This window comes from Oculina patagonica, chromosome 6 (assembly GCF_052425735.1).
Source record: "Oculina patagonica isolate OP01 chromosome 6, crgOcupat, whole genome shotgun sequence".
NCBI lineage: Eukaryota > Metazoa > Cnidaria > Anthozoa > Scleractinia > Oculinidae > Oculina > Oculina patagonica.
In genome coordinates, this window is record NC_135763.1 from 33,894,570 (window position 1) to 33,963,352 (window position 68,783).

At 38.5% G+C, this 68,783-nt stretch overlaps 7 protein-coding genes across 14 annotated transcripts in view; 6 read left to right on the plus strand and 1 right to left on the minus strand.

Moving 5' to 3' along the window:
* LOC144657024 (enolase-like) overlaps positions 1-14,548 on the plus strand; it is a 30,840-nt gene extending 16,292 nt beyond the window's left edge. For 2 of the 7 annotated variants that reach the window (XM_078517309.1, XM_078517311.1), the window contains 14 exons: positions 954-1,023; positions 1,690-1,757; positions 2,682-2,823; positions 3,591-3,680; positions 4,047-4,103; positions 4,842-4,922; positions 9,005-9,069; positions 9,580-9,634; positions 10,883-10,967; positions 11,443-11,472; positions 11,860-11,946; positions 13,124-13,232; positions 13,863-13,921; positions 14,340-14,548. In XM_078517309.1, coding sequence (XP_078373435.1) covers positions 954-1,023; positions 1,690-1,757; positions 2,682-2,823; positions 3,591-3,680; positions 4,047-4,103; positions 4,842-4,922; positions 9,005-9,069; positions 9,580-9,634; positions 10,883-10,967; positions 11,443-11,472; positions 11,860-11,946; positions 13,124-13,232; positions 13,863-13,921; positions 14,340-14,406 — 1,065 coding nt within the window. In that variant the 3' untranslated portion in view covers positions 14,407-14,548. Of the gene's footprint in view, positions 1-953; positions 1,024-1,689; positions 1,758-2,681; positions 2,824-3,590; positions 3,681-4,046; positions 4,104-4,841; positions 4,923-9,004; positions 9,070-9,579; positions 9,635-10,882; positions 10,968-11,442; positions 11,473-11,858; positions 11,947-13,123; positions 13,233-13,862; positions 13,922-14,339 lie in introns of all 7 variants that reach the window. The other 5 variants (XM_078517310.1, XM_078517305.1, XM_078517308.1 and 2 more) reach the window with 4 other exon arrangements.
* Positions 14,549-17,642: 3,094 nt separating this feature from the next.
* LOC144657025 (myeloid leukemia factor 1-like) lies at positions 17,643-37,642 on the plus strand. The gene is made up of 7 exons (XM_078517313.1): positions 17,643-17,844; positions 32,474-32,696; positions 33,402-33,530; positions 34,343-34,415; positions 34,694-34,780; positions 35,768-35,866; positions 36,777-37,642. Exons 1-7 carry the CDS (start codon positions 17,798-17,800, stop codon positions 37,082-37,084), a joined length of 966 nt encoding a protein of 321 aa, XP_078373439.1. The 5' UTR covers positions 17,643-17,797; the 3' UTR covers positions 37,085-37,642.
* Positions 37,643-39,145: 1,503 nt separating this feature from the next.
* LOC144656773 (uncharacterized) lies at positions 39,146-40,632 on the minus strand. The gene is made up of 2 exons (XM_078517015.1): positions 40,075-40,632; positions 39,146-39,798 (listed from the first exon to the last, which is right to left on the minus strand). The coding sequence occupies exon 2, from the start codon at positions 39,776-39,778 to the stop codon at positions 39,236-39,238; it is 543 nt and encodes a 180-aa protein (XP_078373141.1). The 5' UTR covers positions 39,779-39,798; positions 40,075-40,632; the 3' UTR covers positions 39,146-39,235.
* A 298-nt stretch (positions 40,633-40,930) lies between these two features.
* On the plus strand, positions 40,931-43,087 carry LOC144656210 (uncharacterized). Of its 2 annotated transcripts, none has more exons than XM_078516451.1 (2): positions 40,931-41,060; positions 42,196-43,087. In XM_078516451.1, the coding sequence occupies exon 2, from the start codon at positions 42,201-42,203 to the stop codon at positions 42,702-42,704; it is 504 nt and encodes a 167-aa protein (XP_078372577.1). In that variant the 5' UTR covers positions 40,931-41,060; positions 42,196-42,200; the 3' UTR covers positions 42,705-43,087. The 2 variants fall into 2 exon arrangements, with proteins under 2 accessions (XP_078372577.1, XP_078372578.1); XM_078516452.1 differs by lacking the exon at positions 40,931-41,060 and adding an exon at positions 42,061-42,086.
* Positions 43,088-44,469: 1,382 nt separating this feature from the next.
* LOC144657040 (uncharacterized) lies at positions 44,470-46,362 on the plus strand. Its single transcript, XM_078517327.1, has 2 exons — positions 44,470-44,598; positions 45,681-46,362. Exon 2 carries the CDS (start codon positions 45,685-45,687, stop codon positions 46,177-46,179), a length of 495 nt encoding a protein of 164 aa, XP_078373453.1. The 5' UTR covers positions 44,470-44,598; positions 45,681-45,684; the 3' UTR covers positions 46,180-46,362.
* An 843-nt stretch (positions 46,363-47,205) lies between these two features.
* LOC144657037 (ras-related protein Rab-10-like) lies at positions 47,206-55,165 on the plus strand. The gene is made up of 3 exons (XM_078517324.1): positions 47,206-47,406; positions 47,986-48,034; positions 52,279-55,165. Exons 1-3 carry the CDS (start codon positions 47,259-47,261, stop codon positions 52,700-52,702), a joined length of 621 nt encoding a protein of 206 aa, XP_078373450.1. The 5' UTR covers positions 47,206-47,258; the 3' UTR covers positions 52,703-55,165.
* Positions 55,166-55,652: 487 nt separating this feature from the next.
* Positions 55,653-57,364, plus strand: LOC144657048 (ras-related protein Rab-8A-like). Its single transcript, XM_078517339.1, has 3 exons — positions 55,653-55,830; positions 56,688-56,736; positions 56,808-57,364. The coding sequence occupies exons 1-3, from the start codon at positions 55,674-55,676 to the stop codon at positions 57,193-57,195; spliced, it is 594 nt and encodes a 197-aa protein (XP_078373465.1). The 5' UTR covers positions 55,653-55,673; the 3' UTR covers positions 57,196-57,364.
* The last annotated feature ends 11,419 nt before the right edge of the window (positions 57,365-68,783 follow it).

The window sequence follows — 68,783 nt, forward strand, 5'->3', positions numbered from 1 at the left end:
CAACTGTGTCAAAAGCAGCGCTAAGATCTAACAGCACGAGTAGAGTTACATGCTGCTTATTCATGTTTAGGAGGATGTCGTTTTTGACTTTCAGGAGTGCAGTTTCAGTGCTGTGGTTCTCTCTGTAAGCCGATTGCGCGATCGGGTATAAGCCCACATCAACCATATGATCATGTATCTGATGAAAGACTGCCTTCTCCGTAAGCTTCGATAGGAAAGCCAAATTGCTAACTGGTCTGAAGTTCTTAAATGTAATATCGAGACCAGGCTTCTTGAGTAATGGGCAAACTAGCGCTTCCTTCCAACTCTCAGGAAAGTGACCAGCTTTTAATGATTTATTTACGATTGAAGTGATGACCGGAAGTAGAGCGTCACATTTGCTGACCAAGCGGGAGGGCATGGGATCAAGTGGACAGGTCTTCAACGCCGAGTTCTGGATTAGTGATTTAACATCTTTTCTTTCCAACACGGTTTCATTGTTTTTGTTTTTTTCTAAAATTCCTCACTAAAGAAATTTTATTTTATTTTTCTTTTAATTCAAATATATCATTTATCTACCTTTAATCTATTTTATTAAGATTTGCCGAATACTCCCTATGAAACTTAATCTTTAGGAAGAAATTACTTCAGTCTACTCTATGGATCTAAATGACAAACCCATAGCTTCATTTCAAACAAATATGTCTCCCAAGCATTATAACTTAAAGTTACAAACAAAAGAGATCAACTTTGAAAAAACATGTCGCAATCTGTTTTAATCTTTTTGAATTTTTGTCCATGTGTACCAGCTTTCTTTTGTATTTGTTGTGTTATTGAAATGTTTAGACCTTCACTGTTTTAAGTCGTGGTTATTTTTATATTTCACTCAAACTGATGGCTATTTTTCTGACGTCTTATTAATTTGGCTTAAATCTGTGACACAGTTCCTTTGAGTTAAATTTGATTTATTTCAGAATGTGGATGTGACAAAACAAGAAGATGTAGACAAAATTATGCTTGATCTTGATGGAACTGAGAACAAAAGTATGTTTTCTGTGTTGTTACTGTAGGAGTACCCTTGCGTATTTTCCCTTGTTATGCAGATATTTCTTTGGGCATATCAGGGACTCCTTTCACTAAAAGGTTTTGATCAAACAGACTGGTGGAGTCCCAAGGGAGGGGAAACTCCCATATGAAAGGAGCGAGGCTGCTCGTCATCTCTTTAAGGGCGTAAATTTCAGATTTTTGATCTCACTTAGGGTGTTCCGGACACAACGCCAATATTTTTAACCATCAAGGTCTTGTTTAGGGTTGCACACAAACAAATATATTATCAATATTAAGTCTATTTTTAGTGTTTTGGTATCTTTAATGGGTCAAAGAAAGCTTGAGCCACACCCAGATTGGTCTCTTTTAGTGATCTTTTAGAAATTTTCGATGAGCATCCCCACCCCTTTTATTTGAAAGAAGGCCCCCAACTGGCAGGGGGGGGGGGGAAGTAGAGTTGGAAATCTGGTCAAAACTCTCAGCTGATTGGTAATCCACTGTATTTTTCAAATCTGTAAATGAACTCAATTTATTGCAAAAATCCACAATCTATGCACTGGCCAAATCCACTGTTCTACAATTTTTTCCCATGCCCTTCTTGGTCCATAAGATTTATTGGACATGTATGTATTAATATTTTTTTTACTAAATTAATGTTTCCAGCTAAACTGGGCGCAAATGCAATTCTTGGAGTTTCACTGGCAGTTTGTAAAGCTGGAGCAGCTCACAAGGTAAGGAATATAGCTTCTTACTGTTTATCCCTGCATTTTGTAAACTTTTCAGTTGAAATTGGTTCTAAACACAAGGTGCTTTAAATTAAGTTTTGTTAAAAGCTTATTAGAAGTCAGTTATTGATTAGTCAATGTTGTGAACAAAAGATCATTAGCGACCTTTAGAGTTGTTTATGAGTATGAGATCGAGTATGAGTACGACTTTGTAATTACAATCTTGACAATTGTATCCCCTGAACTATAACTCTTTACTGTTGCTGACTAATACTTAAATAAACGTTAGGGATAAGATTGGCGTGATAAGTGATTCTAGGAGGCACACAAATTTGGTTTAAAAACTCGCACTACCTGGTAGTACTCAATCTTGTACTTGTAGTCCAATCTAAAGGTTCCTATTAACTCTTTCAATCCCAAGTTGAAAATCTTATTTCTCCTTCCTGAGTGCCATACATTTCTTTTTATGGAATTACTGAGAATTTAGTTTTAAATCAAGACAATAATACAGCCAGAGGTAAATATTTATTCTTTTCAAAGAAGTCCTTCTTATTTATTTTTCTGTTAGTTCATAGTTTGTTGTGATAACCTTGTTTTATTCAATAAAATTATGTAGGTTGTATAGTGCGATCGCCGGGTGATAGTAGTTCTGTGAAGAACTGTTGTTGGTGACTGAGGTTTTGACAACCTGAGCAGAAGTCATCTTTAGAGTCAAGTGAAAAGTTCATCGACTGACAGCAACTTTTCACTTGACTCTAAAGATGACTTCCGCTCAGGTTGTCAAAACCTCAGTCACCAACAACAGTTCTTCTCAGAACTACTATCACTCGGACAATTACACTATATGATTGACCTACTGATACTCCTGCCTGGGTTCAAACCATTTTCTATAAAATTATGTAGGTTAACCAGCTGTTGTTGTTATTTTAGGGAGTACCTCTGTACCGGCATATTGCAGACCTGGCTGGCAACAAAGAAGTGATTCTTCCTGTGCCAGCTTTCAATGTCATCAATGGCGGCAGTCATGCTGGGAATAAACTTGCCATGCAGGAGTTTATGCTGTTACCGACTGGTATTAATATGAGCCAATTCAGATATATTAATATTCTAACTTGGCTCTGAGGCTTGCGGGAAAAAACAAAAGAAATGATTTATTCTTCCCTAAACCTCAAAGTGGTATCCTTTGTTTTATTCCCCCAAGCCTCGGAGCCAAGTTAGAATTTTAATATATCGGAAATGGCTTGTTGTGTTGTTCCGGAAGACCCAGTTAGGCTCCGTACTTTCCTTTACAAATTTAATTGGCTTTTTAGACCCCACCCCCTCGGAATTTCCAATGACCTTTCATGGGGTTGGTATGGATAATTTTATGCAAGTTGTATAAAACTACAAAGTAAATGGGAGAGTTCAGGGAGAAGTGATAAAGGCAGTGCAGTATAATCTGATATCTTTAACCTCTTCAGAAATCCGGGAGTTGAGAATTCAGGGGTGAAATTTTAGTGTTTGACTGAGGGAAGGGGAATGACATTTTGTTCCAGTTATTTGGAGGTTTGACAAACTGGTGGGTGGGGACAGGGGGGTCTGAACCTCCCGCCTCCCGTACCTTTTTCGCCCGCTTCCTGCCCCTTTCCATAGTGGTGCCCTCCTCTTTGTCCCATATCTATTGTGAAATATAATGAAACATTGCGAAATTTTTCTCGTATTCTCCCGGTTCCTGTCACCTCTTAGGAATCCCGCGTAGAAATCAGGATTCTAAGTTGTAATTCTGCATTAACTTTTTGATACATTTTCTTGCCTTAACAAGATGAAAAAAAAAATTAAAAAACATAATGCTTTTCTTAGGTGCTAGCACTTTCTCTGAGGCAATGAGGATGGGTGCTGAAGTCTATCAGCACCTCAAAAATGTCGTGAAGAAACAATACGGAATTGATGGTAAGTTAAATATATTTAAAATTGTGTGACATGAAGTGACTCTAGACTGAGCAATCACCGTGGCTGGGAAAATTGTGTCTTGTTTTTGAGCAAGACAGTTTACTCTGATAATACCTCTCTTTAATACACTCAGGTTGATAAATGGGTGCCTGTGAATTAAATGCTAGGAGAAACCTTGCAATGGACTAGAATCACACACAGGGAGAAGAAGAAATACTCGTGCAATGCTACTGAAACTGGAATCAGCTCTGGTCATATGTGACATTTTAGCCTGATGCAGACTTTACCTTTTTAAACATTCAAATGATGAGTTGCAGGAGCTAGGAACACAGTTACTTTCTTATTCTTGTCTGTTTCTTCCTTTAGCTGTCAATGTGGGTGATGAAGGCGGCTTTGCTCCAAACATTCAGGACAACAGGGAAGGTGAGGTTTCATGGTTTGTTAATCAGGGTTCGCACAGTCTTGAAAAGTCCTTGAATTTTAGGGGGAGTCCTTAAAAAGTCCTTGAATTCCATTTTTCCTTGAAAAGTCTTTGAATTTGTGTGTAAGTCCTTGAAAAGTCCTTGAATTTTCTTCAACTTTGAATGTAGTGGGGTCGAAAGAGAATTGCTTTACATAGACTTTGGTCTTTGCCTGTGTAAAGCAGCTTCAAACACTGAAAAAGCCGGGTGTAAAAGCAGCTGATATAGGGAAATTGAAAAGCAAAGTAATCCAACTGCACACATGAGTTCAAATGTCAGTGAAACAAATTCACCAGCGGTTTTGTATAGAACTCATAATTGTCCTGCACATGCCACATGTACTTTAGGCATTTAAAAACCTTTAAAACCTGTTAGCTTAGACTGGGAATGTGCATTAATAATAATAAATAATAATGATAATAATAATAATGTTTTTTGGCGCATCTAAAAACTCAATGCGCTTACATTTCTATATTAAAAAATAAGAGGTTAGTTAAAACTAATATAATGTAATAATTCCCTAAGGCACTAATAAACAAAATAAGTGAAACAACTAATCATAACATTCCTGGTAGGTGGTCTTTGAAAATTCAGTTTGGTCCTTGAAAAGTCCTTGAAAAATGGTTGCAATTTTTTGTATGAACCCTGTTTTTTATTGTTTAAAATGCATATGCTCCTTTGATTGCATACCTTTTTACAGGTCTTGAGTTGTTGAAGAATGCCATTGAAAAAGCAGGCTACACTGGTAAAATCCAAATAGGCATGGATGTTGCAGCTTCAGGTATGATCAATTATCATTTTAATGTGTACTTTAAAGACCATTGATTTTTGTATCTTTTTATGGAGTGAGGGAGGTAAGGTACGCCATTTAACTCCCTAAGCATCTTACATGTATTCCTTCCAGCAATGTTAAATGTGACAATAGTCTAACATACAGGTGTGGAAGATGCAGTAGACTAACAGTTGGTGCATTGAGCTCTCAGCCAAAAGGTGTAGGTTCAAGCCCTTGCAGCTTCTTTGTGTTGTGTCTTTGGGCAAGACATTTTACTCTTAAACAAGAAGCTTGAGAAGCTTGAGAAGCTTAAAATCGGGCGCTTAATAATTAGCTCTCTGTTTTGACTTGAAAGGCAGGGCACAGTAAAGTAAAAATCACTGGAAAAACAGTCACTAAAACCTATTCAGGCCGGGGGGGCTTTTGAGGCCCGCGCTCACTTTGGACGCTTATAACTTTTTCAAGATTCAACCAAACGCTGCCAAACTTTGCTCGTTTATCTAAAATTTATCTCGGAATAATTTGGTAGGATTAGTTATTGTGCCAGTAACTTGAAATCACCATGGCAATGTCATTTTGACAGGCTTGTTTTCCCAAATTTGAATTTTTCGTGTTTCTATTTAATAATGAAAATCTGGAATGTTTTCAAGATTGCATTGTTACTTAATGACATAATGGTCTCAATTTATAAAAATATATTTCGCACAATACAAATAAACGATTGAACTAGACGTCTAGAAAATATAAATTTGCAACACTTAGCAAAGTGCAGCCTTTTCGCAATACTTAATAAAGGCGGGGTTTTTAACCTGAAGACCAATTTTTCCAACGCTTTAGGTGGCTGACGCATTTCAGTATTTTCCAGCCCTTACACTTTAATGGAACAGTACTAGTATATAACTCCTAATCAGGTAACTACTATTGTCAAGAAAATGATCACAACTTATTGACCAATGATTAGGTATTTGTTTCATACCATTACTGTAATAGCAACTGGTGAAGAATAGTAGTACTGACCCAAAGTATAAGGGCTGGAAAACACTGAAAACCATTTCAGCCGCGTTTCAAGGAATCCAAAAAAGCTTTACTTATCCCATATATATTTGTTTTGCAGTATTTTGTTAATTTTGGACGATTTTGGGGGATGTCTGGAAGGCGATAGTTTTTCTCAAAGGATTAGTAAAATTTAGACAAATAAGAAATATTGGAGATTTAATGTGATTTTAAAATTTGAATTTGAAGTTAAAAATTGGTGGACGGACACCAAACAGTCTCCTGACAACCCGGAGTGCTCTTGCGAGGGGGTCAACTGTTTGGAGGTGTTTCCATTCTTTTCTTCAATCCCTTCATTAAATCTCTTAAAGTTCCATTCAAATTCAGGTAGAACGCCACCTTAAGTTTTGTTCTTGTGAGAAAACAACAGAAGTCAAAGGTTGTGTGATATAACCAAGCATAGATTTTAATTCTCCCTCCCTTTCCATCCCCTTAGCCTTTCACCCCCACCTGTCCCTCCCTTTCTACTCTCATTCAATTTAATGTTTGTTTACATTTCCTAACCAATTCAGTATCGTACTAATCTGTGCCAAGCGATCAGATAATAACAGAAATGTGCCTTAATTTTGATCTCCCATACCAAGACCTAAGAGTATAAACCGCTAATAAAACAAAACACACTTGATAATAATTCTCTGAGGTTATACACCTTGCAGTATTAACGTACCAATGAACTTGATAACAAACCCCATGTCGTACTAAGGATTTTTACTGATCAACATAGGAAATAAGTTCACAATGGTTTGTTCCCAAAACGTTTTTTACTGTACAGAGGGTCTGTATATATTGACCTGTAACTTGTATACCGTATTGAAAAATTCAGAACGAACCGACTTCTGCCCGCTACCATGATATCATGTTGAAAAATTAGCTCGTTCGAAACCGTAGCAAAATCGTTAGAGACAGACAAGATACAGCCGTTTACTGGCAGTCTTTGAAAATCCTGAGTTTCGTCAAAATGAGCCAAAATAAAGTTTTAAAATTTCCTTTATCAATATGGTTCTTATCTTTTTATTCAATTCTATGAACTGCTTTTATGCAGTACTGTCCACAAAGATTTCAATTTCCTCAAAGTTTCGGGACAAATGGATACAAAATATTTCGTGCAGAATGTAATTTGGTTAAGCGAATGTTTTCACATCTATAAATACTGCAAGCAGTGAATGAAAAACCGTTTTGTTTTCATCGATGAGAACCACTTTCAAATAGTTAATGCATAAAAAATAACAATCAGATCAGAATACAATAATTATTAATGTAAGGTCTCGCTATTATGTTTCGGCAGAGATACTTCTTTTTTGCAAGTTCAAATGTATGCAAATTTCGTGTGAAATGTAATTCGATTCCATTGTCTTGTTTACAAACTCTTTCTTAAGAAAGTTGTATTTTCGTGAATAAAACCCATTGGCCTGTTTTGTTTTCCTAATCATGTTTGTCTGTGATTTTTACAAAACATGTGGTCTTTTTTCGGAACTTTAAGTTTTACAAAAATTCCTATTTTGAACACAGATGTCACTTCCGGAATTTCTCATCTAAAATTCAATTGGTATTTAATTATACTTATTCGAAGTTTTCATTTTCAAGTCATCTTTTCATTCGATAGCTTTACTGATCTCGTAAAAAATTCCATTCAAGTTCACATCAATACTGTACATTGCCAATGTTTTGTTTGTTTCTTTGTGACAGGCGACTTTGACGCCCAACTTTGCGGAAATGAAAATCGACATACTTCTTGCTAAATATAATTATAAAAAATAGTTTTAAAGTGGAGTCCGCCTCAAAGAAATGTACCGCCAGATCACACTGCTATTTGTAGAAACCAGCAAAGCGTCTAGTTTCAAAGTTTCCCACAAAAACATTGCGTGACATGAATGACGTTACCCCTTTTATTTACAAAAATAGCTTTAACTTGTCAAAGCAACTACAGTTTCACAATGGTGATTATTAGTACTTTACCCCTTAAGCTTTTTCTCTGTCCTCCCGCCGAAGCAAAGAAGAGAACCAGATTGCAGATTAGCCCAAAAGTCGACCCAGTGTTCCTACAACGATTTACTGTCAAAACTGAAATGAAACCGATTGGCCCAGGCTATCCCCGTCATTTTTAGCCGACAGGAGACTATCGTCTAGGACGACCAAAGGGTAAACTATAAATCGGCCACGCCCAATTAATTACCCCTCTCTGTATTAACCCAGGTGTATCAAATATGGCATGTACTGGCAAACTGTGATGGCAACCTGCCAAAAAATATAATGGGGGAGGGAGAAACATCACTGACTAGTATCTCTTTCAGAGGGAGTAGCAATGTTTTTCAAGGACCCCCAAGGTGTAGTTAGTCACTCAGGCTTGAAGACAGTCTCTACCTTTTTTTTTCTTTTAAGTGCAAAAGAAGGTGAAATAAAACGCGAGTGTGTACCTAGATGATTTTTTTTTACTGTGGGTCTAAAATTTTTCATCTCTAACTTGGGTTTACTTGTACAGTACTTCAGTTCTAACACAACTCACTTAACTTATACCTGGTAATTATATTAAATTGGTTATTATAATATTTATAATTTTTCTCCTGTTTATAACCGCCGACCGGTTAGCTCAGTTGGTAGAGCGCCAGACTGCCGTGCGGGAGGTCTCGGGTTCGACTCCCAGACCGGACCAACACTCAGGGTCTTAAAATAATTGAGGAGAATGTGCTGCCTTTGTAATTACATCTGCAAATGGTTAGGCGTTCTAGTCTTCTCGGATAAGGACGATAAACCGTAGGCCCCGTCTCCTACATCTTCAGTGTTACAATCAGCAGGGGACGTTAAAGAACCCACACACTCATCGTAAAGAGCAGGGCATAAAGTTCCCGGTGTTGTGGTCAGTTTCTATTCTATGGGTTGGGTGGTGGGGTGAGATCATAAACATGGACGGATAGCGGCTGCCACAGGCGCCTGATATGTTGATGTCCGGTCTCATCCCATAATTCTAACTGTGAAGCGCATTGAGCTTTGTAAATGCGCTATATAAGCACTTATATCATTCATTCATTCATTCATAACAGAATTCCACAAGGATGGAAAATATGATTTGGACTTCAAGAATCCAAACTCAGATCCCTCAAAATGGGTAAGTACCCGACCACAGAGTAGAAGAAAAATCTCATAATGTATTGTAACTGTAAGGCAATGCGAATGTAGCTTAACTCTCTCAAAATTTCAGTTGTTGGATGACTTGATGCAAATCAATGCATATGTTGCAGTTAATTTTTGATCTCAGTTAAAATTTTATCTTAACTAGTTAGTTTTTTTCTAACTTGTTGATTCTTTTATACTAGGTAAGTAATAGGGTTAGGGTATGGGTTGGAGTCATATTTTTTTAAAAAATAGTGGTTCAGCCATGGAGAAGTGGATAAGGGGTTGGACAGCAAATCTAGAGGTTTAGAGTTAAAACTGAATTACAGGGAGACTCATTTGTTCTTGGTTCAAATGTCACATGCGTCCTCCACACTGCTAGGATCAGCAATGTCGAAAGCATCCTGCCTGGAGATAGAGAAAGAAAGATGGTAAGTTTAAGCTTTTGTTTTTATGGAAGGTCTTTTTATAAGCCTTGGTTTTCCTTTGTTTTCATTACCCACAGATTACTGGTGACGAGTTGTCAGCAATGTATAAAGATTTCACTACTAACTATCCAGGTAAACACTTATTCTTTAACTCTTAAATCATTACTTCCAGGAGTGCCTGAGCTCAAAGTTGATGAAAGTAAATCAAAAAGATTTGAATACCAGAAAAAGCAACTGCACCACATACAAGAGGGGCGTAAGAGTTTGCGGTGATGCGGTTTTGCGGTAATTTTTATTTTAACCTGCAGTATTGCGGTTTTACAAGACTACGCGGTGTGCGGTTATTACAAATTTTAGGTCGCGGTAGTCGGTGAGAAAATTGTCTGCAGTAATATGATTCTCTTACGTTTCCACTGGATCCATTCACATTCGGTTGTTTTGCTTCAGTTAAACAAGCTTGAGCCAAGTGTTTTGTTTTACAGCGTATCAGCTTACACAATCAGGGTTCGTTATTAAGCAAAGTTGCCCTGTGGCTTGTAATTGCAGCCTCTTCCAGTTAATACTTGATGTGTTTAACTGTTTTATCCAATGATACATTGACTTGATGACATTCCATGCCAGATCTTCGGCTCAGATCCAGTCTTATCTACCGTTGTTGGTCATTTGAAACTGCGGTTTCGGTGTTTTGGTAAAATTTGATGCGGTTTGCGGTTTTGTAGCGTATTTCTGTGCGCCGGGTTTTGCGGTTTTCGGACCCCCCTTACGCCCCCCTCCTTTCATTTGAATGGTCACACACTAGGGTTTCATCCACAACACTTAAAAGTTAGAACCATATTGTAAAGCATAATAAACAGTACCACATGAAAGTACCGCTCAATAGTTTTTATTTGAATGGTAACACACACACATAGGTTTTGCCAAGAGACATAAAAGTAAGAACCACCTTGTACAGCTTAATAAACAGTGCCACATGAAAAATTATACTGATTAATAGCTTTCAATTGAATGGTCACACACTTTGGTTTCATCCACAACACTTAAAAGTTAGAACCACATTTCAAACAGAACCATATTAACAAACAGAACCACATGAAAGTGCTGCTAAATAGCTTTCATTTGATTGGTTACACACTAGGGTGTATCCACAGACTTTAAAGTTAGAACCACCAGCATAACAAACAGTACCACATGAGAGTACTGCTCAATAGCTTTCATATGAATGGTCCCACACAAGGGTTTTGTCTGCAAACGTAAAAGTTAAAAAACACTATAGAACCAGGGCTGCCTGTGGAAGTTCAACAATGAAGTTTCCTAGTTACTACTGTATGGAGAATTTGTATGTTTATCAAGGTTTAATGGGGTGTTTTGATTTATTTTAAGTGGTGTCCATTGAAGATGCATTTGACCAGGATCACTGGGACGCATGGACTCAGCTGACACAATCAATCGGTATCCAGATTGTTGGGTGAGGCTTTTAAAAAGCTTAGCTTCAGTACATTTAGACAAACACCATCAAAACTGACATCTCTTGTGCTATCTAAGCTCCCCCCTCCTCCCAGCTGCCCCCAGCTAAGGGTACTTGGGTAACCAGTTGTTAAAACAGCAGCGAGGTATGAGCACAATTTCATTTTAATTCTTTGTTGGTTTTGAAATGCACCAAAAGCAGCGAGCCAACATGCCATAAACACAAAAACATTTGACCTCGTCGCCTAATGAAGACTAGCAGTATTGCAGTCAAAACGTCGCGATCAACACCTCAAAGCGATCCTATCCTGAGACAAATGAATAAACATTCATTCCTAATTAAAAGAAAATTTGTTTTATAGTCGTCAATGAATTAATAATTGTAAGTAATTTTTGTAATCAAGGTCTCTTTGTGTCCACATTTGCAAGAGTAAACATTTCATTGCTAAGTTGTTTTGTTAATTTTTTTTCAACAGGGATGACTTGACTGTGACAAACCCAAAGCGGTAAGTGCTGAGTGTTATATGATGGAATGAAAAACAGAATATAGTGCTTTGGTTTTGCTTTGCTACACACTGAATCATTAAAAAACACACAACCTACTCAAACAATCAGAAGCGAACTTAGACGGTAAAACGAACCATCACAATTCGAGTGTTGAGAGTAATCCTGAATTGCATTGCTTTTGCTTTACTTTGTCCTGTGATTGGTTTAAAAAACTGGCGCCACTTTCTCGACCAATCAGAAACCCTAAACCAGTCTCGACTCCACAAGCACGTTTTTCCCGCCATTTGCATCGCTTTAATGTATTTGCTTCAAGTTTTGATTGGTTTATTTCTGTGTCCTTTGTTCCATATCCTTACTTACACACATTTTGTTTTATATAACTCAAGCATCAAGATGGCTGTTGAGAAAAAAGCCTGCAACTGTCTCTTGTTGAAAGTGAATCAGATTGGCTCAGTCACTGAGTCTATCCAGGCGTAAGTAGCTACAAATATATATCTCCCTTGCTGCCATTGCCAGTGTGAGGCACAACAACATCCTCTTTATTTCCTTATCAATAAATTAAATTACAAAATTGTTATAAAAAATAAATTACTAAAGATAAGGAATTCTGGCAACCCGAAATAACCACTAGGTTAAAAATGCCGGGTTGCCAGTTTACAAATTGAGTTGTCAAATTTTGGCCGGACACACACATGCACACACGGACACACATACAAAATATAATATAGAATATAATATATACCAGAAAGTAAAGAAGAAAAGAAGCTGAAATTACACGCGTAATCTATTACCTTAAATAAAAAATATAAATGAACTGAACAATGAAGAATATATCAGAAACATAATGGTAAGGCGTTGCAACAACAGTGATATTATCTTAATGTGAAGGCAAAGGAAAAGTGAATTGACTAGTAGCCTTGGAGAAAGCTCTGTTTCAGTTTAATTTTGAATGATGAAATTGGCAAGTGCTTTATATCATAATCAATAGCATTCCATATCTTAGGGCCTTGAAATCGAATATTAAATTTTCCATGATTTGTTCTTGCTTTGGGGAGATAGTAAGACTGTTTTGCAGAATGCCTAGTATAGTAACTGTACAGTATCTAACTTGGTGAAGAAGGACTGGAATACAGAGGGTAACAACTGATTATAAAATTTATACATGAAAGTGGCAATAACGAAGGTAACAAGATCAGAAAATTTAATAATCTCCAGAGACTTGAATAGTTGACTGGAGTGATGATCAAAGCTAGAGAATGTCATCACCCGTACTGCTTTTTTTTGTAAGATAAAAATTGGGCGCGATGACCAAGTGATTAAAATGTTAGACTCCAGTTCAAGCGATCAGGGTTTGAAGGCCAGCCAGAGTCGGTGCATTGTTCTTGAACAATACACTTAACTCTCGCAGTGCCTATCTACCTCAGAAGTATAAATGGGTGCCTGCAAATTGTTAGCAGGGTAATCTGATAAAATGTTGGGGATGGTAGGAGGGGGTAATATAACGAGGAGTTTACGGAAATTGATTTCAGGCATATTTTTGTGGGCTTATTTCATGGCTTTGCCAATCAAAACCTGATGAGTCGGGGTGGGAAGTCAACATGTGCAAGTGTTGCTTGTGCGTTATTTCTGATTCGTTTGTCTTCTCATTAGGTGTAAGTTGGCCCAGAGCAATGGCTGGGGTGTGATGGTCAGTCACCGCAGTGGAGAAACAGAAGATACATTCATTGCTGATTTGGTTGTGGGATTGTGTGCAGGACAGGTAAGACACACACCCGTATGCAAGCCGTGCATACGTGACACGCACACTTACGCGCTCGCACACAAACAATGTCATGATCAAAACTCATGTACTAAACGTACGCAACTAAAGTTGGCGCAAATTTATGCCTAACTCGAGCAGTCAGTCAGACAGACAGACAGACAGACAGACAGACAGACAGACAGACAGACAGACAGACAGACAGACAGACAGACAGACAGACGGACGGACAGAAAAGTCAGGCAGGCAATAATATACAATACAATACAATTTTATTGTCCATACGTGGGACGAGGTGGCCCTCAATGTCCGAGCCAGAGGCTCATGTATAAAACGTAAGACTAAAATTAAAGTAGACTTAATTATATGCTATTAAAAATATAAAAAATTAATCCCACCCATTAAAAAAAAGAATGAAGAACAAGAACAATACTAATACCACCCCCCTCCCCTTACCCCATACTGTATAATTAGTTTGAATCAATAGATCAAGGCAGGCAGGCAGGCAGACAGACAACTCAGACATTGACATACGTTACTAAACTTCACGCTTTGACCACCAATTGCAAAGTAACCTATCCATGTCAATATACCTACTGTCCTTTTGTTTTATTTTTTCTTTTCTTTTAGATCAAGACAGGAGCTCCTTGCAGGTCAGAACGTCTGGCTAAATACAACCAGCTTCTCAGGTAACATATTTTGAATGAAGGTTTGCTGTTTGTTAGGCACAGTGGCCAAAATGAAATATATTCGTTTGATTGTTATTTTGTTTTACAAACGCATCTAGACCGTCCAAAATTTTACGTTTACCATATAAACAGTACAAATAACAGCAAAAAGTACTGTTGAACTAGTTTCAAAAGCCTATGCCGAAAATCACGTAAAGACAACGTGAACAAGTGCTCCTTTGAAAAATTTTCGTAGCATCCGAAGACTTTCCGATTATTATCGAATATTATCTGATTATAATCGGATTATTTTCGATTATTATAGCACAAGGACATGTAAGCTTGCCGCAAGCTGCTACACCAGCTACCCCTTTTAGAAAACCGCGGGCTGTGTCAATTGTTTGAGACCGAAAGTAATAGTTTTTGCTCTTTTTGACAGAATCGAGGAGGAACTGGGAGCTAGTGCCAAGTATGCTGGAGGATCTCTCTTGGCTGGAAAGAAGTAAACCAATCCGGTTACTAAGCGTGTCAGACAGGCTAAGCTGGAATGGCTCGCCTCATGGACGGGACCTACCGGTCCTTGCACCACATCTAGAATAAATAGTGTTTTAAAAGATCTTAAAAGATAATAAATGATTTGTCTGTTAACAGTGTATGTGTCGTATAAGTTCTGTGACTATACAGTGGCGGATTTAGACCCTTACGTTCTATGATTGTGCAGTATTGAAGGCAACGATAACTGTTGACTTAGTCTGAATGTGAAGTTGACGCAAATCCTGGATTAGCTTAATCTGGCTTTGAAAAAACGGGCTCGCTATTCAGCGAAAGAGGAAAGAACCTTGTCCGCTGGGTTTTCTTAGGCACAATTTCCAGATTGATGCGATTCCGGTTGTCTTTCGGACACAAAACGGCTGGAAATCGAGCCTAGCCTTTTAATTTAAGGACATGTCAAAAATATCGAGAAAAAGTACGATGATGGCTGATCACACTGCAAGTACAATGGCGTAAAGAGCAGTGCAACAGAACTGCACGTGCATTATACATATTATACATTTCCTAGCTATACTAAGTTGCAAAACAACCACGAAATCACCAAGGACGTGAATTACAACGGTGACTTTATTGCATTTTACCTATTTTAGTTAAACGCTGTCTTGGACATTGAGACGACCGGACAGGCCCCCTCAATCGCGCTTTACATCATCATGATAATCGGACCTTTTTTAGCGCCATTGGACGCATAAGGCCTCGCGCTTTACGCTTGAACCCAACTTCTGTCGAGGGGGTGGAACAAGAAACATGGCGGCTGCGACCCCCAACACTCCAAGGGATCTCCCGTAAGAAAGGGATGGGGATTCGCGTCTGAAAATTTGAATTAGACCCAATTTAGGTGTGGCTGGAACGTTTATATCAATAAAAGATACCATTTTACATGCCTGAAAAGTCTAACGTGCAACCCTAAACGAGACCTCGAAGGCTAAAAATATTGGCATTCTGTCCTGGGCACCCTAAGTGAGACCGGCCAAATTCCATTATTTACACCTCCTAAGGGAGATGAAAAGCATTCCGGTCTCGTTCACATAGAAGCAGCTAGCATCCTCCCCAGGGCGTTTTCCCGCCCTGACGAAGTGATTAATTATAGGGAATCTTCCCCCACCCCCGAAAGATGCGGTACGCCGCTGTGTATAAACCTTTTTACCTCGAGCCTTGTTTTGGTCTACCAGTCTTCCAAAAGTCGTACCTTAAATCTTGGGAACGAGATTCGACTTTTTGTGGGAATGACGTCATGACTTAGGGCCTGTTTACATGATTCCGGAATGACTTTCATCCCGGAACGAAACTCGTTCCGGAATGAAGTTCGTTCTGCATTTACATGGCAGAGTCGACCAGTTCAACCAAAGGCATTTTCACGTGCGCGGTTTTCGCGCGAGATCAAAACAAGATGGCGCATGTTTTACGCAAACATGTTTTTGTGCCAATTAATTGCCGTATCTGCTATTTTAACGAGTAATTTGACCATAGAGCTGCTTCTTTGGGCTAAACAGTAAATGCTATTACGTTTTTTCGCTCAGAATTCAAACTGTGGAGTCCGTACGCGGTTTCATGAGTTGCGATTTCATCTCGGAACGAAATTCGTTCTGTGTTTACGGCTGTTCCGAAAACGCGGAGTGCGGAGTGCGGAGTGCGGAGTCCGAAAATGCGGAGTCTGTAAAAAAATAAAAATAAAATAAAATAAAATAAAAAAAGTGTGATAAAAAAATTAAAATAAAATGAAAAATATATAAATATTAAACTAAATATTAAAAAAATAATACACATTTTTGCACAGCTTCGCCCGAAGCAGTGAAGCGGATCGTTCAGACCGCGGCCATTTCTTTCTTCAAAATGACTGCAGTTCACGTTTCACGAAATATTAACAAACAGTATTTCCAATTTTTTGGAATCACTACTCGTAAACTTCAAATAACTTTGGTTTCTTTTTTACCAAAGATCCTAAAGCCATGTTGCTTCGCCTGGCTTTCCACGAATACACAGTAAACTCTCTAAAAGAACCATCAGCAACGTGGCACTTTTCAACTCCGCCTTTTATGCTAGACGAAGTTCAAATTAAAGAAAAATGTACAACAACGATACGCTACTCCGCAGCACTTAATAAAAAAGCAAAAAATAAATAAATAAAAATTTCCCCAAAAGTCATTTAACCGCCTTTGTGCCGTGGATATCTACATCCATCTGTGGACATGTCATTTTTGGTTGAAATCATGTTTTCAGTGCAAGAATACTAATTCTTTTGATTGTAAGTTCTTTTCGCTGGGAACTCGGAACCTGGGAACCGTTTATTTCAGGTGTCATGGAAACACGTCTGTGTCAAGGACAATCGTGATAACTGGTAATGGTTATGTCAAGCTTGCAATAGCTTTTGCTTTTCACTACAAATGACACATCTGTTGCTGAAAAGTAACATTGTATATTTTGATACGTGTTAGATGTACACTGGCTCGGTTCGTTGTTTACACAAAAAACGCTTTCATTCTCGTGTGTTTCCATACATAGTGCATGGAAAATACTGTTTGTTAATATTTCGTGAAACGTGAACTGCAGTCACGATCCGCTTCACTGCTTCGGGCGAAGCTGTGCAAAAATGTGTATTATTTTTTTAATATATATTTTTCATTTTATTTTAATTTTTTTATCACACTTTTTTATTTTATTTTTATTTTATCTTTTTTTTAATTTTTTTACAGACTCCGCATTTTCGGACTCCGCACTCCGCACTCCGCACTCCGCACTCCGCACTCCGCGTTTTCGGAACAGCCCTGTGTTTACATGATACCAGAATGAAATGTCATTCCAGAACGAAACTTTCATTCCGGAATGAAAACCGGAATGAACTCATTCCGGAATGACTTGACTTTCGTCTCGGTATCATGTAAACAGATACAGAGAAATGTATGGGGATGGAATGAACTCGTTCCGGAATGAAAGTCATTCCGGAATCATGTAAACAGGCCCTTAGACCAAACCGGAATGGCGGACGATTTTCCAAAAACACTTCCTAAAACAGCCGGTGTTCCTAAAACACTTTTTTGAAACGAAACTTTGCTTGCTACAAAAAAGTGTACTGTCTACCCTGACTAGATTCCACTATTTCTCACAGAACACGCTGATGAGCCAATCATTTGCATTCTATTTTTAACTGTTGTAAAAGAGACTGGGAACAATAGACTGTGTAACCCCGCCGCCTGTTAGCCGCGTGCGTCAGCGCGTTCGCGCGTACATGCGTAACTAAAACCTTCATAAACAGCGCATGTTCGAAGGAAAGATCGCGAAAGTTCTCGTTTCTTCTTTAGCTTAGTATAAAAGTGTTGCAAAAGCGAACAATAGCGTAAATCGATAATGTTTCGAAGCCCTTTGGTCGATTTCGAAGACGATCCATTCTTCAGGTAAGTGCAAAATTATGACAATTGATAATTATAATGTCGTCGTGCGAATTTTAACTGGAAAGGAAAATATTAGTAACGTTTGTTTACATTGAGCGTTACGAATGGGTTTTACAGTAATAAATTTGAGTTCGTGATTTTACTTTACCTTAAAATTGTTCGAAGATGTAGTGGTCTGTAGTGTTTTCGTGGGTTAAACAAAGACATAAGCGGCAGGGAGCAGTAAACAAGACACAAAACAATGATGCATTCGAATTCATTGATTTCAAACATCAACCACAACAATCAATCTTACTGTCGATTGCATCTACCTGTGAACGCACGCGCTGCAAACATGTTTTCAAATGACGTCAAACGTCAGCGTTTCAGGTGCCAAACTGTGAAGTTTAGCCGACCGAAACGCGAACTTTTGCACTCAAAATACTCACCATAAACACTGAGTACGGGCGAAACTTTACACTAGAAATGATTCAAGTGAACCTGTGTATGCATATCGACACAGATCAGCATCAGTTTCTCAGAAGAAGTTTCTATATCTAATCTTTCCGCCATTTCGAAACCGGAATGTGTTGAATTTTCGGCGCGAAAGTTGCCGTTACGAACTGCTAAACTTCAAAGTTTGACACCTGAAACGCTGACGTTTGACATCATTTGAAAACATGTTTTTGGCGCGTGCGTTCACAAGTAGATGCAATCGACAGTACTTGATTCAAATAATTATATTTGTCAGAATTACCTCTGTGCATAAAATGCTGACGATGTCCTGAAATTTCCGCCATTTCACACCTTGTATTTGTTGAGTACAGCTGTGTAAATTGGGTGCAGTTGTATATTTATTTTTTATTCTGATGCATAAAAGAACTGTTTCCCATCAACGTCTAACTTCCTCTGTACTTATTCCTCGCGAAGCGAGGCCGAAGGCCGAGCGTAGCGGGGTGTATAATTTTGTCCCTCAAAGGGCTCAGGCGGGATGAAATCTCGTGTGGAGTTTACGGTCATATTTGTGAGCTTGGTGTCTGGCGGAAATGTTGTCACACGGCCGCGCGCTGGTGGCCTTATAGTGTGACGCGCTGGCTTGAAATCAGATCTTCGGGACTGAGGGCGGGGGTTCGAATCCGGCTAAGGTTTTTTTTTTTTTTTTTTGTTTTTTTTACTTAATTATTTTTTTTTTGTGGGTTCGAATCCTGAGCCTTTCTGATCGGGATTTCTCCATCCATTGGAAAGATAATCATCTCTGTTTAGTTCCTGTTGCTGTTGCTGTAATTGTTGTTGTTATCTACGCGTGTCACTATTTCCTCGAGCAGACTGTAATCGAATATTTCTCTCCTCCTCCGATTCTAATTGTAAGCGCACTGCATCACTTTCCCTTCTTAATTGTAATCTATCCTGTAGCTGTTCAGTTGATTCTACTAAAAGTCTGTCTGTATAATTTTGTCTCAGTAATTGTAATCTGTTTCGCTCTTCGTTGCGGGACGCGAATGAGAGGCGGATGTATTCGCAGGCTACTGTAATCGTGTAGTTCGTTGTTGTTCAGTTTCTGTTTGTATTCTGTCCGCGGTATTTTGTCGAAGTCTCTGTAATCGTGCAGTTCGTTGTTGTTCAGTTTCTGTTTGTATTCTGTCTGCTGTATTTTGTCGAAGTCTCTGTAATCGTGCAGTTCGTTGTTGTTCAGTTTCTGTTTCTATTCTGTCTGCTGTATTTTGTCCGTTACTAGGCAACAATAACCCAGAGCTTCGCGAGGCCCTGCGAGTCACGTATTACTAGTATGCTCGTATTCTTCTCTCACTATTTTTAATAATAGTTGTAAATTTTGCCTTTGAAAGAACAGAAAATTCATAGAAAAATTCCAATTTTGGCTACTTGTTTTTGTTTATCGATTTTTTGTTATTAAATACAAACATGTTTTCTGTTATTTAAATTTGCCAACCAGGCCTTGGTTGTTTAGAGGATGAATAATACTGTCCACCACGGGTAAATCACTATCCAGTGGATAGCATAGTTTTTTTGTCGACACTTATCCACTGGAAAGTGATTCATCTGGGCCAGGTTTTTCAAAGGGTGGATACTGCTATCCTTTGGATAAATCACTTTTTTAGTGGATAAGTGTTGACAAAACAAACAGGCAAACTTCTCCTTATGGGGAACCTCTATAATACTAACACTTTGCCTATTTACAGACAGTTCACCTGGTCTGAAAGAGACCAACATTCATACAATCTCCACCTCTGTAATATGGACACCTCCATAATACAGACACACTTTCCTGTCCCTAGGGCTTTCCACAAGTTGCTCGGCAACTTTTTGGCAACTTTTCATGTTTCGAGCAACTTTTTCCCATTCGAGCAACTTTTTTCCTCTCGAGCAACTTGTTGCATTTTAAGCCATTTCCAGACCGAACGATCTCCGAAGATTATCCGAGTGTTGTTCAAAGGCAATATGAACGTTTCCGATGATTTACGAAGTTTGCCGAAGACTTAAGAGAAAGATCTGAAGACATTCCAACTTTCGGCTACAAAACTCGTCAGCAAACGTGACGTCATGGATATCTTGACGATTTTTCTCAGTTAAAGAAATCTTTGTTGTTTAACAAATTTTCCCCTTAATATGTCATTTAGATACTTCTTTTGCTGTAAAATTGCATTAAACTGCTTAGAAATCTTACTCTCAAAGGGAAATTAGCATATATTTAGAGAAATTCTCGTGACTAGAAGCAGCGTTTCGGATATTTTGGAGCATCTTTTGAGCAACTTTTATTATCAGAAGCAACTTTTTTGGATTTTTGAAGCAACTTTTGAGCAACTTTTTGAGAAATTACGGGCAACTTTTTGGGAAATCTCGAGCAACTTGTGGAAAGCCCTACCTGTCCCTTCAGTGTCCCTTCATAAAATGGCTATCTAGTGTGTAAGTGTTGACAAAACAAGCTATGTTATCCACTGTATAGTGTTTTATCTGGTGGATAACATTATTCATCCTTTGAACAGCTGAGGCCTGGTGGACAGTATTACCCACCCTTTTAAATGGGGCTCAGTTTTAATAACACTTTAATTAAACAGCTGGGACACTAACAACAATAGGTGGTGGCAATAGGTTGATGGCCATTATAACACATCTGTATAGTGTAGCCTCACAAATTATAAGTGTAGTGATCGTTAGACTTAGTCCTTATGCAGGGCTGCAAATAATTTTTTTTCACTTGAAAGAACATATGTCCTACTAAGACTCCATCTTGGTCGTACAAAACAAAATAATTGTGATTGGACAGAGTTTTATTCATCATTGCCGTTAATGATTTACGATAAAAAAAATTGTCCCGACATGTGTCCGACCACACTTGGGATTTCGTCGAACATGAGCAAATTCTGGTCAGTCAATGTGCGATGACCGACTTATTTGCAGCCCTGTTATGTTGTTAATAGAAGACAGGCTGGGCAAGTGGTTAGGGTACAGGACTTACAATACAATACAATACAATACAATACAATACAATACAATACAATACAATACAATGTTTAATGTGGTCATACACTTAGCTATGGTTTCGATGCGTCCCGCAGATATGGTTAGCAAAATCTGCGGGAACGCACCAGCTAGTTTACAGGTAAGCCACAATGTGTGGTTCCAGAAAATATCCATACCCCCACCACGGAGGGTATTTCACGTAAGACCCCCCACCTCTCTGGAATTTCCGTTTTTGTTAAGAAAAATAAACCCCCCCACCCCTCCGGAATTTCCAAAAGTATATTGCGTACCCCCCAGCCCCTCTGGAAAAAAAGATAAATTGTACAATGCTCTAAATTTTAGGCCACCTCTCTTGTAAACAGTTACAGTGTATAACTGATCGATCGGAAGATATGTTAGAACGATACATACGTTTAATACATGTACTGCTGAAGACAAAATAAGAAATTTCCTCAAAAGTAAACAAACAAAATATCTGGTAGTCACTTGTCAAATTACCTTGTTGTATAACCATCCATCCCTTTTCATTCCAATCGCTTTAGAAAACCGCTATTAAAATGTATCAGAACACGGATTTGAAGTGTTGATATAAACCATAAACATTCACCGTAAACGTGATCTCAAAATCGCTAATGCTCGCTGAGAAAGCAAAATTTAACAGGAAAATTACAAACAAATAGCCAGAAATAACAAAACCATGTTAATCTCGAGTTTCTGACATCATTACACTTTTTTCATCGCTAATAAACATGAAACTTTTCACAAACAAGGACGATTTTCCTTCGATCGAACGTGAAACAAGCAACCCTTGACACCAGTGCCTTTCGGTCAAACCACGTGACAAGTTTCGGGGGACTGGTAACAAGTAATGGCGGACGAACGAACATGGAGGATTTCAGTGAAATTATTTGCTTTCAGTGTGCTTTCAGGAGAAAGAAAACCCGTTTTAAATGTAAAGCGATTGTGAATCAAGAACCCAGAGTGCTATTTTTGCTATGTAAAACACTTGTAGAGTAGGTAAGAAACGATTTTTGAAACTAGTTTGCACTGCATCAAACTTGACCGTCTGGAAACATAATTCCACTGGCAACCCCCCTCCTCTTCGGAATTTCCTGGGCCCTTGACCCCCCCACCCCCCTGGAATTTCCAATTTCCTCCGTGGTGGGGGTATGGATATTTTCTGGAACCACACAATGAAAATAAAAAATAAAAAAATAAAATAAATAAATAAAATAAAATAAAATAAAGTGAATAGAATTCTTCAAAGCTTTAAATATGTGCGACATTTCCTGATTAAAAATGAGCTAAAAGTTATAGAATATATACAATTATTTAATTAAAAATTACAAATGACAACTAATATCTACAGCATTTAACGCCTTTCTAAAGGTTTTATAGCATATTGAAGTTCTGGCAGTGTCTGAGAGGCTATTCCATAATTTGGGGGCGAAATATCGCCAAGATTTGAGTCCGTGCTTGGTAGTTTGCACTTTAGGTAGATTGAGAATATTTTGTCCTCTTAAGTTGTAGGAAGAGTTTCTAGGTTGTATCAGCTCACGCAAGCAGGGAGGGCTAGGACCGTTTATTGTTTTGAAGATTGAGCTAGCAATTTTGTATACTCGTTGCTCGGCCAAGGTTGGCAGGCCAAGGGCTTGTAGAAGGTCCCTGTAAGGGGTGTTCTTGTCCTTGAAAACAAAGCGAATGGCCCTTTCGTTAACCTTCTCTAGCTTTGTTGCAGAGGTTTTGCTGCAGAAGTGCCATGTCTCTGCGCAGTAATTAAAATGCGGAGCAATAAAAGACGTATACATTGTCTTTCTTATTTCGTACGGTAGCATTTTCTTCATACGCTTTAATACTGCAACTTGTTGAGACACTTTCCTACAGACTTTAGTGACATGCCTGTCAAACTTGAGTTTGTCGTCCACAGTTACACCAAGTAGATCAAAATCCTCGGCAATCGGAATAACTGCATTTTCACAGCGAAATAATGGTTTGTTCTGCGTTTTACCCATCACAATCGCTTGGTACTTGGAATGGTTTCTTTTCATACCATTGTCAGTATACCACTTGTCAACGTGGTATAGATCAGTATTGATTGTGTCTTGAACTTTGGCGGGATCTTTATCAGCGTAGAAAATTTGTGTGTCATCTGCATAAGCAGATAGTTTACTTTGCTTTACAACATAGGCTAGATCATTCATAAATATATTGAAAAGCAGAGGTCCGAGTATGGAGCCCTGCGGAATGCCAGCTTCTATATCTTGCCATGTGGAGAAATTGCTGCCGATCCTTACCCTTTGTCGCCGATTCGAGAGGTAATCCTTAATGAGTTTAACGGTTTTATCATCAGCCCCGTACATTTTTAATTTCGATATTATCAAATCGTGAGGTACCGTATCGAATGCTTTAGATAAGTCCATAGACACAAGACCAATCACTTGTAATTGAAACTGTAATTGAACTTGAAACTGGAAGGTTTTTTTCAGGTTCAAGTCCCATTTTGACCACTTACTGGGGTTGTTTTATGATAGACCTAAGTTCAATTCTTCCACAACAGTTGATAAATAGTGAAGAAATTCTTCAACATGACATGAGCGTGGGACAGAGAAAAAATCTGAGTCCCCGACGGGAATCGAACCATTGGCCTCCCAGATACCGGTTCGGCGCTCTAACCAACTGAGCTACGAGAGAGTCGTTGTGAGCTTATAGGCCATTTACTAGGTTGATATGTGACATGCGTCCTGCATACTGCTATGTCGAAAACATCAAATGTGTAGTACCGGTAAATAATAAAGATGGTAAATTTCAAGCTTGGTGATAAATAGTGAAGAAATTATATGAACATGACACGAGCGTGGGACAAAGTTATTTGCAATAAATCAGGGCTCGAGACTAACTTTTTTGCTAACTAGCCTAGTGACAGCTTTGATTTCACTAGCCGAAACCAATTTTCTACTATCATAACTTTCAAGCATGGCTTTCATTTTTTTCCAAGTCACCTAAGGCAAAAGCCAATGACAAATCAGACAAAATTGGTTTTTCCTCACGTTTTTGCTCCTACCCACCGCAGGATAATCTCAGGTATCCATCGGAACCGCATCTTACATGTGCACATGAAAGCTTTTTTAAAAGAGTTCACGGATGCAACCTCTCGTCCTCGTTGTTCATGCAACCTTACCCAATCACTGATTATACTGTGCCTGTTATAGGACTGAGTTTAACTTTTTTTGAAAGTACGCATGAACAAAGTACTATAATTTTTTCGTAATATAAGTACGTTAGTACGGCACAATGTTATACAGTTGAAACGTTAGTAATGTAAGAACGTTAGTACGGCACAATGTTATACAGTTGAAACGTTCATAATGTAGGTAGATGTAAGTACGTTAGTAATGTTAAACAGTTAATAAGTTTAGAGTTAATGTTATACAGTTAACAAGTGAACTTGTGGTATAGATTTACAGTTAATAAGTTCGTGAGCAGCATTTTGTCACTGATTAACATTAAAACCTAAAGTATGCTCGATTTCCCACGGCGGAAAATAAAAGCAGAAACAGTTTTCTTTCACTTGTTGATTTCGTCACTGGAAAGTCCAAAAAAAAGTTATCGTTTGTTCGCTTTTCGGTAACTTAAGCTTTTCCATATTCTTTGATATACATCAACTGTGTTAGTTCTGTTCTTTCAGAGTCAATTTCAATTTTTCTTTTCTCAAAACTGCCTGAAACTTCAACTAGCCATTTTGGCTAGTGAAAGCCCAAAATCTACTAGCCAAAACTGCATTTCTACTAGCCTTTGGCTAGTTGGCTACCGTTAGTCTCGAGCCCTGAATAAATAATAATATAGTTCTATTCACACCTTGTATTTGTTGAGTACAGCTGTTTAAAGTGGGTGCAGTTGTATATTTATTTTTTATTCTGATGCATAAAAGAACTGTTTCCCTTCAACGTCCAACTTCCTCTGTACCTATATGCTCGTATTCTTCTCTCACTATTTTTAATAATACTATAGTTGTAAATTTTGCCTTTGAAAGAACAGAAAATTCATAGAAAAATTCCAATTTTGGCTACTTGTTTTTGTTTATCGATTTTTTGTTATTAAATACAAACATGTTTTCTGTTATTTAAATTTGCCAACCAGGCCTCGGTTGTTTAGAGGATGAATAATACTGTCCACCACGGGTAAATCACTATCCAGTGGATAGCATAGTTTTTTTGTTGACACTTATCCACTGGAAAGTGATTCATCTGGGCCAGGTTTTTCAAAGGGTGGATACTTCTATCCTTTGGATAAATCACTTTTTTAGTGGATAAGTGTTGACAAAACAAACTACAGGAAAACTTCTCCTTATGGGGAACCTCTATAATACTAACACTTTGCCTATTTACAGACAGTTCACCTGGTCTGAAAGAGACCAACATTCATACAATCTCCACCTCTGTAATATGAACACCTCCATAATACAGACACACTTTCCTGTCCCTTCAGTGTCCCTTCACCAAATGGCTATCTAGTGTGTTAGTGTTGAGAAAACAAGCTATGTTATCCCCTGTATAGTGTGTTATCTGGTGGATAACATTATTCATCCTTTGAACAGCTGAAAACAAGCTAAATTGTTGTCCACTGTATAGTGTTTTATCCCAGGGGGGTACTTGCAGTATACATGACGGGGAGGTTCGACGTATTTTTTTGGGTTGGAAATTTACACCCTCCGTATTTTTTTGGGTCAAGAGATCTGTCATGTATTTTTTTAGGTTTAAAGTCTGTTTGATTGAATAAATCAGTATCGAGGTGCTAGGTCTTGTACTTTTTGGGGTAGAAAATTTTGATGCCAGGTATTTTTTTGGGGGTGTAAAATTTCAGGCTCATTTATTTTTTTGGGTTTGCAATATGAAGCTCCGTTGGACCCCCCATCATGTATACTGCAAGTACCCCCCTGGGTGTTTTATCTGGTGGATAACATTCATCCTTTGAACAGCTGAGGCCTGGTGGACAGTATTACCCACCCTTTTAAATGGGGCTCAGTTTTAATAACACTTTAATTTAAAGTGGTACTATGATCAAAATTTTACTTTCCCTTTTCTCTTCGGTTTTTGAAAGTACGTACATTAAATAGTAACCTTGCCAAATTTTAAGTTCAAATTCGAATTGGAAGACCACTTATTTCACGCGTAAACTTCGGCTTTGGCTTGCCGCCATTACTAGATTCAAAAATGTCCGAGGACCAAATAGAGATCTGGAACTAGTTGGGGCGAGAGCATGCTGACGTCATATGCGCATCAACAAAATGGCTTCTTCGAAGGCTGGAGTGACCGATCTGGAAAACATTGGTTTTCTTTTTAATCTGTAGTGATGTAGAAGCCGTATCTACTGCGCAAATGTTTTTTAAACATACTTCAGGGCATCTCCATGTCACTTTTGCACAACATAGTGGCAGAAAACATTTCAATAGGCGGAATTTTTAACTCGCCCGAACCACGCAAGATGAATAATAGATCGTCTGATAACTTTGAGGGAAACTTGTACTCTTGGAAATGCTTTATAGATATTTCTCCCTGCAACCTTTGTGAGGTTAACTTCTTCAACTATCCAAGGGAAGTGAATAGAATAGAACGCTTCGAATTATCTACAGTGAGTTTATTTTGGCGTAATTTACTTCTGTTGCTCAAGCTCTCGTGTTCTAGAATAGTCATTTTTAAATTTATTGTAAATACTTCATGTCAAAAAGGTAATTTTTGGGCAAATCGGCCTGTATGTTCCTGAATTATATCCTCTATTGTACAAATAAACTTAAATAAATTTGCACGAGGCGGTACATTATGTGAAAGAACATACAGAGGATGCAAAGCTTAGCAATATCTTTTTACTGATTATGTACTGAAAATGTTTCCATTGTAGTCCTCTGTATACACTGTAGTCTTAATAAACTCACCAGCACGTCTTCAGTGTTGGTCACTTGTTTATTTCTGCATGCAATATAAAACACTACAGTAGGACTGTACTTCATTGTGCACTTATAGTATTCATAAACATTTTTTGAGAAGTAATCTCAGGATAGAACAGTGTTAGCCTGTCTCAGAGACACACATGCTATCCCGATTTTACTCAGTATATCTTTATTATATTTAAGTACAACAGGGGCCATGAGCTATAATTATGACCTGTGCCAATCACTCATGCTGTGTGCAACAGAGCACCGTTGAAATCCTAGCTACTCTTTATTTTAAGTTTGCAATATATTTATTTTTGAGAATGTAGTAGCCAACAATAAATCATGTGAATGTCTCAGAGAATCCCTGAGCTGCTGATCCATCATAATTTCTAACACAAGTACAGTCAAATCTGTACCATAAATAAAAATGTTGTATTGATTGAGGTGAGGTGGCCTTAGTGTAAGTTGTCGGACTCCGGATCAAGCGGTTCAGGTGTGGACTCTTACTGGTGTCATTGTGCTGTGTTCTTGGGCAAGACTACTCTCATGGTGCCTCCTCTCCAAGTGTAGAATGGGAACTGGCAAATTGATGGTGTGACGAGGGCACGCAAGTCTAGTTGCTTGGTGGGCAACTAGACTTGCATGCAGACCTTGCCTTTTTCTAACAAGGGGGCAATTTTGAGGTCACACAGGACCCTAGCCTGCGAGAGCAGACGCATTTCCGGCCGTCGATTCTCTCCGCCGAAAAATATTTTTCGGCGGAGAGAAGCGACGGCCGGAAATGCGTCTGCTCTCGCAGGCTAACAGGACCCTTGCAACCATTAGATATGTATTTATTTAAAGAGTATACACGAACTGCGAAGCCGACAACAAATACAGTCAAACCTGTACCAAAATAAAAATGTTGCATAGCAATGGGGTAGTTGTTTTGATTTAGGTGCGGTGACCTAATGGTCAGTGCGCAAGACTCTGAATCAAGCTGTTTAGGTGTGAGCCCAGACCAGTGTCATTACATGTATGTGGGGGGAGTGGGGAGGTTAAACCTGTGATGCAATTGTACTTCCATCTCATCCAGGTTGCTTAATCCTACTTAAACCAAGATATGCTTTGGCCTGATGGGCAAGCAGGCTTGCATGCAGACTTTGCCTTTTTGCATCAAGGAAGCAATTTATTTAGGGTGGTACACAGAGCTGGCTTGTTTACAGTCACGTTAAGTTGACACAAGATTAGTCCCAAAATTGAACTCTCAATTACATACACATACTGCAGATGCACAATGTACTGCCAGTGATATTCTCTAGAAAGAGCCACTGTCATATTGCATATGATACCATAAAAAAATATTTTCTTGAGTAGATGCCAGACCCCGACTCAACGCAGGCTTCATTTAAATGCCGGTTCAAAACTGGAAACGTTTGATCAAGGTCCCAGTGTTTGTTTGAGGTCCAGGTGTTCCCGTTTATGAACTTAAAACTTTATACCCTTAATATTATTTTACTTGTTCCCATGTTGTGCATATATTGTTTCAGTTATTTTTATCATCAAAAAATCACGGGGCCAAGAGGAAAACAAATGGGTGAAATGAATAAGAAAAACTACTCCTACCCAGTTTTGCATTATCAGTAAATAGAGTGAAGGACTCTATACAGCATTCAAATGGTTTTCTTATTTTAAGAAACAGGAATACTGAATGCTGGCTGAAGCTAGATGTCTGAAGTGTTATTACCCATTAAAACACTTAGTTTTAAAAAGGTTTATTACCTGTATTGTAGTCAAGGAAGGTAAAACTGTATAAAACTCAAGGAGCTAAATCCATTGATCACCTGCACCATCTTGTTGACTTTAATTTTTCTGTATAAATTTTACATTATTTCATGTTTATAAAGCTTTTTTCGAAAAAAAACAGCTGAGATAGATTTTATGCCCATGGCGTGTATGATAGATTACAAGAATGAAAACAACAGTAAAGATCATTTCAATCCTTCGCAAACGGCAAAAGCAACCTTCATGTATATATATGCAGAGCTCTCTATTAATTCAAACATTGCAGACATTTTATCCTAACTATTCAATGTCGTTCTCATCATACCATGTATTCAAACGTATGTAGTCCATGAATCGCCGTTCCTCTTCGTTCTTCGAGGCTTCTTCGATCGGTGCTTCGATTGTACAGCGCCAAAACCTCATCGAATGAAATAAATATTGAAGTATTTGCATACAAACATTGCCCTTTAGACCGACGTCAAACGGCTTTAAATTCTCATTATAAGAAATGATGCCGCTAAATTGCAATGTCTCTTCGTTGCGGCTCTCTTGGGTTTTGCCACCGGGCAAACTAGACGAAGAATTTGTCGAAGAAATATCTTTTATAACCCTGTTAATTCTCAGTATATTCTCTCTTGGAACACTCGAAGCTCGAAGCGACGATGCGCATATGACGTCACGGACCAACTCATGCGTAAATCCGCTTTTCAGTACAGTCGCTGGCTCACTTTAGACGTCCGAGTAATGGCGGACGGGTTTTCCAAGCTATTTCAAGGCTTATATTGCTCGCAACGTTCTAAATTCTAGCGCGCTAGTTAAATATAGACTTATTGAACAAATTGACTTTAGAAAAAGACGAAAAGAAAAACAAAAATTTTGGTCATAGTAGCACTTTAACAGCTGGGACACTAACAACAATAGGTGGTGGCAATAGGTTGATGGCCATTATAACACATCTGTATAGTGTAGGCTCACAAATTATAAGTGTAGTGATCGTTAGACTTAGTCCTTATGCAGGGCTGCAAATAATTTTTTTTCACTTGAAAGAACATATGTCCTACTAAGACTCCATCTTGGTCGTACAAAACAAAATAATTGTGATTGGACAGATTTTTATTCATCATTGCCGTTAATGATTTACGATAAAAAAATTGTCCCGACATGTGTCCGACCACACTTGGGATTTCGTCGAACATGAGCAAATTCTGGTCAGTCAATGTGCGAAAACCAACTTATTTGCAGCCCTGTTATGTTGTTAATAGAAGACAGGCTGGGCAAGTGGTTAGGGTACAGGACTTGAAACTGGAAGGTTTTTTTCAGGTTCAAGTCCCATTTTGACCACTTACTGGGGTTGTTTTATGATAGACCTAAGTTCAATTCTTCCACAACAGTTGTAAAATATCCAGCTGGTGTGCCACTCGCCAGTCAGGATTCCTTATTTGTTATTTTCTATTGTTATCTTCTATTTTTAATATTTGCTTCTGATCAACGTTTTTTTCATGATCCCTGCAAAGCCCCTCATGGGGAGAGGATAATTAAGTTGTAAATAATAAAGATGGTAAATTTCAAGCTCGGTGATAAATAGTGAAGAAATTATTCAACATGACACGAGCGTGGGACAGAGAAAAAATCTGAGTCCCCGACGGGAATCGAACCAATGGCCTCTCAGATACTGGTTGGGCGCTCTAACCAACTGAGCTACGAGAGACTTGTTGTGACCTTATAGGCCATTTACTAGGTTGATATGTGACATGCGTCCTGCATACTTCTAGGATCAGCAATGTCGAAATCATCAAATGTGTAGTAAATAATAAAGATGGTAAATTTCAAGCTCGGTGATAAATAGTGAAGAAATTATATGAACATGACACGAGCGTGGGACAAAGTTATTTGCAATAAATCAGGGCTCGAGACTAACTTTTTTGCTAACTAGCCTAGTGGCTAGTGACAGCTTTGATTTCACTAGCCAAAACCAAATTTCTACTAGCCATAACTTTCAAGCATGGCTTTCATTTTTTTTTCCAAGTCACCTAAGGCAAAAGCCAATGACAAATCAGACAAAATTGGTTTTTCCTCACGTTTTTGCTCCTACCCACCGCAGGATAATCTCAGGTATCCATCGGAACCGCATCTTACATGTGCACATGAAAGCTTTTTTAAAAGCGTTCACGGATGCAACCTCTCGTCCTCGTTGTTCATGCAACCTTACCCAATCACTGATTATACTGTGCCTGTTATAGGACTGAGTTTAACTTTTTTTGTAAGTACGCATGAACAAAGTACTATAATTTTTTCGTAATATAAGTGTAGGAAACGTTAGTACGGCACAATGTTATACAGTTGAAACGTTCATAATGTAGGTAGATGTAAGTACGTTAGTAATGTTAAACAGTTAATAAGTTTAGAGTTAATGTTATACAGTTAACAAGTGAACTTGTGGTATAGATAATACAGTTAATAAGTTCGTGAGCAGCATTTTGTCACTGATTAACATTAAAACCTAAAGTATGCTCGATTTCCCACGGCGGAAAATAAAAGCAGAAACAGTTTTCTTTCACTTGTCGATTTCGTCACTGGAAAGTCCAAAACAAAGTTATCGTTTGTTCGCTTTTCGGTAACTTAAGCTTTTCCATATTCTTTGATATACATCAACTGTGTTAGTTCTGTTCTTTCAGAGTCAATTTCAATTTTTCTTTTCTCAAAACTGCCTGAAACTTCAACTAGCCATTTTGGCTAGTGAAAGCCCAAAATCTACTAGCCAAAACTGCATTTCTACTAGCCTTTGGCTAGTTGGCTACCGTTAGTCTCGAGCCCTGAATAAATAATAATATACAGTCGAAGCTCGTAAGCGGACACCCTCGGGACGCCAAAAAAGTTTCCGTAACTGGAGCTGGCCGCTACGAGATTGGTTCTCGTAAGCGGCCACTAGGGCGTAGGGGATATATGGCCGCTACGAGCTGCCCAGCTAAATGACGGACGGATGAAAAAACAGAGTGAAATGTGGTTTTGTAATTACTGTAAAATCATTGTCACGAATGGCGACGTGAAGTTGACTGATAAAAACAATTTACAGAGTTTTAACATATTTTCTTTGGGGTGTCCGCTTACGGGAGCTTAAAAACAAAGAAAAAGTCTAGTCGTTTTGAAAGTGTCCGCGGCCGCTTACAGGAATGTCCGCTTACGAGTTTGTATGGGAGTTACAACGGGGTTTCAAACAAGGCGGCCGTAAGTAGAGCTGTCCGCTACGAGAGTGTCCGTAGAGAGCCGATAGTTCTATGTATATTAATAATTAGTAAATCAGCTTGTTCTAAGGAATCCGCGAATCTGATTTTCTCCCACTGATTCTATTCGCGGAAAAAATTATTTTTTCTCAAAGTGAAATAGTATTTTGACCAATCCTTAGAGTCACTAGCGCCCTGACTATTTGCGCAAGAAAACTGGGCTCGTAGTCTAATTGTTAATTATTATTACTTCTTTCAGGGAGCACCAACAAAGAATGCAATCTATGATGGGTGGCTTTCATGACCCATTTTCACATTTTGGTTACCCTGCAGCACTCCCCGGTGTTGAACATGGCGGTCGACCTGGCAGGTTAAATCTCGGTGGCCAACAGTTAGCACGACCCAATGATATGTTTGGCAGCATGTTTGGTAACATGTTTACAAACATGAATTCTATGATGGCAAACATGCACAGAAATTTTGTAAGTGTGTTTAGCAATCATTGATTACTAAGCTGACTGATTGGAGAAATAATGGTTTTGCAATGGGCAAAGACAATGTCTAGCAAGCAAGACAGTTATTAATTTGGTTCTTGTCCAGCTTTTACAACAATAAATAAACCACAAGATACTGTAAATTCTGACCACTAAAAAAATTTCAATGTCTGGTGACCTGTTCATTATGTGACAGCATGTGGATTATTCTCATTTCTCAAAAATGTGCAACAGTGTTCAGGATATTTATGCATAAATTTCTTTGATGCAGAAGTTGAATCAGAATTGTTTTTATACATACACTTAAACTTGAAAAAGGTATTCCAAACTTCTACCTAATAGAGAACTCTTTTCTTATAACAGTGTTTCAAAAAAGCAGATCAGTGAAACTATTAAATTTGCGAACATTCACATATGTTTATCTTAGCAGTCCATATTGTAAATAAATTTAATTTAGACTGCTCAGGAAACCAATCAAAATACTCCATTTTAAAATAGTTAGCCAATGTAATTGTCACAGATGTCCAGCGTGACAAACCATGTACAGGCATGCGCGCCCAATGCATTATGTAATCTCTCATTGAGTTGAGCACCTCACGATTAAAGAAGACTTCAAGCAAATCTTAAGTGGTGTCTGCGTTCCATTTTGCCACAGTAAGTCATGTGTAATTGTAGATGTGTTTTTTTCATTAGGAACAGATGGCAAATAATCCCAATACCTACAGTTACTCCTCATCAAGTGTTATGTCATATTCAAGTGATGGACGAGGGGAACCTAAATATTTTCAAGCATCTAAATCGACCAAGAGAGCACCTGGAGGGGTGAGTACCGCAAACCTGTAAAATGTCGCTAAAGTTGTGTCTATGAAATGAATATATCAAATTCATATATTTGTACTGCGGATATACATTTTAAGCAAATGATTATCATTGAGTACATTACTGCGATGATCTTTCATTTGCTTAAAAAGTTGTTTCTGTAGTCGTATTAAGTTTCTGTATGTATTGTTTAGATGCGTCAATCTGCTTTAACATGTTTACTCGATTAAGCGCTGCCCCCGAAAAAGCGCCGCCCTCGAATAAGCGCCGCATTTAGGAAAAAAAAGTTAATAAGCGCCGCCCCCAAGCAAGCGCCGCTGTCCCGATGCGGCGCTTATTCCAGAAATTCCGTTTAACCAATCACAGCACTACAAAGCAACTTTAAAACAAACTTGAACATTTCTTTCTATCAAAAGCGATGTTTTGCAGTTCAAAGTGATTGTTTTACCACTCGCCCATTAGGCCTCCAACTTTGCTAGGACAGCTAGCGCCACTTCTCTCTTGAGCAAGAGACGAATACTGACAATCAAAAGATGCTATTTTCAATTACTGTAAAAGATAAGATTCTTTGTGGGTCCAAATTTCAAATATGCGCTGCCCTCAAATAAGCGCCGTCCTCGAATAAGCGCTGCACTTGAGGCACGAAAATTTTATTAAGCGGCGCGGCGCTTAATCGAGTAAATACGGTATTGTTGATTCCTCTGGCCAGAACAAAGGCATAAAAATATCACTTTCCCAATTTGCTGGTAATGGTTTAAATCTACACATACTAATTTCTTTCCCATTTCTTTTCCTTTCCATATATTAAACTCAAGGTTAAAGAGACACATCATGCTGTGCGTGATTCTGAATCAGGATTGCATCGCATGGCAATCGGCCACCATCTTGGTAAATAAATATTATAATTATTATGTTTTATCATAAAAATCAAGCTTTAGGAAGATCAAGTCCTTGCATTCTATTCTTTGTAATTTTGAGTAATCATGTTGTATTCTTTGATGTGACATTAAGAACCTTTCCTTTAACAACTGAATACTATTTATTTAGATATTGCTTTAGAGATCACACATTGATATGTCTTCAGTTTAATGTGCCACTGTCGTCTTCAACAAAATGTGTCCCTGTTCAAACAAACTACTTGATAGTTTCTTCCCTCCTTCCCACAGATGATCGTTCTCATGTGATTGAGCGATCAATGAACAGAAGAACTGGGGATGAAGAAAGAAAACAGGATTTTATCAACATTGATGAAGGTGAGTTTCATTGTTCTGTTTGTTTGTTTTATTATAAGTGGTGGTTTGTCACAAACTTGTTTTAATGTTATTATTACTGAACAGCTAATATGTATAAAATTGCAAGTTTAAATTTGACAGTATTTGCAAACCATAACAAAAAGCCTTTTTTTGCAACATGGTTCTTAACGCACTGGACTCCAGATGGCCTAGCCTCAACACGTCGTTTCTTCTTTCTCTTTCGGGAAAAAAAGGAGGCTACAGATGGCCTAGTCTGGGGTGGAATCTTGGCTGGGATCTTGGTCAAAACACTTCATTTGATCCCAGTGCCTCTTTACAGAAATCTGTGTAGCATCACTGATGAGCTTTTAGTTGTGCAAAAAACATGCTTGGAATTAATGCATCTTTGAAGAGCTGTTTTTTTGGTTAAACGATGGGCATCTGCTTTGAGGGGAAAATAAAATCAGTAATCAATCATTTTAAGCCCAACTGGCTCATAGCTTGTGGCACTTAACTCTGGTTTCGATCTGTAGCATGAAGCAACTAGGAGTATTGCTACTCCTCCCTGGATGGGATGCTAGTCCATCGCAGGGTTCCCCTAGCATTCTGGCAGGCTGTCCCAACAATTCGCCGGTACCCATTTATTCACCTGGGTGGAGAGAGGCACTGTGAGAGTATTTAAAGTGTCTTGCCCAAGAACACAACAAGGTGACCCTAGCCAAAGCTCGAACCTGGACCATTCGAACTGGAGTCCAGTGCACTATTAAAGTGATTTCTTCTTGTTTTTTTTTTTTTTTTTTTTTTTTTTTTTTTTTTTTGTTATTTTTTTTTTTTAAAAAAAATTTGGCAAAATTAAACCATTAGGCCACCACACCTCTCTTTGCAGAGGATAAATTTATCACAAAAAACTGTGACATCTTGAAGTTTCATTGTTTGACTTGTAAAAATGCAGTGAGAACACTATCAACATTGTCTAGCAGTGACAAAAGCTTTGTTGTTATCGGATAGGTGATGCGGCAGCTTTTAACCAAGAATGGAGGCAACGAACCAGGCATCCCTCCAACATTTTAAGTGACAGACAAAGAACAACACTAAGAGCTCTTGAAGGTATGTGTCTTACACAGCGGGAGAAGGGTTGGGTATGCAACTTACATTCAAGAGGAAACTACAAAAGACCCTACTTAAGCCATTTTTAGAGTAGAGTTCTATTAACAATTATTCACCGAGGTGGAGGTGAATAGTGGTGGATATGTACCGAGCTGCCAAGTGGCAAGGTAAATATCCACCACATTCACCAACACTGAGGTGAATAATTGTTTTAGTATATACCACACAAGTTGAATAACTAGCGGACTAAAACATCACTTTCGGTAAACAAAGCGGCACGCGAAGGAAGTTTGTTTTTCTTTAGCTGCTCGGAGGTGAATAGCACTTTGCTAATCACCTCCGACTTAACCAATCAGCATGCGCGAAAAGCACTATTCACTTGTGTGGTATATACTAAATAGAATTATAGATCGATTTTTAATTTTTTTTATTTTTATTCATGTTGCAGTTGTACATATCACCGAAAAGCCCCGTTGGGGGAGTGTTATTAAAGCTATTATTAATATTATTATTTAATTAAAGTGGAGGTGTACTGTTAAATGTTTTAATAGCCTGAAACAGACATGGCACTTCCTTCTCTTCCTCTCTTGACTGGGACCAAACACCCAACCCCTGCTTGCAGAAATAATTTTGCCCAACACTTTCATTCCCAGAGTTTATTAGTATAATATCTGAATGAAAACTTAGTGTGTGACCATTCATATGAAAGCTTGCATGTGTACAGCTCTTTTATGACACACTTTCTCCTGAAGAACTGCACAACGCCCTATCTTTTGAATCTGTTGATGAAACCCTAGTTGAAAACTATTGAGCAGTACCGTAATTTAGTACTGTTTACTTGTATTATGCTGTGCACACATGATCGCTGCTAGGGGAATTCTTTTTATACGCAGTCAAATTCTTTCAACAGAGTCTAGAGAAAGACCTTCCCATCAACATGTCCATCACAACCGCCATACAGGAATTCCGGCACCCGCTAGGAAAGACGACGGGACTGTACGAGATAGGGACAGGCTGAGAGTCAATGGTGAGGCAACAGGGACACACAGAGAGTTTGAAAACAGGCACCGTGACCATGGAGCAGCACGAGATAGGGACTGGGGATCAGGAGATTTCGATCGAGCGAGAGGAAGTCACAGAGCTAGACAGGACCGCGAGAAGCATGTGCGAGTTAACAGCAGACCAGTGAATAGACATGAGCCGCGTGGAGGGCTGTAGGAATGTGGAGGGCTGTGTAAATGAGGCATTTCTGTTACTCTTTTGGTGTGTGAAAACTGTTCAACAGTTTGAATTGACTCATCTAACTACACTCAAGTGCTGTTTTATAAACTACTGGACTTTTGGAAAAGCTGTAGTGTGCTTGAAGAGTTTCGATTTGCGCTTTGATTAAAAAAATTAAATGATGTATTAAATTTAAATTATTACCAGAGTTTAATGCCGGATGAAATTTTATATACTAGAGAGTTCCTCTGTGTAGCAGTAGTTTTATTTAAAAGCCTTTTTTAAACAAAAGGAAGTATTAAGCTGTATGGATTTGTAAAATGCACCTTGTTGCTATGTTTTGTAAGGGAGTTAGTTGTCAACACAGAGATTCTCCTTATTGGACTCCATACATTTTTTAAGTTACTGGTTGGGAGAATTTATAAAAATGTAAGAAGAAAGTTAATGTTGATCACTGTTTGTTAGTTATCCTCACATTGTTTGTGACTTGTTACTGGCCACGTTGTGCTTTCCAGTTTACACTCTGTAACTAAATAAAGTTGTGATTTTAAATAACCTTGTCTTAATTTGACCTGTGGATAAGGTACCTTAAAGGACAGTAAGGGGAGGGAGGGGAGGGGAGGGGAGTCCACGTTCTGACCAAGGAGCCCATCAGGCCAGAGCTTATCCCGTTTTCCATAGCATGAAGCGACTAGGAGTATTTCTACTCTTCTCCCTGCATGGGATGCTAGTCCATCGCAGGGTTACCCCCAGCAGTAAATTCGCCGGTACCCATTTATACATCTGGGCCCAGTTGTTCAAAAGGTGGATAACGCCGGTTAAAGAGGATAAACGGTAAGAGAGTGAATCCCCCATATTCCAAAGGTAATCCCTCTTAAATTATTTCAAGTCTCCGCGGAACAACGCGCGTTGCGTGGATGTTCTCGCGCGTTTCCGTGGAGAATACAAAGGCCAAAACATGGTTGGCGGCGGATTGGGATAATTCTGGTATCCCCCTGAAAACTTACCTGAGATCATGCCCTCCCTCTTTGCAAGGGGAAAAACGCCTGGTCGCAGGTTACCTGAAAACGCGCGAGAACATCCACGCAACTCGCGTTAACATCCGCTGAAGTACTGGGTACCATGTCTGAAAACAACTTTTGAGGGATTTCCTTTGGAATAAGGCCCGTTTTGAGAATTCACTCTCTTACCGTTTATCGTCTCTTGTCGCTATCCAGGGGATAACTGTTAACAAAACATACTGCGCTATCCAGCGGATAGTGATTTATCCTGTGGAGAGAGATACCCATCTTTTAAACAACTGGGGCCTCGGTGGAGAGAGGCACTGTGAGAGTAAAGCGTCTTGCCTAAGTGACTAGGGCTCGAAGTCTTCCCAAGGCCTTGGGTGTATCAGTGCTGAAAAGGTTTCTACCGTACTCAAAAAATTTTTTCAGGCTTAAAAATGCATTGCTTAAATTGCTAACACGCTGCGAGGATCATTTCATCATTTATCCGCATTCAATACAGTCTCTCATATATTTATTTTTAATAATTCATCAATTAAAAAACATCATTAACACGACAGTGGTTTGAATATCTATCTTAATAAGTAGGGATTTTGACGATTTTATTTCTTCTATTTCTTAGTCTTAGTTTCAACTGAGAACATATATCAAGCAGTGTATCATCCCATTTGCAAATCGTTCATTTCGTCAGATGTACTCCACCATCCGTCTATTTTCAACTGTCTTCTCGGTGACTGAAATGTAATAAAATATCTCTACAACTCCAGACCCAGAAAAAGCGTAAACAATGACGGTAACGTCCAGAAAAGGCGCGAAATTGGAATGAGAACTGGAATGTGCTTTTTGTTACTAGAGATTTGAGAATCCACCACGCGCGAAAAAAAAACCTTCTGGTACCCAGGGTAGTTGGGACGACACCGGGGGGGAAATGGAATTTGTGAAAATTTGGGCTAGGAAACGTGATTGATAACTCCCTCCCCATTTAGGACCCTCTACATATTTGCCACCGCACAAATCACATAGGATACGATTACTTCCCTTCAAAATAGTTTAAAGACGAGTCATGCGATATGCTTTCAGTAATTTTATTCAAGCTCCATTCTTAATTTATTACAGCTCTCCAATTAGTGTCTGTTTAAGTTTATTATGAATAATACAATGCTAACAAGGCATTTGCCGTACCAATTATATCTCCAATCGTTTCTCGCACATCTTCAACAAATTTCCCATTATACGTATTCTCCTCATCGAACACCGCTCGAATTTCCTTCCTCAGATCTTTCAGGTACTTCTGCACGTGCGCAATGCGAGGCACGCTGGCTTTGCTAAGCCGCTGTACCGTTTGATTGAGTTCGCTGTTATTGCTGTTCAAACTCGGTGTGATGTCACTGCATCCTTCTTTCACCGATCGCAAAACCGGAACACCACTGTGCCCTCGCTCTGATTCGTGTAAGATTTTAATCCATTCGTCCATCGTCGCTACCAGGAAAAGAAGATCGTCGCGCTGTTTTTTCATTGGACCCTGCATCTTCTCCAGTCTCCCCACGGTCTTTTGTAGACGCTGTTTATTGGTGCAGATCATTTTCATGGACAGGGCGTGGCTAGTTTCCAGTCCGTCTCCGGTGGTGCCGAGTTGCCTCGGGTGAAGAGAGTTGCTTGAGAACTCCACTGCAACTGTTCCGCTCATTTTATGTAAATTTGCACTATCTACAGGAGAGACAAAATAAGAACTTTTCAATTTTTCTGTCGTTTAGAAACGCCATATGAAGCATTAGTTGCAGTTTTGTACAAGGTAAATAAAATGGTTTATTCTGTGTTAAAATATGAGAAATAAAATATATTTGCTTGAGTTTCTTCGATGAAGATTAATTTATTTTAAAATATAAGCGAACAAAATTATTAGAAGGGAGTTGACATCGTCGAAAACACGTATACTCCTTAAAACATTCGCGCTTGCAATAAAATTGAAATTTAAATAAATACCTTCGTCCCTTTCTTCGAGTTGTAAGCTTGGCCGATGATTTTTCCTCGGAAATTCGCCGTTTTCGACTTTTTTCTTTCAATTTTTGAGGTAGAAAGAGCTGAAAATTCAGCTATGGGCAAGTGAAATCGACCACAAAAAGAAAGGTTGATCAAGCCTTCATTTTCAGACAACCTTCCACTCCCAGAATTGTTTTGAATTGGCTTCCGTCAAAGCAACCAATAAAACTCGAGATTATTTCAAGACAAACTATGAGCAGCTGGAAAAAAAAGCCATTCAAATGCCAGACTTTGATATGCAAATGATTCGAAAAGACTTGAAAGGGGTTCATGTACTTACTGAATTAGCTGCGTAAAAGAGGATTGTGCCGGTGAAAATTAAAATCCGCGGTATTTGAAAACGAGAAGCGTATTTAAGTTCGCATTCAGTAAGCATCGGCAAAAGAGCCTTGCCTTGCGTTTAGATTAAGATAAGCAAAAATATTTGGGTTTAAAATGACTCTTTTTTGCTCGACATGTACAGGAAATAAATATTTCATTAAGGATTTTAATAACCCCTGTGAAGAAGCAATTCCAAGCAGTAAAAATAATCCAATTTAATTATAAAAGCAGTAAGATGTTGAAGGTTGCTTCGTCCTAAGGCAACGCATTATTAAAGAAAAAAATACCAAAAATCTTCAATGAAGAACCCTGCTCAGTGATTTCAGACAAAAGCCCACGCGTGCAATAATAAAGTGAAATAAGACATTTATTTCATGCACCTGTCCGTGTGAACCAATCAAATTTACTCGCGCACTCGTATGATGGTAATTTGGCGCCAGAAACTCATAGCATTGCTTTTGGCATTTACTATTTAGCATACTGTCGCCCCAGGGGTTTAGCGATGTCTGGCAGCGCCCAAACTATACTAAAACATAACAAGAAACGGTGAAATCACTTTGTTTTGTTGGCCGGTTTTTGACAGAAAGAAACCTTTTTCACCCAAAACGGTAAGTTTCTCAGTGAATATACTGCCCGAGAATATCTCCCTGGCAACTTTGAACGATAGCTTAAGTGCTTTGTACACTAGTTTAGAGCTTTTAAGCCGAGGATAGGAATTCACGGCGGTTTTTTGATACTAGCCTTGCTCTACTGATCTCTTAGCCTCCCGCACCGTGGAGAAAACCGATGTAACAAATGGAGCAAAAATTAAGTTAATCGAAGGTATTATTTATTTGGTACTTTATCGAAAAGAAAATTTCAAAGGCAACCAGTAAACCAGAATCCAAATTTTTCTTTAAAATTTCGAATCAGTCGATCGACTGTCAGTATATTATTTCACTTGACTTTGTTAATCGGATCGCGAATGTCTGAATATGCAAATTGCTAAGGTTGTTCATATCTAGAGAATTTTTAAACATTTTTTATCATTCTGAAAAATTTTAATCCTGTTTTCTTTATAATACGGAAAATGTAACGACAGTTTTAACATTGGAACTTGCCGTTGAATTCTCCGATCATGAAATATATTTTCTTTTAACTGTATTAAATCATTTAATACAGTATGAACGAATATAGTATATTCGTTGTTATCTGACAAATGAAAATGGCGACTAAAAAATAAAACAACGGTAGTATATTTTTGCAACAAAAGGCGTAAAAACACGAACAATTTAAGTTTACATTTGCTATTTATTTTTGTACAATCTTTCAGTGGAGGAAACTGATCAAAAAAAGTTGACACAATATGCGGTTTTTTGCGCATCAGGGAGGCATGAATTTTTAAACAATCGACAGGGGATGAACATTTGGAAATGATCTTTATACACTAGACTACGAGCAGTCCCTATTTTTTCGCTGAGTCCGTCGAGCTTGAAGCGAACGAAGAGTTCGTCGAGCCCCGCCCCCCCCCGCGCGTATTTTCGCTATAAGCCGGCTCTCGAAAATTTCGCTTCAAGCTCGACGGACTCTGCGAAAAATAGGGACTGCTGTAGTCTATTTATACACTAGAATGTGTGATAAGTTACTATCTTAGGGTTAGGGTTAGATTTGGCCTGTTTATTTTCTAAGTTTATTTATTTTGGCCCGAACATCTTCAAATTTAACTAGTTTTAAAATAATCATGAATTGCTATTGTTTTCACAGTTAAAATGGAGACACCAATTTACTTGAATGGAACAAATTCTACAAGCGGGAAGAGCGTTTCGCTTAAACGAGTCCTTAACCACAAGCAAGACCTACAAAAGGAAATCGCTGATTTGGAAAAACTGCAGAATACCTTACTTCAACAACGCCACGACCTCGATTTTCTGAACGAGAACATAAAAAGCTGGGCACAGAGCTTTGACAAAATTGAACGTAACAGTCAAGGAGTTCCTTTCGTGAGAAACGTAAAAGAAATTTGCGCATCGATTGAGAATCATTTGAATGACATCCATGGTGATTTTTACTTCAGAATGCAGAATCTGGTCACCGGGGATGTTCCCTGCTTTCAACAGGTTTACGAAGCTTTGGAGCTGTTGAAAAAACAAGTCTCGAAAATTATTCGAGATGACGCCACTTATAAAGCTTCGTTTATTGAAGAAATTCGACAGCTTCTTGGTCGGCTGACTGGAATTACTGACACGATGATGGAAATTTATTTTGAGCAATAATCTTCATGCAAAAATTGTCAAAATGCGACTGAGAGAAATTTACAAGAAATTATTTGAAAACTGTTCCATGTCGTTTTCACAGAACTTTATTTTTGTATATATTTTTCGTTCTGTTTTAGGCTAGTCTTATAAAAAAAATTGTATTTTCATCGTACAAGGAAATTGTACTTCTTGTTAAAGAAATAATTATTGTCAATTAATTCAAGTAGAAAATAAGAGACCGTATGATAGCGTATTTCTAGGAAACGATTCTGGTCTGAAAGACTTATCTCGAAGAAAGAGATTCACCTTCGAAATGTTTGTAAGGTACGAATAAATTAAGATGAATATGGTATGTAGTTAGTAGCAAAATATAATTAAAAATAAGTAATGTGCATTGTGAATTTGTTTCTCAGTTGTTTTGTTTACCTATGTTTTTATTTTTCATGGTAAAACATATAACAAATAAAATATATACTGTGCTGGCATACGGAACAATGCTATAACATCAAATCAAACAAGAATTATCGATCAACTTTCGCAGGAAGATCAAAATCTTTCTTATGCAACATTGTATACTGGTCTAAACTAAGAGCAGGGCCAGGTGTGTGAGTTATAAATTAAAGAAGGCGTTTATGTTAGCTTTGTTTCGCTAAGCCACAGAACAGAAGAAAACGTTTGTTTCAAAGATGTCATTGTGAAAAAAATAATTGATCCTGGCGGTGCCAGCATTCAACTCAACAAGATCGATTGAATTGACTCAGAGGAATCAATAAAATCAGTTAAAAACAAGTAGATGAAGTTTCAAGTGTTGTATTCATGCTACACAATTCGTGCTGAGTTTGCAACAAAACCTGATATACGTAAGTATGAAGCTGAAAATATGAACTTGTTGGTGTTTCGCTTGATGAGCATACACTACCAAAATAAACCCACAACTGATATTAAGTTGCTATGCGACAATTTAATGTTCATGAGTTCGCAGTATTGTACAGCCAGATATGCGGTGAAACCGATGGGCAAACAAATTTGTTTTTGTGATAAGAAAACAAAGAAAATGCGACCGATTTTGTTTGATATTGTTTTATCAGTCAGTGTAATCTGTTTACCTAAACTCGTACTTATTTGTGGAAAATGTAGTTACATTTTTGTAAAGTTGAAAGTAAACTAAAAATAAGTACGATAATTTTACTGATTATACACGAGGATTTTAAATAAAAACCAAAACAGCCTTTTAGAACTTAATAGCTAACCACCTGCGTTTAAGCTCAACAAAATACGCCTCTTGAAAAAAAAAAAAATAAACACATTTTAAATGAGTTATACTTTTTCCTGAACTCAATATTTCCTTCTCTACATCAAAAAAAAAAAAAAAATCTATGGATTCTACCGATGCACAATTTACAATGTTGCTTGCAACAGACGAATTTGTACGAAAAATTGGAAATGAATAATTAAAAGGCGGCTTACTGATTCAAAGCGTTGAACCATGATTCAATATGTTGTGTGATACCTATATATGGTATGATTTACTATCGGGTTTAACTCTCGAAGAATATTACAATTAAAGGCTTTTTCTCTTTGTCTCTCATAGAATTTTCTGTCAAACAACGCCTGATTAACAATTTGCATAAGGAAAAGTGGAAAAAAGCGAAGTTGAGTCAAGTAACACCTGCGTTCGTTTCAACCAATCACAATCGAGATTACACCGTTTTTAACCAATCACATGAAGGCATTGTTTGAAATGCAATCATGCGCATTTGGTAGAAAATGGGTGGATCACTGAAAGCGGTTTAGCCTTGAAATATATCAGTTGAAATTTTTATGATTTTCTGAGGGATAATTTGCCATCTCCGTGATCTAACTCATTCTGCAAGGATTTCTAAAAGGATTCGGTCGTACTTTCGCTGGCAAGGTAAGAAAACGCTCATTCATTTTTTTTTTCGTGGGATAAAATTACTGAGTAACGCATCCCTACTATAATTTAAGGTTTACAGTACCAAATAAAAAGATCAGACGCTTTTTAATATGTACAGGATCGTTTCTATTTAAGCCTTCTCAAATTTAAAATATTTTTCTACGCTCGGTTGAAACTGTAAGCAAGATTTCCCACTAGTTTTTTGATACACTTTTAGTGGCATGAAACTTAGAATGTACGTTTAGTATTTTACACATATCTAATTTTACATTCGATATATTTGTTTTAATTCATTCATCCGAGGGTCAAGGAACGCATGTATATGCAAATTGTGAAGTGACCAGGCTGATCTCAAAGCGTTATTAAAATGACTCGAGATAATGTACAGTGAATAACTGAGTGAACATGTGATCTAGCCTGTTTCTGCTTTTATGATGATAAAGAACCGACGCAATAGAACGGTGCTCGCGAAAATTGACATCTTGACACAGTCGTGCACGCAGTCTATTTCGCCCACGCGTCTGTTTCGAAAATTCTCCACAATCCGCCATGAGCCTAAAACATGTCGCGTGTGATTTGCAGAAAAAAAGGGAATCTTCTTATGTTTTTAAAAGATTCGATAGATATCTCCCTGTGATAATTATAGGTGACCTAAAAATATATATCAATCTTTTGGGCTACATTTTATAAAACTATAGAATACATTTTAAAGGTTTAGAAAAGAGGCCTGAATGGGTAAAATGGGAACTGGGATTTGGGCAGATTTTTACTGGAAAAATTGGATCTGGAAAATTTGGGAAAACAATAGACTGGGAAATGGGATTTGGACAAAATTTGACCTGGGAAAACGGGATTTATACTGCCCCCGTATTCAGGACCCTCTTGGAAGACTATAACGATTTCAATCTATTTCTACTCCTATTTTTTAACAGAACTTGGCGTCGCCAGTTTTCGTCAGCTTTTTTAACAACGCACAAGAGAGGCGAAATAAAACTCCATGCATAGACCGTTGTTGGATGAAAAATATTTACTCTTACCAGGAGCCCAGCTCTTACTAATTAATATTATCCATTCTTCAGGAACATGGCGGCGGTGGCAAACGACGGGGTCCGAGAGCTAACGACACGCACCGAGAAATTATCGATTACTTCCATTAACAAGGGCACAAAGCAGTTCAAAGCTCAAATCAAAGAACTGGATAAACAGTATGAGACGATGCAACAGCAGCTGGAAGATCTACAGTTTATCCTTGAGGTCATCCTGAAATGGGACGAAGACTTCAAGAAAGTGGTCCGATTCAGCCAAGGTGTGCCCCACATGAGGAGCACAAAGGAAATCTGCGCCAACATCAAGACAGCCATGATCCCCAGCAGCGAGTTTGACCGTACAGTGCAGATTCTTGTCAGGGAAGGCGTGCCATGTTTTTCCCGGGTGACGGGGCTTTTTGAAAAGCTGAAATCCCGTCTAGATGAAAGATCTCCCAACGCGAAGTTCTCCGAGGAGATTCGTCAACTGCTCGGAGAGATAATCGGAACTTTGTGTACAATTATGAATTTCTTCTACGACCAGGAAGTGTAAACGGTTTTAGGAATTTTAGTTTAGAGAATATTCGGTCAAGTGTCATAAGGTGGGGGAGATAGGGGGCGGGGGAAGGGTGTTGTTGAAGGATTCTTCTCTCCTCCCCTCGAATCAAAGTTGTATTGCACAAGGTGACTGTGTCCGACAATATCAAATGACGGAATAAAGTAATTTCTTAAATAATTCTGAGCTTTTTTAAAACAATCATACCGATTGGTGAGCAGACTGCAAACAGTCCATATTGTTTTATAAACCTTTAGCAGGGGAAACAGAAAGAAACGGTTCCTGGTAGCCCGTCGAACACAGACGTATTTTCGGCGGAGAAAAGCGAAGGCCGGAAATACACTTGTGTTCGAGGGCTAGGTTCCTGGTGGCTTGTCGAAGATTGTGTTCAATGGTTTGTGATTGAGTTGGGTCTATTCGCGTTCTAATTTTGTCTAGACAGGGATTTTAGTGTAATTTTTTCCCCCGACTGAGCCGCGAATGTCATTTGGCGCGTCACGCATGGTAGCCGGAAGAAAGATTGCGTGACGAGACGAATTTGGCAGCTGTTAATTAAAGTTGGTGATTATGCCCGTGATTATGCACGAAAATCAAATCGACAACTCTTGCTTTGAAATAACAAAATCTTAGATCATGTAAATTTGTAGCGGTGTCTCTGTATTCTTTATTGCTAACAAGTCAACCATTTAGCCTTTTTGCTGATTTTGTTCAATGCATGTATTGTCCGTCCAATTACAATGTGACAATTAAAAATGCTCAAGCCTGTTATTATGCACGTTTTAATCATGAATTTAAATTAAATATTAAAATAAATTTTACAGAATCCATAAAGGCAGTGATATGTCTAGGAATTAAATTAATTCTACTCAATATAATCCGATATTAAAATTAATAATGAACAGCATTTGTACACTTTCCGCCTGTCTATTGAGTTCAAATAAAAACTGTCCACAAACAACTAGGCGCTAAAATTGAAGTGCCCTCGCTAAGTGCAAACGTCCGTGACGAGAACACTAAAACAGGATTAACTCCAAAGACACTGACCACGGTGTCATTAATAACGAAGGCTCACAATTATGGCGTTGAATTATCACTTGTTGTTTAAAATCGTCCTTGTTGGCGATCCTGAAGTCGGAAACGCGGCCGTATTACATCAGTCAGCCAGCGACTGCTCATGTCCGTCGACAGTCGGCGTAAATTTCCTCAAAAGGAAATTAGAAATGGGTAAGTTTTGTGGTCTTTTGTGAAGAGCATCACTTCGAAATTTCGCCTCGACTTGTCATGACTTCATCAGTCTTTTAACAGTTGTATTCCCCTACAAGTTTTGCGTTATTGTTTCAAAGTGCAGGAAAGACTTTAACTGTTTATAGTTCTGCCCGAAGACAGGCATTTCGTTTGATGCAGATATTTTGCCTGGCGTAAGCGGAATTCATTTAAAAGCTTGTCGAAAAGCTGTCATCGTACCATCTCCGTTCACGTATTAATCCAGTGCTAGCTATCCGAGGAAATTAAAGTTCGACGTATTTGACGCCTCTAACGTTCTCAAACCAGACACCCATTTATCCTGTCAGAGTATCTGCATCTCTCTGTATAAATAAATATACGAACATTGTTATTTCGAAATAACTGTTTGAAAGTTCTTTGTAATTCCAGCGAGTATGAGAGGTTTTTAATCTGAAAGCCAATATTCTGCCTGATGGGGCGGAAGTTAATGAACAAACTTTATCGACAAGCTGTCATTTTAGCTTTGACACTTATTTTAATTTAACTACTTGTACTTTATTTTTCACTTTAAAACTTCAGATGGAAAGCGAATAAAATTGCAGATTTGGAATATTGCAGGCCAAGAAAGGTAAGAGAGATGTTTCGAATTATTTGGGCAATAAACAGCTGCCGTGATGTGGGTCACGCGATCGTTGTCACGCATTCAAGCGGTCATTTTGTTAAAAAATAGAATTCGCGCGACGAAGTTCCAGTTAGGAGAGCACAAGCTATCAATCTCCCTTTCACGAAACTTCCATGAAAAAAGAAAATTTTCAAAGCAAATGATGCGAGATTGTGACATTACTAATTGCAGGCTTTTATCTGACGTGTTTTAGTAAACGTTTCAGCTCACCGTACCAGGAAAATACGACATTTAGCACGTTTTTGTCTCATGTCACGTCATCTCGTGTCACGTGATCCGTTTTTGTGTGGACTTTAAAGTCTACACATTGTTGTCATGCAGTTTTTTCCGATTGGGGGGTCACTTTCCGTGATAACTCGCGTTAGTGCTTTCGGAAGTTTTCGACAGTGATCGGAGAATCCGAAGTTTCGGTGAGATGGGCAGCCAAGGCAGTAAACCCAGAAATTCGATCAGTATCGAGTAAGTCGCACTTTATTCTTGAATCTAGAAGCCTTTTTTGACACAGCTTTCGAAGAACGTGTGGTGGCTTGAAAGTATACATCAAGGAACAACTTCAAAGGCAGCGGTGGCGTAGATGAAAAGTGAAATAACAATCACGACGGCTGAAATCTGCATATCTAATGAGCTGAACAACTGCGGTCATAGGTCACGTTTCTTGTTTTTCACACTTTTGACTCACTTTCCACAGTTTTTGTTTCTCTGTGCGGCTTGAGCATTTTTGATTCGCATATTAAAACGAATCAAATGTCTGGTTATTTATTTATTTCAGCTTTGCCAAACACAATGAATGCACAACGAGTTGTATCAAAACAAGTTCGCTGATCATGTTGTTTTACTTGTCTTGGACTCCGGGATATAATTCACCAGCTCCATTTCTCTCAAGTAGTATATTTAACAAAAGACCGATGTCGAATTCAGGTAGAACTGAACTAAAACATTGTCATGAAAAGAATAAAAATAACATCGAACCGTAGAATATGCATATATCCAAACCGTGCGACAAAATAATTTAATTGTCGGTTCAAATAACGTCCTTCGCCGCCTCTCAAAACACCGACTTCAACTGAATATTTCGTAAACAGAAAAATATATTTCTCCGCCTTTCTACGCAAGCTACTAAGAAATTATTTGTGAAAGCTTATTGAAAAGTTCTAATTCCAAAAAGGTTAAAAAAGAACTCATTGAAAGAAAATAAGTTTTTCGATGAGTTGTTTACACAAGCTTTACACAAAAAGTAAGGGTTGTGTAAACAAGCGATGCGAGACAGTTCACATGCTCCACGCAACATTTCTCTTTTTAATGAAAATAGTATCCTATCTTGCTAGCGGTAAGGAAAGGCTTTTGGTCTAATAACTGCTGTTCTTGTAGGATTCTAGGTTTTTATTTGCATGAAAAAAGGCATTTGTCGTGAACGACGTGACAAAGGGTCACACCACGCTCCTTCACATTGCGTGACATCTCAAGCGGCAATGGTAACGTTTGTTTCTTGAAGCGACAAGTAATAGTACACTTTGTTCTTCCAACAGTCTTGTAAATAATAAATTGATTGACAAGTTCTTTGTTTTTTCGCCTTGTATCTCGAATTACTCGATTCGAAACTTGAAGTTGTTGACTGCTACAGAAACTCATTGATTAATTCATAATGTCAACTTTTATTCAAATGAAAGTCCACACATGTTCGCATAGCGGACTCACTTTTACTGTTATTCATCTTTTTGATGACGTGCTGTCAGGAAGGCTACAGTAACGAACTATTCACAAAACGATGCGAAAAAATGCAAACAACATCGAATGAAAGGTCATAATTTCGTCCTCGAGTAACTTTATGTGCACGTGCTCGCATTCAGCGGTATCTTTTTTCCCTCCGATGAACCTTTTATCAAAATCGTCTAACTCAAAGAAAATAATTTGTACACCAAAACTATGTAATTAAAAATATAGGTCACTGAGCCCTGTTAACAAAATGACGATTTATCTCCCAACCGAGAAAAAGCCGCCATTCTGTTTATGCGAGCGCGCTCACGCGTACAGGCATTCTGCGTAGTAAGGATGTGTAATGCAAAACTGAGGAATCACTTTAAATGCTCGTTCTTCCTAATGGAAGGGTAGTGAGTGGATGTAACACAACGTGAATAGTCTATCGAAACCAGGACCAAGCCTTGGCTTCTGGAAACCTAAACCAATGCCCTGTAATCCTGAGTCGTAATTTCTTACTTCAGCTTTACTAAAGTGTTAGAAAAATGCTACAGAATGTACAGAACCCAACTGAGGTCGAGTTGATCGTTGCGTGACGACACTCATCTCGTACCCAGATCTCTCACCAAGAGTAGGAGATCTGAGTATGGGATTATGACAAAACAATCAACAGCTACTAACTTGACTACGGAACCATACCGTATTTAGTCAAATAAGCGCCGCCCTCGAATAAGCGCCGCATTTGGGACAAAAAAGTTAATAAGCGCTGCCCCCAAATAAGCGCCGCAGTCCTGATGCGGCGCTTATTCGAGGAATTCCTTTTAACTAAAACAGCACTACAAAGCCTCTAAAGCAAACTTGGACATTCTTTCCATCTAAAGCGATGTTTTGCAGTTCAAAGTGTTTGTTTTAGCACTCGCCCATTAGTTTTTATATCCAACATTCTTACAATACTTAGTTACGTAAATGTTGTTAAGGCCCCGAACTTTGCCTGGACACCTAGCGCTACTTCTTTTTTTCAGCAGGAGACGAATACTGTCAATCAAAAGACGCTATTTTCAGTTACTTTAAAGGGTTCGATTCTTTGTGGTGTCCAGATTTTAAATAAGCGCCGCCCTCGAATAAGCGCCGCACTTGAGGAGTCAAAAATTTAGTAAGCGCCACGGCGCTTATTCGAGTAAATACGGTATGTATCCTGGCCAAAACTCATCTCCGTTTTTTTTATGTATCTCAACAACTTGAGCTGACTGCATATGTTTTAGTTTGACTTCATATTCGGTATCCCCTGTTAATTTTCAAGAATTACACGTCTCAGGTTAAGGCGGGGGTTCACGTGAAAGCCGTTTTTCCACCGTTTAATGTGGGTTTAATGCGAATATCTCGTTAAATTAGAATTTGAATTTTTAAATTAGTAGATGGACACCAAAACAGTCCCCTGACAACCTGGAATGCTCTTGCGTGGGGGTCGACTGTTTTGTGGTGTTTCAAAAACAATTTTCTTTCTCCGTTCTTTTCTTTAAAGGAGAAGTTCACTCCAGAATGGCCATTTATTTTCTTTACGCCAATTAAATGTTTATACAAAGATATGTTATTCACCAAAATTTCAGAATCCAACGTGTGCTATAACCCTACGAAATCTTTCCCAAAACTCGACAACTGAACGCCGCCATCTTGAAGCTGGTAATGTATGCGTGACGTCAAAGAGCTCAGCCTGAAGTTTGGAGGAAAAATTTAAATACTCGAAACTCCTTTTTTCTTCGTAGTAGCTTTTGTCTGTTAAAATGCTTGTTTGTGCAGCTCCATTTTGCTCAAACAGAGCTCCAAGAAGTACAAAAACCAAGGAATTTCGACTATTAAAATTTTCTCGCCAAACTTCAGGCTGAGCTCTTTGACGTCACGCATACATTACCAGCTCCAAGATGGCGGCGTTCAGTTGTCGAGTTTTGGGAAAGTTTTCGTAGAGTTATAGCGAACGTTGGAGGCTGAAATTTTGGTGAATAACATATCTTTGTGTAAACTTTTTATTGGCGTAAAGATAATAAATGGCCATTCTGGAGTGAACTTCTCCTTTAAACCTAAAAGTTTACTCAAATTCACGTGAATTCTTTCTTTCTTATGCCAACAGCGTGGCCACATACCATGCCCCCTGTCCTTTCTGCTACAGTTATTAGGGACGTTCAGATCGGTGAACGAGATAGAGTATACGACTTTAGGAATTCAGTCCAACCAGTTATATTGTTAGAGCCCTTACTCCTTGCTGTTCCTGAGCAGTTCAAAAGGAGTCTGTCGGTACGGGATTGGTGTGAAATGTGATAATCGAAAGTTTAATGCGTACATGTAGGTTTGAAAAATCATAATCGTACTCTAATGTGAAGGTCCCCAATCTCAGAGGTGGGGCTCCCACTCTGCTTTCCAACCCCCTCACCGTCTCTGCTGATTCTCTATCCCACGAATCTATCCGAGTCGCAGAATGGTAAAATGTTGTAATGTTTTAGTTCCCAGGCCTTAACGACCAGTTACTATCACGGAGCGCAAGGGTTTATGCTTGCCTATGACGTCACCGACAGAACATCGTATGACAAGATCCCGGAATGGTTGCGCGTTATCGAAACTCACGCCAGCGAGGACTTTCAAAAGATACTGGTTGCAAACAAATGTTGGTGTAACGAAAGAAACCGCGTAATCGAAAAGAAAGAAGGCGAGAAAATCGCGCGGGAGTACGGCATGCGATACGCAGAGCTGGATGACCTGCAAAGCTCGGAGATTGACAGGGTCCTCAAGCTGCTGATTCAAGACATCTTACACAACGCGGGCTCGCATGAAAGAGAGGAAGAAATGGAAGCTTGCAATTTCGACGCGGGAGAAGTAGGAAACAATAATAAAGGAGTTGAAGGAGACGAAGAATTGCTTTTAGCTTGATCATTCGTTCGCTACACTTGTAGCTAGCAGTGATTAAATGTAATGTAGCGTTTTTTATAAAACATTTTTAAGACTTTCAGTAGAGCTATGGATCTCGCGCGCTATCAGGTAATCCGTGAAAAAGTGTTCATTTTTTACACCATGTTTCAGGGGCTTTGTCACGGTATTTTAGGCAATTTTATTTTGTTAAGAGCTCTAAACTTCATATTGGCAGATCAAAAGTCTTGTATTGGCTAAATTACGGCCACATAACAAACAGGGATGATTTCCGAGCATTGTAAATGACACTTTCATACAAATTAGGATAAACTTCAAAAAAATTCGGGCCGACGTTTTTCAAGTTTACCCGAACGCAATCCGTTTTAATCTTCGTGAATGTTGCCCATCCATGCCCCTTTTGGCCTTTCTGTGTTTGTTTTGAGTTTTTCTACAGTTTTAAGCCGTTGTTGTGATATTTCAGTTAATTCTATGACCAGTTGGTCAGTGGTGAAATTGCCTAAAATTGCGTGACATATAGGTGGATTTCCACTGTCGCGTTTTTGTTTACGCACGTTAACGCGCGTAAAAATTATAAACGTACGTAAAATGAAATTTTACGCGCGCGATTACGCGCGTCGAATTTACGTTGTCCAATTTCCAATGCCACGTTTTTTTCCAGGTATTTACGCACGTGACGCTCACGTTTACGCACGTAGCGATTTTGGGGGTTTTGAAAAAAGTTGAACCGAGTTCAACTTTTTCGCGGCTGTCTGCGGTTACGCAACGATTTACCCAATCATACTTTTGGATTTCGTCACATGACACCACTTACCATGTGGAAAACCATTTTGTTTTAAATCGCCCATCGATTTACTTGGAAAAACATTCAGATGTAGAAACACTTTTCATCGAGAAAGTCTTAACATTTCAAGAAAGTAATCTATAGAACTGACTACAGAACCAAATTACACGAACGCAGTAGTGAATGAAAACGCCTGGCGTCAGGTCACGTAGGCTTTGACACCGGGAATCCGGGAACGTCGCCTCAAATCTTCTTTTACTTGATGGTGTCTTTCGGAAGTATTTATAAAATGCCTCTTGGTCATATTCACGCATTTCTAGCGTGTGGTACAAAGTGTTTTCATGGCAGCCATGTTGGAAGAGTCAAACAACAAGATATTTGCATAAAAATGTTAATGATTTTTTCCCAAAGGAAAAACAATTTATTGTTTCACTCCTCCAATATGGCCGACAATCACGCACTCTATTCACCAACTTGATAATTCAGTATGGCGGGCATTTACGCACGTTCAACGCGCGTAAAAAGGAAACGCTTTTTATTACTTTTTACGCGACAGTGGAAATTTGCCTACGTATCTTTTTTTACGCCCGTTTTACGTACGTAAATATTTACGCGTCAGTGGAAATCCACCTATAGCCTCTTCAAACGCAACAGGCGCGCAGTAATAAGAGACCTTGAGGACCGCGGGACCACGGGGATTTGAAAACGTATTGAGGAGTTAAACCACGGCTACACTTCTTACCCTTCGGACAGATTAATCAAATACCATTAATTTACGTTTGTTTTTTAAATAAGCCCCGGGTTTGTATTTGCTCCACGTCCCTTTATTAAAGATGGACGTATTTTGTGGTTTATTTTCGGGGGGGGGGGGCTTATATACGGGGGGAGGGGGGCTAATTTTTGGGTAGAAATTTGCGTTTCAAAAATCTGTGGGTTTCACATAGGATAACATGAGTTTCGTATAGGATAACATGACTGACATTTGTTGGTGCATACAAAATACCGAAAACAGTCACTTTGAGCGTTATAACACAAAACAAGTTCTACTATAGGAGCTTATTATTGGCATGAAGTTTAATAAGCTCATAGGTTTATTTTCGGTAGGGTTTATTTTAGGGAGGATTTTGGCGTCAAATTTTGGATGCATAGTTTCTTTTTTTTGGGGGGGGGGGGGAGGGGAGGGGGTTATTTTCCGGAGGGGAGATTTTGTAGCATTTTAGAGTAATCTCCCTCCGACGACCCAATTTTATGTGACTTTGCGTTCTCGAGATAGAAATTTTAATAATTTAAGAAACTTAAATGTGCAAGGCACTGTCTGCCAATCGTATATTTTTCATATGAAATATGAAAACGTTATACCTCGGCACGCATTGCATTCAGAATGAAAATGTACTCTCTTGTCCAAGGTGGGGTCATGGGGAGGGGAAAAATGAAAACGCAAATGCTAAACCTTTCAGAGAATCCATGGGGTCCATTAATTTCAGAGAGATTTTAAAGAAACGTGTCAGGTTAATGACTGGTTCAAAAAGGAAAGTATATAATATACTGGTCATAACTGACAATGTTGTTATGGGTTTATATCAAGAACAATATTTGTACTCGAAATTTAAATCATAGACAATATTTGTATAAAAGGTGGATTGTCTATGAATTTAGAGTAAAAATAAATGAGTAGAAATCTTGTCGCGCCATTTTGGACTTCAACACCCAGGGGACCCTGGTTGGGTACGTACTGTCGGCTAAAGATGAACACAAAGGGCTCTCGAGTGGGGTAGACCATTTAGCGTTGTCTGGTAACCCCGGCCGGAAATGTATACGATGTTTATGGTCATTTTGATGAAGCGAGATACGATAGTCTAACCAATTTTTGGCATTTTGTCAGCTAGTTCTAAGTTCAGTAATAGTAATTCTGGCTTTAACCTGAGAAAATTACTAAATTTGGCAGGATATAAACATATTTCTTTCAAATTGTGATCTGTCCTTCAGTTTCGGAAGCTTTTCTACCTAAGTGAAAGGATGTATTTTATATCTCGATTATTGTTCATTTTTGACGGTCGCATAAACCGCTACCGGAATGACAATCTGATGAAAACCGTTGCCATGCTATATGTCACGCGATGTATACGATCAAAGGTTCTAGAAAGTGAAACATTATCCAAGGGATAACTGATTAACTGCTTTCTACGCAACATGGAGAAACAGTTCGACTTTTTGTTCAAATTACTTCTTATCGGCGACAGCGGTGTCGGTAAGACATGTATAATATTTCGATTTGTGGAAAATAAGTTTAATCCAACTTTCATCACAACTATTGGCATAGATTTCAAAATCAGGACGGTGGAAATCGGTGAGTAGTTAGGATTTTATAATTAACGGGGACTCTGGCTTCTTGAGTAAAGGAATATTGACGACACAAGCTTGAACACTTTTCAGACAGTAACACACTCAAGCCAATATATTCGAGTCTTTTCTCTTGGCAATGCCAAAGTTATTGCAGACTCACAGTCATTTGTAAATTGTTCGTCGAAACGTTTAAAGGTTAATCATTGTGTATTTTGATCAGTGATTGTTCATATCATTGTTTACGCAATCGCTATACTGATCTATATTTGTAAATGCTTTAATAACTCAGTCCAGGGTCGAATCCAAAGAACAGGGTCACACCACTTTAGCGCGCAGTAGGAATACAAACAAGCCGAAAAGAAATCAGCAAAAATAGTCAAATGTAGACTTTAGATCATGATTATCATATTTTGCCCCCTACGCAGAAGTTCTTTGAATTCGTCACGCAAAAAGATTGCGTGACAAGCCCAAAGAGCGTGTTGCAGCTTGCATGATTGAAGGTTATGCACCTTTTTTCCGGGGGGGGGGGGGGGGGGGGGGGGGGGGGGGGGGGTTTAACTCCCCCCCCCCCCCCCCCCCCCCCCCAGGTGATTACTTCAGCTTGTACAATAACGAATTAATCTGTAATTTAATGCTTATAAATCATGTTTGTTATTATATAGCTAAATGTGTTCCATTGAATGAATATTTCTGTTTCATTTTCGATAAGTTTCGAATTCTCCGGGGGAAGGGGGTAGGGGGTAGGAATAGGCAGCAAAGCCAGCTATCACCCAGTATTTTTTGCGCGCGTTGAAAGTGCGCGCTTTTCACAAGGCCTTCTCGGCATTTATATTCATTTATTCGTTCTATTTTGTGCATCAGGTGGAAAAAGAATCAAGTTACAAATCTGGGACACTGCCGGCCAGGAAAGGTAAATGAAATCCTTAATTTATATTGAAACAACAACGAAACATTTGCAATAAAGTGCGCATTTTCTTGTAGATTCCAGACCATCACGGCCACATGTTACCGTGGAGCCCAGGGTATAATGTTGGTGTATGACGTCACCGACGAAAAGTCTTTCAAGAATATTTCAAAATGGGTGCAAAAAACACAGGAGCTCGCCAACCCTAACGTTCAAAAGATGTTGGTTGCGAACAAATGCGATCTCAAAAAACAAAGACTGGTCACAAGAGAGAAAGGAGAACTGCTCGCACAAGATCTTGACATTCGATACGCGGAAATTAGCGCTCTGTCAAATTTGAACGTAGAAGATGCATTTGCCACATTGACACAAGACGTTTTAAATAATTTTGTTTGTTCTTCCGCGGAGAGTTGGGCCACTTTAACGGTAGAGGAGACGACTAAACAGCCTTGCTGTGCACAATAGAATATTCACCAGAATTGTATGATAATAAATTATAAATAAATGAAAATAATAAAACATTTTTAACCAAAAAATTAGAAATTGAAGTCTCCAAGTAGATAGACTCTAGGCTAGAAATGTTTGAGCTAAAATATATGTTGACTGAAAATTTCGCCTAGAGCAGGTCTGGATAGGCGCTATAAAAATGTTTATTATTATTATTATTATTATTATTATTATTATTATTATTATTATTATTATTATTATTATTATTATTATTATTATAACATAAAATGAAAAAAATGCGTACACAACAAAACCGAAACTGAGAAAACAAATTTATCTAGGGATTTAACAGATGTAAGTTCCAGCAATGGAATGAATACGCGAACCATAATGCAAAATAGAATCCCGATTTCTTGAAGCCTCGATTTCTCCAAACTTTCGATTTCTCGAACTACTTTTCGTTTCGCTTGAATTATTGTCCTTCTCTGTAATTTTACTCCCGATTTCTCGAAGCAATTGCCCCTCAAGAGGTTCTTGAGATCGGGAGTCTGCTGAAGAGTAGTCCAGTCCCTGAACTCTCTCTTCCGCGCGCTTTATAGGGGTGGAACCCAGGCGCGCGAAGAGAGAGTTTGGAAAACACAAAACAGAATTCTCGTCCCCATAGCCCTTTCGTTTCTCTTAGCCGGCTTAGCACGAGAAAACGGAGGGCTCTGGGGACATAGGATTGATTGGCTGTTTGGAACAAAGAATTTCTAAACGGAAGTCGAAAACGTAACGACTCCCTCATACATTCTTTTGAAACGTCATGACTGCATACATGAAGACCGGAAGTCCTAGAATCCAGGACTGGAAATCCTTTGTCCCCAGAGCCCTTTTTTTTCTCGTGCCAAGGCCCAGCCGGCTTAGAGAAACAAAAAGGCTATGGGGACAAGAATGATAAAACAGGTAAAGAGAGAGTCCAGGATAACTTGCATGTGCAAGCGCCGATGCGCGCCAGTTTTCCATATTTGGAAGCACTTTTGTAAACGCGTGCACAGATGAGGAGTTCAATTACGCGACCATGTACTAAAGCAAGATCACCGAAATAACGTTAACAAAGCCTAGCTTTCTAGTCAGTGTCTACTAAAAGTTAACGGCCAAAACACAAACCGCTATCCGTCAATTTTTTTCTAGTGTTTTGTACCTTTATATTGAATCGGTTTTTCTTGCACTGCTCAACACTGATTGATTCGTTCTGGGTATGCGCATGCAAGTTATCCTGGACACTTTCTTCATGCGCATGGGTTCAACCCCTATAAAGGCACGCGGAAGAGAGAGTTCAGGGACTGGACTAACTGCAGAGCTGATAGAAGGGTCTGAATGGGTAAAATGAGAACTGAGATTTGGGCAAATTTCACTGAGAAAATGGGATTTGGGTCACTGGGACTACGAATCTCACACAAAAATAGAACTGGGACCGAGATTTGGAAAATCGGGAAACAAAAGCCCCAGTCAAAGCCTGAATAATGATTATTATTAAAAACTAGCAATGGTATATTGCTATTCGACCTGCGTTCTGATTGGTAACGCGCAATGGTATATGAGCTCTTATATCATCAAAGTAAGTACCACCAACGTTGGTTAGGTTAAAATTACAAAAACTGAAATTAAAATTTTGCTAAGAAAGGGTACGAGCGCAAATATGAATTAATCACAAGAAACCTCTGTTGCTTGAAGAAATAGCTGCCGTGAGACGTGTACCTGAAATCGAAATGACATTGAAAATGACATAAAAAGCATAGCACTACAGACGTATCATGCAGGGACGAGGAGTTTCATCAGCGACTGAAGTCGTGAAAACAAGTGGAAATCAAATGTATCTTTACGATGTAGTCATGCAAAAGAAGTTAATTCGTTTCGCTTGAAAACTGTCAGTTTATTTTATCCAAAGAGTGGGTTGAATAAGAATCAAAAATTGTTTTCTCGAATCTTTGAGTGTGACATATTTTGTTACTCATGGAATATTGTTAGGCTTTTTGGCCTGGAATTTATTGCAAGCTTACACGTTGTCACCAAGAATAAAAAGTTTATTTACGTGCTGTGCCTGTATTTTTGAGGTCATTTCTGGTAACCGTCTATTGCCTTCAATACCCGAACTCGTTTATGTGTTATAAATGTAAGTGTAAACTTTAATAGTCATCTGCCCACAGAGATTTCAATAACGATTTACAATTAAAAAACAAAACAAACAAAACTACTCAACTCTAATATAGACAAATAAAATTGAAATTAAATGAAATAATGATTAAAAGTTTAAAAGAAGATGGTTCCTCAGGTTCGTTTTAAAAGAGTTCAGAGATTTAGCGTTTTTTTTTATTTTAATATCATCAGTTCCATATGTTTACGGCTTACGGCTGAATGTTCTTTGGCCTGCTGGGGTCCTGAACAGCAGAATTTGCAAGCTTTGATGTTGGCGGGTTTATTTTATTTTATTTTTAAGTACTGGTTTTTAGTGGCGCACCCCCTAATTACTTACCAAAATTGGGGCGGCCCACACCTTGAGTGGATGGCCGCAGCTACAAAATTAAGCAAGCGTATAGAGTTTCTTGGAATTATCTCTAGCAGTCGCTAATCAGAGAGCAATTTGTTAGTCATGACCATAAAGAAGATAGCACCTAGTTTGGTCCTTGTGGCACGCCTGTTTTCGAGGGTAACAAGTCCGAAAGCGTCCCTACGACTCTCACTGCTTGGTTGGACTCCGCTTATTCTAGATTATTGCTGTTAAAAACTAAGTAAACAAACAAACAAAGGCGGGGACAGTCTAGTGCGAAATATTACCAGTCTAAATTTTGAGATCGGGAAGCAATATTTCTCACGTGATTCCATTTGGGACAAAAAGTTCACGTGACTATGCAAACACGCTTGTAAGTAACGCAATCCGCTGTCACATGCCTGCTACAAAACATGGCGAAAAATTACGATTACTTAGTTAGAGATAAAGATAGTGGTGTAGGGAAGACTTGTATACTGATTTAAGAGAAAATCCGCCAGGACTTCGAGTAGTTATTGGACAAAATTATGTACCAAAACTACTTACACCTGATTGCAAGCTTTTGTGTTACTGCTTCAAATATCTTATCGAAAGAAATCTTTTCTAACAACACCAAACATCGAAAACTAATTTCGAAGTTCCACTAAATTCCCATGAATCGCTTAAAAGATGTGAGCTTTTGACCATAGCTTGTGAACTTTGAATATCATTTTCTCAGACTCTGATAAGAAATTGTTGTACCAGAATTATTTACACCTTATTGCAAACTTTTTTTGTTACTGCTTCAAATATCTTATCAAAAGAAATCTTTTCTAACAACACCAAACATCGAAAACAAATTTGGAAGTTCCGCTGAATTCCACTGACTCGCTTAAGACGAATTTACAAAATGGCTACACGTGCGATTTTGCCTATACCTTGTGAACTTTGAAATTTATTTTCTTAGACTCTGATAAGAAATTGTTGTTGGTGTTATCACGGATAATTACTTACATCTTTACCTTTTATCAAGGGTAGGAAATAACGCAATAGGATTTAAATTATTCTGGTTCCTAGTGGATTCCGTCTTAATTCGTCAAAAACACCTAGCTTTCTGTCCGACTTCGATCCGACTTTGACCGCTACTATTGGATCACAATTCCAGATTAGATTTTAGGAACTCGGTAGAAAGTCCTGACAATCAATTAAAATCAATGAAAATTCAAATATCGAAAATCACTCAACACAGTGGCTTTGATTTTTATTGATTTTTAATATCAATCAATTGATTACTATCAGGAGCCCATGTTACTATTTATTTTAATTGATTACTATTGATTCTATTTATTATTGATTCTTATTGATTGAAATCGTCGGGTATAAAGTAGATAATGACCCATGACTCATGACTCACGCATGATGAAATATACGTACACAAAGCGTCAGGTCGGTTGTTTAAGGGTGCGTTTCTTTGGGAAAATCCAAAATTGGATTATTAATCTCAGATCACACGGATACTTTGCTCCCAAAGAAACGAAGAATCCGAAAACGGATTGTTTACGCGTCGCTATTTATGCACGTTGGTTCGCTGTGATTGGTGCATCCGACTAACAGATGCTGTTCCCTCAGAGGTCCGCTTTGTAGTTGAACGGCTGTTATGCTTTCTGATCGTAGGTATCCATGCTTGAGTCTTGTGTCATGTTTTTTTTGGCGCCCCGAGCCCTTCAAAAGCCCTTATTTTGCGAGATCATTTAGCGACCGGTCAAAAAAAAAGAGAGGAAGGGAAGGGAGAACTGCCTTCTCTCTCTCTTCTATTGGGAAAAGGACGGATAAGGAAGGAAGAACGAAACAGAGGAAGGAAGGAAAAGAGAAAAGAAACGCGCGCGATGAAATCCTCTTTTATTTGTGTAGTTGCCCCCGCAGGGTTTTGGGCCCAGAGGCCAAAACCCGAGGAGGCACCTTAGGAGTGACAATAGAAAGCAAGGGACCGCGGACGAAAATGCTGCTGTGTACGTAGGAGCTGGCGACAGCTCTAATCAGCCAAAAATAAAAATACAGAGACAAGAAAAGCAAGGCTGACACTACGTAGAAATGAAAAAACCTTAACGGGACAACGACATGATAGAGTCCAAACTGAAAGTTAAAAATGCAAACTCTGGACAGCTGTTTCGACCTGATTGGGTCTCTTCAGCAGAGTGTATGCCGCACAGAATAGAACAACCAGCGCAAAGACAGTTGTCTATAAAGTGCTCGTGGTAATGACAATCCGGATGGGCTCAAATTCAAACACTCGCCCATTGATCACAGCCGCGTGGCTGTTACTCAATAGGTCAAGAATTCGAAATATCATGTCGTTGTCTCGATAAGGAAAGTGAGAATAGACAGAACTATCCTTACACTGAAAACATGGACAAAACCATGTGAAAAACAACACTGCAAACATGGACAGAACCATGTGAAAACAGTGAAAATGTACAGCATATCGGATCTAAAAGATCTACGGTCCAAATAAAACTAAAAGTGACAATAGAAAGCAAGGGACCGCGGACGAAAATGCTGCTGTGTACGTAGGAGCTGGCGACAGCTCTTAGAGCTGTCGCCAGCTCCTACGTACACAGCAGCATTTTCGTCCGCGGTCCCTTGCTTTCTATTGTCACTTTTAGTTTTATTTGGACCGTAGATCTTTTAGATCCGATATGCTGTACATTTTCACTGTTTTCACATGGTTCTGTCCATGTTTGCAGTGTTGTTTTTCACATGGTTTTGTCCATGTTTTCAGTGTAAGGATAGTTCTGTCTATTCTCACTTTCCTTATCGAGACAACGACATGATATTTCGAATTCTTGACCTATTGAGTAACAGCCACGCGGCTGTGATCAATGGGCGAGTGTTTGAATTTGAGCCCATCCGGATTGTCATTACCACGAGCACTTTATAGACAACTGTCTTTGCGCTGGTTGTTCTATTCTGTGCGGCATACACTCTGCTGAAGAGACCCAATCAGGTCGAAACAGCTGTCCAGAGTTTGCATTTTTGACTTTCAGTTTGGACTCTATCATGTCGTTGTCCCGTTAAGGTTTTTTCATTTCTACGTAGTGTCAGCCTTGCTTTTCTTGTCTCTGTACCTTAGGAGTCCCCGGGTGTATACATACAAGGACAAAGAATATTTGTTGAAAAAGTAAGAAATGTGTTTGTAATGGGCGAAGCGTTCTCGTTTGACAAAACTAGGCGCGCACGGTCGTGACGGGTAATATTTTAGCAAGCGCGCACGGTGGTGTCGGGTACTTGCAACCACGAGGTCGCGTTTCAACCTCGTCCCCAGGGCTATCCGCGTGGTACCCCCCGACGAATGGCCCTGGTGGAGGCTGCAAAAATCTCCAGAAATCTTGGAGATTGCCTCGTTTCTAAATTGTCGCATGAGGTATGGGTCGAGTTCTTGCTTTAAAAAAAATGGCGGCCATACCCCTTCTTCGAGCCTTGAACTTTGCAGTGGCGAGAAGCAATATTTTTGTGTTAGTAGAAAGTTCGTGCTCTAGAAGCAGTATATTTAGGTCGGGATATTCTCTGAGTGTTACCGACCAGTTTTGATTTAAGTCCTGATTTGAATTGGTTGCTATAGTACGAATGGTTTCAGTTGTGAGGAGTCGAGGTGAATATTGCGAAGAGAGACGAACTCCAAATCATGCCACATCGCTCATTGAAAAGGGACTTCCTGTGAAGTGGAAAGGTCGAGTTAGCAGGACAAGATGACCGCAGCTCGAGTGATACGATTTCGAGTGATGAAGAAGTTCGCGTTGAATTCGATCTACTTGTGCACAGAAATTAAGGGTGAGTTGCGTGTGTTGTTTGCACATCCAGAGGCGATCGTCGCTTCAAAGCAAGGGAGGTCCCTGCTCCAATCTCAGGTCTTTCAGACCATAGTGGTTGCCTGTGTTGTTGACAAAGCACATTGTATTGATAATTGGCGAGCATTGAAATAAATTTTGTTTACAAATGATCTTGGACTACATTTGTTTTTGTGTGAAGCTTAATGCCACAAGAAAAATCGATATAGGCCCCGAGAACATAAAATTTAAAAATAGGCATTCCGACAATCTTATGAAATCACTATGATAATGATCAACATAGGCCTGCATTTTTTTTATATTAATGCTCTTCGTTGTCATAAATCTCCTACATTCACACTAAATGAATGCCATGCACTCTTCAGTTCGTACAGGAACCCATTATTTTCAATCAATCACTGAATTTTAACAAAATGATACGGCAGGCCTTATTTTCTGACCAAATGTGTTAGCAAGTGACAAACCTCTATATATCTCATGATCTGTCAAAGAGGTTGCAGGTTACAGCCTGCCAAGGTTTTCAATGAAATTAAAAGTACCTGGGAGCTATTTAATTAAGAAACTTCTCTGTAAAAATTATTGAGAGTACTAGGTTGCAGGTTGAACTGAGAATACTGAAAACACTGGTTATCTAAGAATTAGGCCCTTACAATTATGAAAGATGAACTGGGGTAATTATCATGATGTACACAAGACATGAAACCAAATATCAAACAGCTTTGAAAGTTTTCATAATGGAAAATAAATTCATTCAATGCCCAACAAGTTCATGAAGTGTTTTAATTAGTAACAAAAAGACAGAGACCAGTGTTCACTTACTGATAAGAATAAAATTTGATTTTTTTATCTCATTCTGACTGCTGACCATTATGTTTTGTACAAGTTACTGGGGGTAGTTCACTCTAGCCCACTCCTCTTGACAGCTTCATGCAAAGTTCAGTGCATAGGCGTACGAGGCGGGGGGGCGAGGGGGGCTGCAGCCCCCCCAGCGCCGAAATTTTTCGGGCAAAATGCTCAGAATTCGGGCAATAAGCCAGGGAAAAAATTGAAAATAAGCCGACAACACGAATTACATCAACAAATAAGTATTGGAAATATACCAAACTTTGTGGTTCAAAAGTCTAAATTTCTCATACCGCATACCATATCTTGTCTGCTTTCGTTTGCTCTCGCAAATTGCTATAATCATGTTCAATTTCTCTCGAAAATTCTGTGTGACCCCTCAGTTTGATTCAGTTGTAATCATTTTGAAGTAAGTGGGAAATTGGCAAGGGCGACCAGAAGTTAGGATTTTCCATAGCTTAAGGGCTTGCGCACGATGGATCCAGTGTAAGACGTCCTTACAACAAAGCTGTTAAAAATGTGATGGAGCTAATACTCTGATAATGCTTTTGACTCAAACGTTTAGTTAGTTCTAAGGGCTAGCCTAAAACTTTCAACGAATATTTTAACCCATTTACCCCTCAATGTTTCAACCGCTTTTCTATAACTTTCAAGTGGGCGAAAACAATGTAAATTGGCTCCCCCAAAAAACTTTAATTAATATTTTCTGAACTAGAGTGAATAAATAAAATTTTTCCGAAGAAAAAGGATTCAGTGCATTGACATCTTCGTACAAGGTCGCGAATTTAATTAGAGAACTTTAAGCAGGCAAGGTTTTTACACAACTATTTCAATGCATTTTTTTTGTCCATTTTATATGCCTCTTTATTCGCGTTCAACGCATGCCATTTTTTTTTTCGGGCAATAAGGTCTCCGCCCCCCCAGGTCCGAAGCTGCCCGTACGCCTATGGTTCAGTGTGTTATATTTCAAGATATTTTTGTGCCACAAGTTGTTCATGTGATTCTGAAAAAGAGTCACAGTACTATGTGTCTTGGTACAATAACCTGCAGGACAACACTATTTATAAATTTTAGTTTTATCTTGGATAACAGCTTTTACATGGGAATTAAGTTCCCCCTGCTATTATCCTTCCACTAGTAGTTATTATATATTTTATTATTTTTAATTGTAAATATTTATTTTTATGGGGAATCTTTTAAATAAATAAATAACACAAAAACGAACCAATAAAGTGTAAGCAAATTGTTATCTATGACATGCAACCAGGTTATTTTAGCTGCAATGACTGTATGCAGTTTGGGGGGAAGGGGTAAGACATAAACAACAAACCAATATTCACAACTTTTTAATTTATGCCATCTTTACTTGTTAAGTCGTTCCCATATTACTCAGTGGGTGTTACAAAAAGAACTATAATGTAGTACTTGGAGTATCATCTGGTCAAATCACCTACTTTAGATACTTTTGGGCATTTACCCTTCACAGCAAGTAAAGAAGTCCATTGCATAATCTTACAGTTTCACAGGCTTCAAATGAGGTCATGAATCTTGGTTTTAAATTATTTCTAAGAGACCGGCCATTATTTATTCAGAGGGGGGAGGGAAAAAAGAAGGGGGGTCAAGGCTATTTCATACAGGAGGTCAAGGCTATTTTAAGAGGGGGGCTTAAAACAGTTAAATGGTAAAGTGAAATGTCAGTAATGCTAAATTTTACAATTTTATGCTAATTCTATTGTAGGGCTTTCCACAAGTTGCTCGAGATTTCCCAAAAAGTTGCCCGTAATTTCTCAAAAAGTTGCTCAAAAGTTGCTCCAAAAATCAAAAAAGTTGCTTCTGACAATAAAAGTTGCTCGAAAGTTGCTCCAAAAAATCCAAAGCGCTGCTTCTAATCAAGATAAATTCTCTAAATATATGCTAATTTCCCTTTGAGGGTAATATTTCTTAGCAGTTTTATGCAATTTTACAGCAAAAGAAGTATCTTAATAACATATTAAGGGGAAAATTTGTTAAATAACAAGGATTTCTTTAACTGAGAAAAATCGTGAAGATATCGATGACGTCATGTTTGCTGACGAGTTTTGTAATGGTTTAAACCAGATAGAGCAGAAAGTTAAAACGTCTTCAGATGTTCCTCGGAAGTCTTCGGCAAACTTCGTAAATCTTCGGAAACGTTCGTATTGCCTTTGAACAACACTCGGATAACCTTCGGAGATCTTCGGTCTGGAAATTGCCCAAAATGCAACAAGTTGCTCGAGAGGAAAAAAGTTGCTCGAAGGGGAAAAAGTTGCTCGAATCCTAAAAAGTTGCTAAAAAGTTGCCGAGCAACTTGTGGAAAGCCCTATTCTATTGTTTTCTTTTTTTTTTAACTCCACCATTATGTACAACTTAGTGATTTGTATTTTAAAGAAATACTGTTTGCTCTCTAAACTCCATTGTTATCTCAAATTTTAGTTACTGAAAGGGTTAGGGTTTAGGGTTAGGGTTAGGGTTATTTATAATTATCTGCTAATATTTGGTTTGACTGAAATTATTTTCTTTTAACAAAATGATTGTCACTGCAATAGCCCAAGAAGTAATTAAACATGATATAACAACAAGAAAGAAGTCCTTTTTAATACAACTGTAGGAAAATAATAGGAAAAAACTATATTTTGCATGGTTATTACATTTGTGTTCACCATGAAAGCATAATTTGTAATATCTGTCACTTTTCCAAAGTTTAGAAAACTAATCATTTTATAATTGTATGTAATATGCATTTAAATAAGAGGAGCTATGAGGTGAGGGAGGAGGGGGCATCACATAAATTTGAATAAAGATGGGGGTCACTTGCTACTTACATGACCTGGAGGGGTGCCTTACAGAAATTTTTGATCTTTTTAACATATTTTTCCCTCCCCCTCCCCTCTACATAAATAATGACCGGCCCCTAATACTGTTAGGGAGATATTCTAAAAAATTGTTTACCACAAGATGTCTTCCAAATTGAACCTTGCTATCATGGTTAAAATAAACTCACTACAACACATTTTTATATGGAATATGTTATTTTTAGGCCTTATTTTGAATAGAATAGAATGGTAGTGGCCTGCCATCTTACAATTTTTTATGTTATGTTTATATTAGCTGACTGATGTTTAACTGATCTTTTTAAACCAACAATTGACAGCTGTGACTACTCTTTTTCTTGTAAACCAGTGTTCAAATGAGGGGACGCAGTCCAGAGGACTACCACTAAACTAACCAGTAACCAAGAGACAAGGAGTTTCTAATAATACCTCTCTTTATTGCTTAATTTACGGATAGATACATGCATTAAGTCAATAAATACACTCTGATGGTTAATTTTGCCAAGTACTTGTGGTCCAGCTGCATCTGCAAAATATTAAATGCAAAATACATCACCAAATATAAATAAATAAAATATGCTATGAAACGCAAAGCAAAAATAGTTCTGTGCATTCGAAAGGAACGAATTTCGTTCGTATATGATTTCTCTTCCAGCAGCATTTTAACCACCTGTTAAGGAAGGACTCCAAAGCCAGTGTTTTAAGCCGAATACCACATCAAAAATTCGTGATTTTGATATTCAAAGAAGTTCTTGCCCTTTCAAATCGAGTCAGCCTACGAAGCAGACCTACGAGCGAATATCGCGGAATCAAATGCTGACATTTTTCTTTTGATAAGGTCCATGTAAACAAAATTTGGCAGACCTAAACTTTAACTCATCTTCAACTAATCAGCAGTTTTTCTTTTCCAGTGGACAGCATTCCTGTTATTTCTAAAGGCTGACAAACTTGTGGTTTCTAAAGCTGAATTGCATGGGAAATTGAAATTGTACCATCAGGCACCGTGCCGACTTGGATAATTTAATCGGTGGTACACCTTGAAAACGTCTAAAACTCTGCCAACGTAAAGTATACAAGTGGAACTTTCACTAGCTGATCGGAATTCAAAATTGCGAAACAGTAAAATATAATCAGATTTTATGAACACCAAACTCTCGAGCTCTTGACAATAGAAAATGTTTTTGGCATTTTTGTCGAGTGATACTGTCAATTTGTGAGCACAAGATACACAATTTTACGCGATACTTGCGAGGCTAATTAAATCAAACTTAATTAAGTTAAAGTTACAGGAGCCAGTTAAAAATTTAACTTACCCGTAAAACAAACGTCTCTTGGTTTCGTTCCTATACGTATGGCGTGGGAATTTCGTCTTAACTCTTTTTCATCTTGATTATTGTTAACACAAAAAAGCGAACGGCATTATCGGCGCTTAAAACAAAATTGGGTTGTGATCCCAAACGAAGTTCTCTTACTTCAGCTTGAATTACTCTTCTCATTGAAGTTGTCGTAACTTTTTGTCATATCTGCCCGGAATCTTTTCCTTTCGAAGTTGAAGTCAAA

What these genes read in the sequence shown, in the direction of transcription:
- LOC144656210 (XM_078516451.1), top strand. Translation starts at nt 42,201, where the DNA reads ATGGAGACACCAATTTACTTGAATGGAACAAATTCTACAAGCGGGAAG.
- LOC144656773 (XM_078517015.1), bottom strand. Translation starts at nt 39,778, where the DNA reads ATGAGCGGAACAGTTGCAGTGGAGTTCTCAAGCAACTCTCTTCACCCG.
- LOC144657037 (XM_078517324.1), top strand. Translation starts at nt 47,259, where the DNA reads ATGGCGTTGAATTATCACTTGTTGTTTAAAATCGTCCTTGTTGGCGAT. An exon ending in CAAAAGGAAATTAGAAATGG is followed by an intron (nt 47,407 to 47,985) that starts GTAAGTTTTGTG and finishes TTAAAACTTCAG; the next exon opens with ATGGAAAGCGAATAAAATTG. An exon ending in AATATTGCAGGCCAAGAAAG is followed by an intron (nt 48,035 to 52,278) that starts GTAAGAGAGATG and finishes GTAATGTTTTAG; the next exon opens with TTCCCAGGCCTTAACGACCA.
- LOC144657025 (XM_078517313.1), top strand. Translation starts at nt 17,798, where the DNA reads ATGTTTCGAAGCCCTTTGGTCGATTTCGAAGACGATCCATTCTTCAG. An exon ending in CAAACATGCACAGAAATTTT is followed by an intron (nt 32,697 to 33,401) that starts GTAAGTGTGTTT and finishes TTTTTTCATTAG; the next exon opens with GAACAGATGGCAAATAATCC. An exon ending in CCAAGAGAGCACCTGGAGGG is followed by an intron (nt 33,531 to 34,342) that starts GTGAGTACCGCA and finishes ATTAAACTCAAG; the next exon opens with GTTAAAGAGACACATCATGC.
- LOC144657040 (XM_078517327.1), top strand. Translation starts at nt 45,685, where the DNA reads ATGGCGGCGGTGGCAAACGACGGGGTCCGAGAGCTAACGACACGCACC.
- LOC144657048 (XM_078517339.1), top strand. Translation starts at nt 55,674, where the DNA reads ATGGAGAAACAGTTCGACTTTTTGTTCAAATTACTTCTTATCGGCGAC. An exon ending in AATCAGGACGGTGGAAATCG is followed by an intron (nt 55,831 to 56,687) that starts GTGAGTAGTTAG and finishes TTTGTGCATCAG; the next exon opens with GTGGAAAAAGAATCAAGTTA. An exon ending in GACACTGCCGGCCAGGAAAG is followed by an intron (nt 56,737 to 56,807) that starts GTAAATGAAATC and finishes ATTTTCTTGTAG; the next exon opens with ATTCCAGACCATCACGGCCA.